Source organism: Lycorma delicatula, chromosome 3, assembly GCF_047948215.1.
Source record: "Lycorma delicatula isolate Av1 chromosome 3, ASM4794821v1, whole genome shotgun sequence".
In the NCBI taxonomy this organism is placed as follows: domain Eukaryota; kingdom Metazoa; phylum Arthropoda; class Insecta; order Hemiptera; family Fulgoridae; genus Lycorma; species Lycorma delicatula.
The window spans coordinates 117,057,967-117,113,312 of NC_134457.1; the positions used below are offsets into that span (position 1 = coordinate 117,057,967).

Genomic DNA, 55,346 nt, shown 5'->3' on the forward strand with positions numbered 1-55,346 from the left:
ATTTTATCTATGATAACAAAAATGAATTTTGAATTATCATGTTGCGGTTGATTTCACATCTTGTGCAACTAATGGTTCAAAATTATTTGAAGCTGTTATAAGTTCTTTGAATATCATAGAGATTGATTTTTTTTTTTAGATAATACCAACATTTTTTTTGTGGTTTTTTATTCAGTACAGATTTCCATTCAGGAAAAGATTTATCATTTAAGTGGTCAAATCAATTAAGAATTGTAATAGTTTTTACTTCAACAACTTTACATTGTTTAACAAAAAATATATGATTGATATAAAAGAAAGGTAACAGAGCAACTAAAGCATATTCCACCTTTACATATAAAATTCAACTGAGGTTTCAAAACTAGAAAGTCAATTAAATTATTGGTTTCATTTCTGCATTTTTTTGTATATTGATACACTGACCATAATACTTTATCAAATACATTTATTGTAAAACACAACGTAATTAAATATATTATAAAAGACTGATGCACATGTGTACTTGTATTAACAATACCAATAAAGACATTATCAAGTGAATGCTGTCTATATCTTCAAATGATTAAATATATATTTGGTGTAATGAGACAGAATTAAACAAATGTACTGAATCTGTTATACAGTATTTAATGAAGTGACACACACTGCTGCATTTCAGTATTCTTAAAAAGTATTATTTTATATGTACAGTTGCAATGAGATCTTGAACAATGTAGTTTTTTGGTAAAGTCTTTTAAAGCTGGTGACAGTTTTGTAACTGTTCTGTTTGAATTTTGAAAGAAATCCAGAAATCTTGAATTTTGAACATATTGCAATTGACTTGTTTTATCAGTCTGTGATCTCAACACTTGGGTTAAAATCTATGAAGCTAATGGCTATAAATTAAAAAAGAAACATGGCAATGTAAAAAAAAATATGTAGTCTAAGAATGGATTGCCAGTGAGAATGGGTTGTGAGTGATATTCAATAAAGCTTACAGCATACTCATCATCTATTGTCTCACTTGGACTATCTGAAGGCAGCATTTAGCTACTATGAAAATTGAACTGAAAATGTTTCCCTGTAAAATCACAGAACTAATGAGAGAATACTTCATTGTTCTTGACATCATTTGGTACAAAGTTTCTTCTTTGACATTACTGGACCACATATGCTTTTGATGATAAAAGAGAACTGTTAAGTTCATACTGTAACTGTTACTTTATGTTAATATGTTATGTACTTTTTGATTCTTGGAAACACTTGCCATACAACAAAAAAGGAAACATTTTCAGCAGATGGATCTACATGAGCTGCACCAAATGTACTTACATGGCAGTTTTGAAGAATATTTCTTATGTTATCTTGTAATAATTATGGAAATATCAAATGGGTAGCCACATCACTCATCCTTTCAGATGATGCGATTTCTTCCTGTGGAGTATTTGAAACTTAAGTATCCAGTGCACAGTACACCATACAATGCAACAGTTGAAACATTGAAACCAGATTGCTATGAAAACTTTTAGTTCATAATATTCTGCCGACTAATATAAGAAGATATTACTAATTCAATTACGTCTAGCTAGCTCTCCTCCATTATGATTCCTATGAGATTTGCTGGTTGAAAATATTACAAAACCTTGTGTGTTCTTGGGTGTAAACTACAAAAGTTAGCGATATTATTGATCTTTACTATATCACTCAGGTGATATACACCTGTAAATATGTTACAGGTGTACAATATTTACAATATATGTAAATATATTACATTACATTCTGGTATAAAGTGAGTATTTATAATTAATATGTAATATATTGTATTATGTAATGACAAGTAATTAATTTTTTTGACTGAGTTGATATTTGCTGATTTCTTCTTATCAGTACTTTTCCTTGTTATAAGTTGATAAAAATGATATTACAATATAATTTAAATTTGAAAATTTATTCATTTAGTTATTTTATTACAACATTATTAATAAAAATAAAAAAAAATAAGTTACAATTGGTTTTTAGGTTATCTTGTTAAGAGTTCTTCAAAAGTATGTATATTTTAAATATATATGATATCTGTATAGTGTGAAAATGAATATTGGTGAGATTATCTGGCTTATAGTCTTAAATTATAAAAAATAGTTCTTTCAGTGTAAATGTTTTATATAATTATGCACAACTAATTAAACTCAATCTTTTTGTCTTCATAGTCATGATTTATCCTCACTGTCCTCAAATGGCTGCACACAAAAAAAAGTATTCATTCATAAAAATTTACTGCTATAAGAATTCTTAAGAGTAACAATAAATTAAATTCATCTGTGTTACTAAAGTATTAAAAGCCATATGATTGCTGCTTTTATTTTTTATTTGTTTATTCAAATCATTTATTGTGATGTACTTTGTAATAGGTTTAAAAACTTATTGAAATTTGAAAAAAAATTTTTTTTTTTTTGGAATGAATCATTCCAGAATTACATAACATAATGTTTATAGAAATGGTAATTCTTAAGTTATCAGATGTTCTGAGGCAGTGAAAAACAATGGTGAGGATGTGATCAAAGGATCATGCATGAATTTATGTTTTTATCAAGTGCCTCATGTTAGGTTATCCAATATATTAAGTTAACCAATATTATATTATATTAGGTAACCAATATATACATTATATTAGGTTAACCAATATATTTATACAATGAACATTGAAAAGGTGTATTTTATATTCTATCAGTTGGTTCCAGAAATCTCTTAAGTTTAAACCCTGGAACAATAAAATTATCAATAGACATACTGATAACAAAAAAATCACATGTTAAATTTACTAACATGACCTAGATCACACATAATCTTTGAAAACATTCTCAGTGTTGTTTCCAACTCCCTCAGAATTCCTAGTTGTGGTAATACCGCATACAACAAATAGGTTACAGATTAAAACATTGTTAATTGATGATATTTGTAATTTTGACCATAGAAATAAACTTAAATAAAGTAATTGAATTTTTTGCAGCATATATAATTAAGCATTAACCATGTGAATTAGCATAGATATATACTGTAAACATATTATACAAATTTACATTATTTACCTTTTGTTTATGTGCATTTTGTTTGGTTAAAAAGTAAGGAAACTTGCTTACTTTAGAAGGTTACTTTTAACCTATAATATCGTAGGTTAATACTCATACTGTAATTTAAAAAAAATATATATATTTAATTTTTTTAGTTACTTTCTTATTATTTGAAATGATAATATTTGGGAGAAGCAATTTTGTAAATTAATTTTCAAGCACCTTTTATTTATTGGTTTTTTATGGAACAATTAAGTGTACAATTGTTCAAGACATCCCATCATTTAATTACAAGATATGCCAGTAAAAGAATGTCAATGGCAATTAACCATGAATGTAGTCACAAAATATGTGGTTGTTTTTTGTTTTTTTCTTTACATGATTTTTATGTATTTAAAAAAAAGGGACATTTATTTGTAGCATGATGGTATGTTTTAAATCATTTGTTCTCAAAGTGCATGATAATACCCCCTAGTGGGCGCTGGAGGACTTCGGGAGAGGGGGGGTCAGGAGAAGGTCCACAGAAAATTGGGGGCATTCAGGTGGTCTAGGAAGGTGATGGCTGATTAAAAAAAAAAGCAAAAATTATATTTTCCTGATATTTGAAACTAAATTATACCTACTACATTAGTACAAAAAATTAAAGAGACACTTATATTTTATGATAAAAAATGGTTGTATTCAAACTACTTTAACTTTGCAACCAGGAGGTTTAGAGAGTAGAATAAAAAAATAATAAAGCTTGACTGCTCTACGTTTTGACAGTATACTTCAGATTTCAAAAATCATCAAATTAAAAAAAAATTAGTGAGAAGAAAAGTCTTAAAAATTTTAAAGTTTTTCTTTGTATTTGATTGAGCGCATCGGGGAAACAAGATTTTTTTCAGTAATCTGCATTAAAATTGTTTAAAAGCTTCAGACTTAAGCTTTAATCTCATTTTTATATATCTCTCTATGATTTTTCTGAACCAAAATATTCCACTTTAAAAAGTCCACTTTTGTCTTTAATGTGCTATTTCTCCCGATTTAAGCAATGTATTGATAAATATGGAAATTAATCGGTTTTGATCTAGCTTTTAACGACAAATTGTGAAGTCTTTAATGTAGTGTTGCAGTTTCTGGCTTCTGTTCATTTTGTGTTGAGGTATTGAAATCTTTTAAGTATAATTATTTAAAGATTATTTAATCTTAAAAAGTAATAAAGTATTGGTTATCACTGGAACCCAAGATCATGTTACAGTCCCAATCATTAAAAATTTCAATATCTCAACACAAAATGAACAAAATCTAAAAACTGCAACACTACATTAAGAGCGTATCTTAAAATAATAATAATTAAATAGCAATTGCAATTATTTTTAACAAATAGTAAGTTTAAAAATTTTGGGGGATGCTAGAAAATCTTCGATTCTCAATGTGGTTGGTGGGCGAAAAAGTTTGAAATCAATGTTTTAAATAATCCATTTGATGGGAAGTAACTGTCCATTAATTAGAAATGTCTTGTGTAATCAGACTTGAGAAATCAAAGTGTATGTGGTAACTTTGGAAACCTAGCAAAAATGACTGGGCTATTCACATTGTAAATTTGTAACCACAATATCAGACGCCTACTAATAATGTGTGAAATAAAGTTAACAAAATAAGTTAAGTTAAATAATTATTTTCTTTTTTTTTGTAATTCATATAAAGTATAAAAATTTGTTCAAGATCCACATTTCAACCTAAAAAAATGTACAAGTAAATGATCCTGATAAACTTAATGACAATTTTAAAATGTAACTCAGCAGATATTGAATACTAAATATTTTCAGCTAGAATAGTTTTTTAACATATTCATTTTTTATTTTACTGATCACCAATATCAGACATTCTTTATTTTACTGATCATCAATAACAGACATTCAAAAAACATAATATAATTTAAAAATTTACAATTTTTACTCTAACTCAGCCAGTAGCAAGAAGTCTACTAAAAGAAAACAAGAACACAGTAAAGTGGTTTGGAGTAGGAGGATACCTGCAGCAAATGGATCTTTGAATTATCATGCCTGGTTTTGAAGTAAGTCAAAGCCAAGTGTTGATTAAGTGTGATGAAAGCTGCTATTTTCATGTTTAGTAAAAGAAAGTTTAGCAGTAGGAAACATTAAAGACTGTTTTCAATAAAATTAAATAAATTTAAAAAAAGTATATAATAGCCTAAGGAAAAAAGTAATTCTAAACTTATTAAAAAACTACATGTAATATGTCTCTAACTGCATGAATTGTTGTAAATGTACTGGGAAAAAAATTGTATATATGAAATAAATAAATTTACTACTCCTGATTCAAAACTTTTTTATTCTCTATATTACTATTACCACAGCCATTATCCTTAATGTTTAATATTGGTGTTCATTTTCTTCAGTCGGGAAAAACAGATCCTGTAAAATATCAATATTTATGTCTCACTTATTTTTCTAGACTTTGTCTTTTATTACAATTCTTTAATTGAAATAACAATTATCTCTGTAGACTTAATATTTACCAATTGGTTTTTCTAAATACTGTTTACAAAACTAATTTATCAAGTTAAAATGAACAAAGTTATTTAAAACAATTTTCTTTAAAAAACTATGCCAATATACTTGTGCCATAATCTCTGTACATGCATATTTCTTTAAATTCTTTGTAAAAAAATAGCAATTTCCTTAAAAAAAAGTATTAATGATTCTTAATATTCAAAGGAATATTCATTTTTATCATTTTACACCAACATATATATGTATTTTTTAAATTGAATAATAATTTTCTGAGAAACTGCCGCAGTCTTCACTTACCTCCCATGCATCAACAAATTTGTATAAAACTGAGAATCTAGTGTCTTTATATCCTGTTAGTTTTATTATTTTATGTTCTGACATATTTCCCTGTAAAATAATTCAGTGAAGGTTATTATAACAATATTTTTATTTTATTACATTTGTAACTTATAAACAGTTTATATTGTACAGTTAATTTCTGGTCATGAAAAACCACATTCACCCTTATATTTCTGATATAATTTTTTTCTAGAAAAATACTGTTTCTGAGTTATGATAAGTTCCAAATATTTCACTTTTCTTCTTTTGTTGTTAGAACATCAAAATTTTACGAACTTTTTAAATACTGTTTAAAATGTAATTTTTGGAAACCCGTAAAAGATTTATGAAAGTTCCTCCTTATGAGAGCAAAAAGCATCCATCATCCCAAAAAAGAAATGTCAAAAAACACTTCCAGAATTGCTTAAAAAGTTCTTTAAATTATTTATTTGTTATTTTATTATTTACATTCATTTTTTACCCTCAGCCTAATTATGGGGATTAAAATTTTAAGGTAAATTTTTGAATTTAGGTAAAAGCTCAAATTACATTTTCAGGTAAAACCTATAAACTGAATACAACACGGTTGATGGAAACAGAGAAATATCTGCTTTTGCCAAGGATTGCAGCAAGATTTTCACACAGGATAAACAACTTTTATGGCCTATTTATATAAACTTATTTGTTTAACATTTTGTAACCTATGGTTTCCCCTGAAGGTTATTTTATTAATAAAGGAAAGGAACTGACTATTAAAAAGTAATCTTTTTCTAAGGAAAACTGTCTTCTAGGCTTTATACAAACACACCAAACAATGGGAACATTATTGAATTCGAACCAGCATTTAGGCTTCTGATTACATTTAAATATAAAATGTTTTCACATAAGTAAAATTTATGAGAAATTTATAAAACAGTAGCTTGTTGTTGCATTCTAGTACTTGTTTGTTTTGTAAATGATTAAGTTATTTTACGATGGAGGGAAGCTCTAAAGGAAAATCTAAATGTAGAAACTTATTTACACATGTAAATTTTTAAGCTTTTTAAATTATTTTTTGGAAAAACTAATTTGAATGCAGATTAATTATGGAATGATCTATTTTTATATATGAATATATAGATTTACATCCTGGTCTGACATGTGTATAAATATTAACTTAAATGTAATTTATTTAAATTTAACTTCCTCTTGATTTGATAGAATTAAATATAATAAGAAGACATATTTTACTTAAAAATATTATGTGACAATTCCCATTCATACACACATCATAAAAAATTCTCTTACATACCTATATATACTCTCTTACTTACCTATTACCCTCTTACTTATTTAAGAGAGCTGTTATTTATTCACATAACAATAAGATGGTATTAAATAATAAACTGGCATATATAAAAAATATAGTTTTACAAAATGGCTACAATAAATCTTATATTGATAACATTTACAGGGGATATTTAAAGAAGACATAATAAAAACACTACCCTTATTCTAGTGAATGGTTCTAAAAATTATGCTAAAAAATATATTTATACAATTAAACAAACAAAAACACAAATAAAATAGTGAATGTTTATAATAAAGAACAATATGCAATTGTATATAAACCTGTAGAAAATATTTCAAAAAAATTCTTTAATTACAGCACTAATTATATTTTTGACAAATTTAACTTAAGTGGCATATATAAATTTAAATGCATATACTGTGATGCTATGTATATATATATATATATATATATATATATATATATAGGTAAAACTGATAGATCATTTAAAGCAAGATTCCAGGAACATCTAAGAGCATTTAAAAATAAAAAGAAAAATTTTTTGATCATGACAGATCACTTGATTTCAAATGGACATAAAATTACAGATTTAGTAAATAATCTTAAAATATTAGAAATTTGTAACGTTAAAAACAAACTGGAGCATTTGGAGAAATATATTTATGAATATAAAAATTTCAATTTAATAAACCACCAGGTAAATTTTGAGCAGGATGAACTGGTAGGCCTGTGTAATAAAGAACATTTTTAATCAGTCATGACTTGGTTGACGAAGTAGCTCAATGCTAATTATAGTACTTTAATAACTGATGATGAATCTAAAGGATTTGAAAAGGCCTTATTAGATTGAAGGTAAGATCAATCTTGCTTTATATGTGTGTATCTGGTGATTTATAAATACTAAATATATATATTAAATCTAAGGTACGACCCATTTCTTAATTATTCATAAAAATTTATAATTGGATTTTTTAAATTATTAATTTCAAAACATGTACACAGTTATGAAGCTGCTCTGATGAAGGTTTTACCAGCTTCTCTTGATCTATCCAGGCAAATGCTAGGGCTATTTCTTTTTTTAATCTCTGGAGTAGGATATTTACAAATTCCTGATGTGATTTATAGACTGTATTGTGTACTGATCAGACAAAAAAAATATTTATTTATAATCTTCTATTATTATTATTATTTATAGTGTACAATACATTGCAATTCTGTAAAATGAGATGAGTGAAGAAAAAGCAAACAACCTCTCCATGTTACTTAATGATAATGTTTAATGTATTAAATAAAGAGTGTCCTGTACAAAACGCAATCCATCTATGTCAGTAGGTATATTTAAATAAAAATGTTTCTTGTCACTGTTTCTTGCAACTGTTTTCCCAGTTCAGTTGCATCAGTTTTCAGAGTGTGGGTTGATATTTAAAACTGCTTGTTCAATATTGTGACCTTCAGTTGCTCAAGTGTTCATGGTTTGTTGCTGTAAGGTTTTTCTTTGAGGTAACCCCAAAAAAAAGAATCTGGCGCAGACAAATCTGGAGATCTTGGTGGCTGTAAGCCATAACCAACTACTTGATCACCAAAGAATTCATTAATGAAATCATAAGTTGAATTGCATAGTGTGATGTTGCACCGTCATGTTGTTGTAACCAGCAGTATTGATCTTCCTCTTCCAAGAGTGCTATGAATTACAATAAAATATTCCGATGTTGTTCTGCAGTAATGGTGTATTTGAAGAAAAGAGGACCATAATTTTTTTTGTGATATTGTGCACCATATGCCCATTTTCTGCAAGTGCAATTGTCTTTCATCACACGCAAGGGGATTTTCAGTACTTCAAATCCTACTGTTATGGGTATTTATATGCCATCCAGATGGAATCACATCTCATCTATGAAAAAATCCAGTTCATCACATGAATACCCCACACACGAATCAACAAAACCAATGGCAATATTCTAGCTGTTCCATTTCAAACTTTATTCTTTTAACATTTAGTAAACAGAAAACAGAATTTTTATAAATCCATAATAGTACAACAGCAATTGTTATTACTATCAATACATTTATTACACATGTAGATTACATATTTTTCCATGTTTATGCAAAGGTGAAATAATCATGCTCAGCAATTAAATCTGTAGCATAAATATATGAAATGGCAAAAAATGTTCATCAGTAAAAGGTGACAGAATGTTGGCAAAAAAATTAAAATTAATCTACTGATTATTTATCATAACTGACCCATTTAAAACATTTTATTTTGATTGAAATATGTACATAGGCTTACCTACTTTACATAGGGTTGGTTAATTTGTAAGATAGGACATTTTTAGTATCATTTATAATGATAAAATAAGACTTCAATAAACAATTTAATAAGTATTTCTTCAAATGTATACATTCATTAATACTTTTACTGTTTTAAAGTTTCTGGTACTTTTTTTAAAAATGGAGTTACTAAATGAATAACTAACTAATTTTTGTTTTTTAACAGTTTTTACTAATCGTACCATTAATTGAGGTTTAAAATACCTGAATCAAAATCATCAGTTAATTAATCACAGATTTTTTCTATTTGTTAGATTAAATAAAACATGCTGATTTAGAGATTTATAATGATGTAAATGAAATCTTACCGATACAATTTCTAATTGAGTTTCGTTTACTTTTAATAATCCTTGAATGTAGCTAAGAACCTGTTTATTACTATTCTTTCCAAACCCGAGGGAGTTGACATCAATTGTTACTACTTGTTTATTCATATCTGAAAAAAAATAATAAAAATCAAAAAAATATTTTTCTGATATTGTTTGTCAGTATTCTTGTCTATTAGTAATAGTTGTTAAATTTACAATACAATCATGATTTTTTTGCAGAATATGTTGGTATGAATCAGAATATTCTGTTTTTGAAGATTTACTTTTTGAAATCCACTCTTTTAACTAAATATCAGAAAAATAAACTGATTTATGATTAAATGTTTAAATCTCTCTTGAAAACTGAAAAAATGGCCAGAGAACATGATGGATTTAATTAATGTAATTATTTTTAGCCTGTAACGTAGACTAATATAACTTAGTAGATTACTAGTAAATCTATTAAATCCTAGTAAAGACTTTTACATGGATTTGAACACTAGATCATGGATACCAGTGTTCTTTGGTGGTTGGGTTTCAATTAACCACACACCTCAGTAATGGTCGACCTGAGACTGCACAAGACTACACTTCAATTACATTCATACATAGCATCCTCATTCATCCTCTGAAGTAATACCTTACGGTGGTTCCGGAGGCTAAAGAGAAAAAGAGACAAGTACTAACAGTGTCAGTAATTAACAATAGTAGATAAGTAAGTAAATAAATATTACAGAAATAAAAATACTAAAAAAACTTTACCCTAGAATTACAAATTGCGACATGACTTCTATCATTTTTTTAGTGTAATTAATGAAATAGTGAAATACTTATTTTCTTAAGAAAAATAAATAAATCAGAAGTATTTTGCAGTTGAATTTTGTGCTTTTTTCTTCCACCTGCAATGTATTATATTTTACTCATACTTTGACAAAATAAAGAATATTATTTGAAGTTCTTCTTCTCTTTTGTCTATATGTGAAAGTTGTCATATCACTCCCACTCAATTATTTATGTTATTTAATGACCACTTTAAAGAAACACTTTAAATACTTATTATTATTATTATTTTTTTTTTACTTTTATTGCTATATTGTACTTAACACTGGTATTGTTAATTCTTAGTTTAAGGTTGATTTTAATAAATTAGGTATCAAAATGTGGTTTTATAACATCATGAAATACTGTAATAATAATATTTTTAAATTTTTTGAGAAAAAACATGCATATGCACACTTGCATATACATAAGTATTATTCATAATTAAACTTTATTGTAACATTTAAAATAAATAAATTTAATATTAATAGTGTGTGTATATAAAACAATAATTTCTCAGCATTAAAATAATGTTTAATAACATAATCTTAAAATTTATTTACCAGTTACTTCATTTCTTAATGACTTTGGCTTCACTCTTACACGGATATATATCTCTGTTCCATTCCTGGATACAAATTTGTAGTAACAGTTGTTATTTTCTTTTGATGCTAAAGCTATTCTCTCCTGAAATATGTTTTCATTTATTTCATATTTTCCTACAAATGAGTGATGATAATATTATTTTACAAATATATTTTTTCTCATTATAAATTTATAAAATGATAATTATAACAAAATACATTCTTTTATATTATTTTAACTTTTTTTCGTTGGTAGTTTAAGTATTTCAAAAGTTAATTTATACATTTAAAATTATTAGTTATAAGATTGAACAGGAATAAAATATTTCTGCCAGTATTTGTAAAAGCATTTCGTTTATCAGAATCAATAATTAATTGCGAGAGATGTAATGGTTCTTTTGGTAGAGGAACACATTTTTCTCAATGAACACATCTTTCATGAAAGTGACAAGAATACTGATTTAGTGAAGCATTAGTTTTCTGAAAAGTTTCCAATTATTCCTTTCATCACCAAAATATGAACTCTTATCGTAAAATATTGGGAATAGGCTCTGTTGAAGACGCTGCTCGAAGTGGAAGACTACCTAAACTAAACAAATAAAAGCTACTTGATATTTTGGATGCTACGGCTGAAAGTCCAACAATGCATAAGTTGGCACAGCAGCAAGATATCATTATAAATTCTAGACTTGCTACCGCACGTAATAATGCAAGAAAAGAACTAGAAATTTTCTCCTAAAAAGTAATGTCTGTTCATGTCAAAGTAATGTCTGTAACTATAAATCATGCCAAAAGACTAAATTATTGTCAATGGTTAAAACGTTCTATAGATCAAAATTCCGAAGGTATCATCGACATTACGTTCACAAAATACATGACTGTGGAAACTAACCCTCATCAATTACAAACAATCTATACAAAAAGCGAAAATTGAAGTCTGGGTTGGTGTGAGTAGGCCGCGCATTGTGAGTCCAATCTTTTTTGAAAATACAGCTACAGTGATTGTTATTGTGCTGTTTTAACAAACTTCATTAGCCAATTAACAGAACTGTAAATCAATCATGGTTGGCTCCAACAAGATGGCACCACAGTGCATACAGCAGGTGAATGACTTTTTTATGAAATGTCTTTTGTGAACATTCATTTAGAGGGTTTTGTGGCCTGCATGATCACCAGATCTGACCTCCCAATTGAAACATGTGTAGTGTTGTACTGATGGAGGAGGTCATTTTCAATGCCTTTATAAACTATTTCAGTTATTACAATATCTCTTTCTATAAAATAATGAAATAAAAATACAACATAATAATTAAGAAAGTTTCGTCATTACACTTCCATAATTTATGTACACAGTACGCACTGAAACATTTTAGAACACACTATTTTACATTTAGTTAAACATTATAATAAATAAATTTAATTGAGAAGATGGACTAAAAACTAAAAGTTATGGATTTTCATTTTTTTTCTTTAAATTTTTTAAGTTTTTACTTTTGGGCCAACTTAAAAAACCAAAATTGAAAGAATAAAAAAAATATTATTTAAAAAATTAATTGTACAGTTTTTTAAATTGATTCTATTAAGAAAAAAAAATTATGATCTGTGTTGGCAGATTATTTCTTTCATAAATAAATAATAGGAGTTCATAAAAAAAGCAGTTCTTATGTATACTCTTATATTTGCATATACAGATGATTCAGGATGAAAGGGAAATAATTTGGGAACTAATTCTAGAGACTGTAATAAGGAAAACGCTCACACAAACATATCTCCAAAAACTCTTTATTATCAAGTTATGGATAGCAATATATTTTTGCCGGATTTCAATCCTCCCTGGTGAAATGAGTTATAGTGAAATCTTTAAGGCGTTATATAAGCGGTAAACTAGATGCTTTCTTACTAATTTGACGTGAAAACAATAATAAATCCGGTCCCAGAACTGTCAACATAAAACATAAAAATTCAGATAAAAAACACGTTTTTTGTTTGAAGTACAATAACTTTATTAAATGAATAATAAATGTGTAAAATGTCTAATAAAAAACATGTAGAGAATATCATTTTGGGAGAATTGATGTAATAAAGTCTATGAAAAAAAAACACCCAGGACAAAACTTAACAGAAAACTGTTATGTATTTATAAAAATAATATTTTGAAAAATTAAAATATTTTTTTATTATGAAAGAACGAGCTTCAACAAAGTGATCATTAAAATACTCTTAATTTACTTTAAAAAAATACTAATTGTAGATTATATTGTATTAGATTACAATAAATGATCGAAAATTCCACCATTTGCATCATTAAACTTCTTGTTTCCTTTCATTTTCTGTTGCCAGCCTAATGATATCTTCATCTTCCTTAATGGGGGCAGCAGCTTTGAGAATGTGAGTGATCAGTTCATCACATGTGACTACCAACGTTTTACTTATATATCTCGTATTTCATCCATCCCCATGAACAGTAATCTAAGGGAGTAAGGTCCGGTGATCTAGGTGGCCAATTTACCAGTCCTTACGTCCAACCAATTTACCAGCAAATGTATTGAAGTACCATAAAGTTGATAATGCGTTTCAATTCGTGTCGCCAATGAGAATTTTCAAGCATTATAGGAAATTCATTGTTTAAAAATTCCAGATAATTTCTTTCCATGCCACATTGCTCTAGTATGAAAGGACCTATCAGATTGTCGATCATTCCACACTAAAAGTTCACCAAAAATCATTGCTGAAAATTTGATTCAACTACAGCATGTGAGTTCTTCAGACCACTGATGTGAATTCTGTGTATTGTTTATGCCATTAAAGTAAAAGCAGCTAGTCCGAAAATAGTATGAATGGAATTAAGTGGTAATTATTGTTAACTAATTGACAAAATGCAATCAACTGGCATGGCAACCAAGTTGGAGATGTTGAAATTTCTGAACATAATAAGGATGCAGTTCATTAGTTTGTAATGTTCTCCATCCTGTACTTTTGTGGAATGTTGAATCGTGTAAAAATTCGTTGGTGCTCGTTGCAGGACTAAGCAGTACCACCTTAAGAATTCTTTTCCTTTCATCACCATGTGACGGTTAGGATTACCAGTTGAAGTGCACCATTCTCACAAAGGTTATGACAAATTCTACAGAATATTTTATGGTTTGCAACTACTCATCTAGAATACCTACATTGGTATTCTTCCACGCAGATGGATTGCCATCGCAAAGACCGTACACAAAAATCATAGCAAATTCTGCATGGGTGAAGAGGCGCAGCATTTTTGGAAAAATGTTGGTACAGTTTTAGTAAGTTTAGAAAAAGTTTTGGTACAGTACAGAGTACAACAAACACAAAAATAACTACATGAACTTGATTCTCAAAAATAATTAAAGTCAAAATTTTGACAAAAAACAAATAATCCACCTAACGTTTATTGGTAACAAATAACCACAATTTTATAACAAAAATGAGTAGTATTCAAATTAATTTCAAAGTATACAATTAGTATAATCAAACTAATTTTTCAAGTCCAAATTTATATTAGTAAAGCAGTTTTTAAATTTTAGAAACTCATAACATTTTTCTAAATTTTCTTTATAATAATAAAAGGTGATTTTGTTTTTTTATATACCTTATTACATCAATTTTCTTTGAACAAATTCTTACAAGCTTTGATAATAGAATTTACGTATTTATTAGTCCTTTAATCAATCTATTGTACTTCAAACCTAAAAAACATATTTTCCTTAACAGAATTTTTTGTTTTACTTTGGATATCAAAACTACATTTTTCCCTGAGCGCAGAACGAGGTGTTGTTATCAGGGCCCGGACACAAAATTACATTAGTAAATAATTATAAATTAAAATTTATCTCAAAAATAAAACAGATCTAAAATGCTTATTAAGTAAGCCGGAAACAGTTCTGGGACCTGGTTTATTTGATTTTTCAGGTCAAAATACATGAGAAACCATCAAGTTTATTGCTTATAAACACCTTAAAAATTTCAGTATGATCTCTTTTCACCGACAGATATATGTTTATTATGAACCTTTTTCATTATTTCACACTGCAGAATCAGTTCCCACATTATTTCTCTTTCCTCCTGAATCACTCTATATGTGTATATAAACCTAATCAAAAACCTAAGTTTGCAATTAAATGATCAAAATTAAATGATAAAGTAAGTTTTTATTACTTACCTCACACAACATAGCATCATTTTCAATGGTAACTTCATTGTTAATTGTTTAAATTTAAAATACGAGTTAAAATATTGTACATTATTATGAAGAAGTATGTGATCAGATAGTTAATTTTATATTTATCATTTTATTTCAGTATAGTAATCCATAATTAACACTAAACAATAATATAGTTTGTTTTAGTGATTATATACACTACAATGTATTTTGTTTCATATTTTCAAATTCACGTCATGTGTTTCATTAATTTATTTTATCTTTTACTGTTTTGCCAAGTTTTTTCCTTGGTCGGACAATGAGAACTGCTTTAAGTTATAAACTTCAGTAAACAAACAAGGTCCAATTCAGAAATAATTCATGTTTAATTACTTACTACAAATGATTTTCAGTCATCTTTTTCCAACTATCTTCTGGGTAGTGTTGCCGTTCTTATTTTGGCATCAGCTGTAATTACTGCTGACAGTTTTTTTTTTTTAATTAGGCATACATATATTTAGAATATGATTGTAAAGAGTACTATATTAGAAGTTTTTTGGTTTCAATTTTTTAATATATCATTCTTTATTTATCAATTGTTATCAATGTTTAAACAATTTTACATTGTTTAATATAAAATTCAAACTGTCATGTTAAGCTAACTTGATAGAACTTTTATTTTTTAATATTGTTTTCAGATGACAAGGATGAGTTTAGGTGTAATTTGAGATGTGAATAAGAGTTTTCACTATTGTTAGATTTTTATGTGTTTTGAAAGTATGTTTTAATTAATTTATTTTATGTGATTGAAGGGTCAAGAAAATTTATATGTTTATAGCATTTGTATTCAGCTGTAAAGTTCTGCACTGTATTTTCTTTATGTATGTTAATAGTTATTTATTATTAATATTATTTATTATTATTATCTTCTATTATCATGCTATAATAAATATCATCTAAATAAATGTCATTGACATAATAGTGCCCAATATATTATTTTATGAGCACATTTATTGTTGGAAAATATGTATGTTTGTTGAAGTGTTGCAGGAAGGTTTCAGTTTCTATGGTAGAAATATAAGAATGTACAGAAGGCTAAGGTTGTGTGTATATTTTTTGAAAACGTAAAATAATTTTGTGTATAATATTAACTTTCAAATCCACATCCACACATGCATACATGTATATCCTTGAATTTACTAAAATAAGCTATACTTTATAAAATCAATAAATATTATTTTCTTCAGTTGCCTTAAATCAAGCAAATATATGTATAATAAACCTTATAGCACTCTCTCAATGCAGAGAAAAGTAAATTACATTTTAAATAACATTAGAAATAATCTATAAAATTAATTTCTTCTGTCAAACTCATTCTAAACAAATACATGAATATATATATATATATATATATATATATATGTAATTACAAAACATACACATGCATTATATGTACTACATGTACATAATGTAATGTTCCAAAACGCACGCGTGCACACACACACACACACACACACATATATATATATATATTACAAAATTACTAGTCTAGATAAAATATGTATAAAATGGTGATTTAAAATTGAGAAAGTTTTCAGACTAAATTTGAGTAAATAATTTTTTCTTCATTTTACATATTGTTATATATTTCTTTAGTTTACTGTTAATAAAATAATTTATAAAAAATAAAAATAAACACATTTCAACAAATAATAGTACTAAAACGTTACAAATAATTATTTTTTGAATTATTAACAATTTGGATCCTAGACATCTGTGATATTCATTGTCCCTGTATCCTGGAGCAGCTGGAAAGCAAAAACAGCTTGTGAGCTGTAAAACCATTCCATAAATATTTTATGTTCTTTGTCAAGATAATCAGAAAGAAGTTTTTGGAAAAGAGAAATTATGGAATTATTGTCAGATTTACCTGTGTAAATTTCAAATTGAAGTACATATGCGGTTGACGAATTACAAACAATATATAATTTTATGCCATATTTATCTGGCTTATTATTGTTTTTGTTATAAAAAATCATATCCTGGCTCTATATCCACATATCCCTTCATCAACTGTCAACTTTTCCCTTTGAGAAAAGCATGCTGGATACTCAGAAATCAAATGGTTCAAAAAGGCCTCAATTTGTGCTTAGTATACCATTTATAAGGTACATGGGTATTATCATTTTTCATGAAAATTAGCAAAAATCACAAAAAAAATCTCCTGGCATTACTAATGCTGGGTATGCAGTTTTTATAAATCCATTAGTTGACAAATAATCCCTTAGTTTTGGTTTTTAACTTTACATGTTTGCAAAACAATTAAAAGTAAATGTACACTTCGTGCAATCTGACAGTTGTTCAATTATCCCACAAGATATTTGTTTTCAATTTATTACCACTCTTCAATTTATCAGAGTAAGCTTTTGAATATTGTTGTTTCTGATTTAAATAATTTCATAATGGATTTGGGGAAAAAATTGAAAAAACATCAGTTGGTATAGACTGTTCCATATGATTTTCATTCTTACAGAATGAAAGTCTAGAGAGTCATGCTCATTGTGATAGTTTAATACACAAACATTTGTCAAACGAAACACAAGAGGAAAGTTCTCACTGTCTCATCTTGATATACGAGGAAGAAGAGTTACCGGAAGCTGTACTCATAAAATTTGATGACGAGACTCTTGGTCTTAGAATGAAAGGTGTGATGACTGAGTAGCCATTTCACCAGTTAGTACAACATTTCAAGCCATGAAGGAATACGGTGATGTCGAGCATAGAATGCTATCTCTAATATTAAGCTGGGTTGTAACTTTTCACAAACTGCAGGATACAACTCTTGACAGGAAAGTGATAGACCTTGGCAAGAAAAATTTTGCCAAGGGGCAGATTATTTCACTCTTAGCCAAGTTAAAACTTTAGAAGGCATTGTCTTGTCTAATTTGGGCCCAAATATGTAATATTAAATACAGCACATGATTAGAAAGCTCTGACAGAAATGATGAGGTTGCATATCCAATTTATAGGTTTCATTATTGCAAGTAGACATTTGAACAAGGTTAGTGAGTACCCGGTTAAAAAAAGTGATTATAGTAACTATAGAATATTGTTTATTGAAAAATTATAATACTAACTCGCTTCATACAGAGTGATGTCGGTTAGGAGCTTGTTGTATGACTATTTATTTAATATTGGGAAATTAGAATTTATTATTGCATAATATAAACATTTATATTATAATTTTGCAATTAGGAATAACACTATTTTTCAGCATTTTAAATAAATATTAAATATAGGTTTAATATTTATATGGAGTTAAGTGAAAAATAGCCATGAAAAAAAAGAATGATTGTTTGAATGAAAAGAAAAAAAGGAAGAAAATAAAGAAAGAAATGGCTTAAATATTTGTATGGAGACTAAACAACTATAATATACTGCTACTAATGTCCTAGTCATACAGGGAACAGAGCAACTCGGTAATGGTGTAATGGTCAGCGCGTAAGGGTGTTGAGCCGTTCGGTTTTTTTGTTATTTTTGCTAAGATTATCATCCGATTTGTTTAAGATGTATATGAAACCATTCCAAAGGTATACTTTTAATTAAAAAAAAAATATCAAAATCAATTTTCTGACGTTGGAGATATTACGTAACATACATTAAAAAAAACATAGTCTAATTGATAACTTCCTCTTTTTTTTTAAGTCAATTAAAAATCCTAGAAAACCATAGAATATTTCAATAGTTTAAAAATGTTAATAGATTGAATAGTTCACACATTTATTCTTCACAGTAAATGACATATTCATGTTCATTTTCATTGGGCAGTGAATTATACTTGCACAAAAAGAAAAGTGTTAAATGATTTTATAATTTCTTTGCCACTTTCTTTTCACTTAGCAACTAATACAATGAAGTTAGTGCTTATGTGATGTTAATGAACACATTTAGAAATATGTTCATATAATATCACAAAACCTTTACCCAAATATTAAAAAAAAAAATCAGTTTGTGTCATTTATGTTAGGTTTTAGAACATACATGCATTTTTAATAAAAGATCTAAACTACTTTTAATTTTTTACACAGCCAGGTTAAAAACTATTATTTATTTTCACTACATAATGCTAGTGGCGTAAAATGACAGCAGTTTCAGTGTATCCTATTAACGAACAATAAAATAATCTCTATATTTAATCCTTGATTATGTTATTGAAGTATTTAAATAAATATTTTTTGTAGTTATGCATTTACTTTCTGTTGGCTGAGTTGTTTTATTAACATTTTTATTAACTTACCTCAAGTTTTAGGTCTCGTGTATATGGATATAACTTTACTTCAGTATTTGTAGTTCTTTTAGTTGTATTTGTACTGTGTTTAAAATGTAAGGCTTTTGTTTTAACCTTATGAATAAGCATAGTTTTATTAAAAAATTGCATTGTAGAAAACGTTTTTTTCAGTTTTAAAATATTAGTAGTAGTTTTGTTAATTTTGGCATTTATGAATAATAGTGAAATGAAAAGAACTAATATCTTGATTATAAATTTCATATTGGAATCATAAGTAACTCTTAGATCAGAATTAATAATAATAATCATAAAGAAGCAAAGCATAGTTTTTTCTTTATTTTTATCTGCCATTATTACATAATAAATAAAATTTCTTATCTTTATTGCAGCAAATTTCAAAGTGAATCTTATCTTACTTCATTGTTTTTTAATTTATTCATAAAAGCAATTTTCTCATTGATCCCAAAATGAAAAAAATTTTGTATTTTATTTTTATTGGCTTAATAAAATATACATTTACAATATTTAAATTTTTATCATTGCTTAAAATAAATTTGGATACTAACAATTCTAAATAGAGTGTTTGAATGCACAAATGTTTTAAATGATGTGGAATTCTGACTGTACAAGTATACTAAAAATGCTAGCCTAGAGTAGTTCAATTGATTAGTATTTTTAATTAGGTGTGGTCATTTTATTTATATTTATAATTTATTCTTCTTATTTAAACACCAAGAATTTTGCATTTCTCATCTATGTTGAAACATTTCAGCTGATAAGAATAGTTTACTTGTGGATTAAAACTGCATATTTACAAAATAAATTATATTTATTAACAATCATACAGATTTTCACATTATTGTTAATACATTAATAATGATATTTCTTAGACATTGTTTTTTTAATATTGTTAAATTATGTGTTATTTCACAGTTGGTTTTTAATTGTCTAATGATTATTTAGTTTATCAACTGTACTTTTTTTTGTTGTGTTTCAAAAGATGTTGACCTTACTTCACATATATATATATTTTTTAAATTCCTTTACTTAAATAAAATAATATTTAAATGTACTTAGTAAGGTATCTTTAGTTTCAGGTTAAAAAAGTAACATAATACTTAAATAAGTATTCTATAATTAAATAATTATTCAATTTTGATTATGCAAAATATATTCCTTTTTATTCATTTTTGTAACAGCAACTGATAATAACAAAAATAAGAGCAGAGATACTAAACCATGGAAGGACAAATAATAAAGAAAAAATACAGAGCACAATTGGCTAACCATTAGCCTGTAGTCAAAGGTCCTCTCATTGTCAAAATCAGACTAATCTGGTAAACTGGCTTCCAATTATACAGATTTTTCCAAGATCTTCAAGACCTTATGATTCCTTTTATATTTCTCAAATACTCTATGAACGTTTTTAGGAATTTACAATTTCAAGAATAAATTAATTGGAATTTGGGTTATCTACAAATAAAATTATTATTGTACATTAAAGTAAATCCTATTTATTTGTGTAAAAAAATGTTTGTACAAATCATTACATAAGTGTACATGCTGAAACATAGAATATTGGTCTGCCATGTTAATTTACAATTTTCTATTTTAATATTCTTTTAATGTTCCTCAAAGAAGTTTATGTCTTTCATACAACTCACTTTGGCTTATAACATTGCTTTTTAGTTGTACGCAATATTTCAGGTACAAAAACAAAATAATTGCCATTTATTTCACATAATTATTGTAAATCAAATTTCCATTTTATTATTAATTTTCTATTTAATTTCTATGAATTTTAATTAACCATCACCAATATTTTTGGAATACAGTGCAACAATTAAGTTCCCAAACTGAATGTTTAACAACATTCACAATAAATAAAAAGTATTTATTATAAACTTCAAGCTTATAATCCCAGTCTACTTTTGAACACAATTTATGTCATTCATATGCAAGTCAAATGGCAGGAAAAACTTCCTTGGTATAATTTGAAGTTCTCTCATAGTCTTCTGAACCAATGAAACATCATCGAATTTCCATTTCTAATATTATCTTTTATCATAAATTTTACCTTGAAATGCCACTTCTATAAGTAAATTAAAAATATGTAATTGTTTTTGAATCTGGAGTGTAGAGTCCAGTAGGTCAACATGAGGGATTCCTCGTTTTACAAAAATGAGAGGAAACAATGATGGATGGAATTATCATGCAAAAGAAACCATGACCCCTTAAAATAATCCAAGGTGAGATTAGTACAATTCCAAACTACCTTATTTTATACATGATTTAAAGCCTATCCATTTTCTAAATTACATAATCTTGGAGCTGATATGTATTGTTTTAAGGACTATAAATTGATCATGGTTAGCAAGCCTTTAGTCTAACATCAGGTGGCTGACTTAATTCAAATTGATAACTTCAATAGTTAATACTAGTTTTGTTCCATAATATTAATAGTCTTATTCAGAGTGTCTTATTAATGTTTTGCTTTGTTATTTATTGCTAGTTGCTGTAAGTATTAAAAATGGAATTTAAATTAAAGCAAAACAATTAAGCATTATAATTTATAATGAATCAATTTTTAATAAATGTTAATTTTGAATCTAATAGTATTGTTATAGTTATTAAAAATTTCTGTTATGGCTATGTATTGCTGTCTTTTTTATTCAGTGATTTTTATTGAGTTTTTATATTTAAGATAATACTAATAAATATACAAATATACAATTTGATGGGTAGTAACAATTTATTATTTGAGGTCAGTTCAGAAAATAACCGAACATTTTTAATTATGCGCCAACGTAAATATTTAATGACATGTGGTTAAGATCATTGTGTTCCCCATAACCACCTCTGTAACAACTTGTTCTTGGATTGTTGATATCTCGATTTGTTTTCATGTATTGTTATTTGAGTGCAACGTGTTTAAGTGTTAATAGCGATTTTTGTAATGTGCATTTTTGGAAGCAACAATACACGTAAAATTTTGCGTGAAACTGGGGAAAACTTTCATAGAAACATTTCAACCTTTTTAAAAAAGCTTACGGAGTTTCTGGGTCTGATATCAGAGTTGTATGCAATGTTACAAATGATTTTCACGATTTAAAAATGGTCGTCTGTCAATTGATGACTCTCAACCAGGTAGGCCTCCGACTTCAGCTGGTAACAGCCATGTTCAGAAAATCAACGATCTGGTGTGTGCAAATCACTGATTGACTGTCAGAAAACTTCATCTGGATCATGCCATGACATTTTGGTTGAAAAATTGAACATGCATCGAGTTGCAGCAAAGTTTGTTTCTCGTTTGATGACCGAACAGCAGAAGAACATCAAGTGGATGTTTGTTGTCAACTTCTTGAACAAGCCAATGACAGTGAAATATTCATGCAAAGGATCATAAGGGAGAGGAAAGCTGGGTTTACGGCTACGACATTGAGACAAAAGTTCAATCATCACAATGTATTGACAAAGGATCTCCATGCCCCAAGAGAGGAGTCAGCCTCTATCCAATGTCAAAGTGATACTTCCTGTATTTTTAGATTTTAATGAAATTGTGCATTTTGAATTCTTGCCTCCAGGTGAAACAGTAAACCGTGGGTAATATAAGGCATTTTACAACGGCTACGTGAAAAAATCCACAAAAAGAGACCAGAGTTGTGGCAAGACAACTCACTGTTCCTTCACCACGATATTGTGCCTGCACACTCAGCTTTGTCAATTCATCAGTTTGGAGCCAAAAATCGGATGGCTGAACCTGCATCAGCATCTCTATTCGCTGGACCTGGCTCCTTGCAAATTTTTTTTTCATTTCCGAAATTAAAATCAATGATGAAAGAATGCTGTTTTGACATTACTGATGATATTAAAGCAAATTCGTCACGGAAAGGCCATTTCAAATGAAGCTATCCAGGATTGCTTCGCGAAGCAGAAACACTAATGGTAAAATTGTGTAATAGGTAATATTGTGTAATACTTTGAAGGGGATAAAGACCAATAATCTGTAAAATTAATAATAAACATAAAAAAACAGTTATTTTCTGAATAGATCTTGAATATATTATAAATATATTTATGAAATTGATATTTTTCTTTTTGTATGTTTATAATGTAGAAATATTATTCTGTTGATTTTAAAATAAATAATAAAGGTCTACTAAAATGCGTCTTACCCTCTCAATTTTTTAATTGGAAGAAAACTTTTTTAGCCGTGGAAAATATGTTTGGTTTCATTCTTAATAATCTAATCTAACAAGTCTTGATTTACTGTACCATCAGAAAATATAATTGAAATGCAATAGCAACATTTAATGAAATCACAGTGAAACATTAAACTATGGTATATGTATGACAAACAATTTACAAAAAAAAGTTACTTATATGATTTAATGAAGCCTTTATTTATGAGAATAGGTTTTTTAATATCATCCTATGGTAATTCGAACCAAAAACATGATTAGTCAGAAATTTGGCTTAAATCTACTCTTAAATCTAAAACTATTTATTATATGGTCTAGAAAAAGAAATTCTTCAAGGAAGTAAAAATACTTTGCATTTATATGCAGCTTTATATTTTTTATATATTTATTTATTATCAAAAAGTGTAATTCCATGCATTTCCACAAATTTGTTTGATAGATTTCTTGTAATAAACATTACAAATGAGTGTATAAATCTTTTTTAACTGCAAACATTAAGTTGTTGGTCTACACTACTTGTCCCAATCTTTCTGGGGCTGTAACTTGTTACACACACACACACACACTCACACACGCACACGCACACGCACACACACACACACACACACACACACACACCCGCGCGCGCGCGCGCGCCAGCGGGTTCACATTCATCCCCAGTTCTCAAAGTACTAGCTATCCTGGCTGTAATTACTATGTTACAAATCAATAATTTTGATTTGACTAACATATTTGCTTTTCCTCTAGTTATTAAAAAATTCATTGAAGAACTGCTTAGATTTCCTAAAGAAAATCTTGCCTGTTACTAGAATTGGAAGGTACATGAATATATTTGCTTAACTATTCAGTTGGTTATAACCATTTTGTTATTAATTGATTGTTAACACAATTAATTATAGTTAGTAATAATTAATTCAGATAATGAGTAAAAGCAATTATTTATTTATTCAGTTATAGTAACAATCATTTTGTCAAATTAGCACTGGAGAGTAGTTTACCTAGTACTGGTGTGGTATGCTTGTACACATAATTATTGAAAATAACTATATCTTTTAAAGACTAGTACTCATGTCAGGTTCCTTACAGCTGTTTTGTTACATCTATAAAATATTTATAGATGGATTTGAATTCTAGATTGTGGATTGTGTTCTTTGGTAGTTGGGTTTCAATTAAATATACGTCTCAGGAATGGTTGACCTGAGACCGTATAAGACTACACTTCATTTACATTCATGCATATCAAACTCATTCACCTTCTGAAGTAATACCTTATGGTGGTCTCAGAGGCTAAACAGAAAAAGAAAGAAAGAAGGTGTGTCTGAATTGATTGCTGTTCTTTTTGTGTTCTACAATATATTGAAAATAGGAGGAATGTTAACAGATTTTTTTAAAACTTTATTATATGCTTAAACAGAATGAAATACTGTATAAATAAATATTATTTTTTTTTAGAAAAAAGCAAGCTGGTGTTTAAATATAATTTCGTAGTGATAGATGAACTTTGTAGTGTTTGTAAAATTTTAAGTCTGACCAGTAGTCCAATAAGAACCTTCTGGATAAAAGATACAGGTACTACCAATCTGCAATAAAGTTAGATCAATTCACACACACACAAAGAGAGAGAGAGAAAGATACAAAATAATATCTATAACAGCTAAATGTATGTGGTCATTTATTTGAATAACCACTTTTTTGGATATTTATTATTTATTATTTTAAATAAAAACTATATAGTATCTGGGTATATGGCAATAAACTGTCGCCGGATGGCTTCAACAGCATGTAATTCATAACCTTTCTGTGGCCCTGAAAAGGGCCGTTTTTTAGCTTTAGCTCTGAGAAGAGCTGCTGGGTCCAGAGTTCACCCAGAAAGACAACAAAGAGTTGGTTATGGATAAATATTCTGCTATTGCTTTAATGAATTTATTATTAAATAAAAGTTCAGATGAAAATTATTTTATTAAAAATAATAATTAGTTATCCCCATGGTAGAATGGTAGCATCTCTGCATCTCATTTGGAGCTTCTGGGTTCAAGTTCTAGTGAGACAAGGAATTTTTTCACATGCTTTAAAAATTCATTATCATCAATTGACAACTATTATAAAGTACCAGCCAGAATAAATAGAAAGAAGGGGTTAATTTCTGTTGGGCTTTTTCTTATTAAAATCGATTATGAAAATTTACCGCATCTATTATTTTCTATTTTTATTATTATTTGACTAATTTGCAGGATTGTATAAATTCATTTAGTCATATTTCTATGATTTCATACAGCATCCATCAACAGGTTAAAAATAATCTTGCAAAACATCACTTTAAAATTACTCTAATTTTACTACAAATTGTGTTACTAATTTACCTTTATTATTTGAAGTGATAAGACTAAACCTATTTAGGAGAATAAATATCTAAAAATTAATCTGAAAAACTTAATAAAGGAGTAACTGGCTATTAAGTATCTTGAAGACTAAAATACCAACCGCTTTCTTATACCAGCTAGTAAACTTCACATAAATTTACTAAACAAAAGTTATAATGATACATTCTTATGAATCATTTGGATAATATGTAGTATTTGTAAATCATATCGAGTGAAATCAAAGTTGGACAGAGAACAGATAATACTAGCTTTTACTATTTGATATATTGATCAGTAATTATTTTATGTATTATGGAATTAAAATATAGCACACTCTAATCTATTTACAAACATATAAACTACTTCACTGTATTTCTTCATTATTTTGTTTATTATGTAAAATTTCATAATCTGCATTTTGAAAGCTTTTGAAAAGTCAAGAAAAAATACTGTTTCCAACATGTAATTTTAAATTTTAGAATGTCTCGTGAATTAATTCTGTCACAACAATCATTCACTTGACACAACTAAGCTAATCGCTATTTTGAATTATTTTTTTTGATTTTGTAATAAAAGGTAACTGTATCACAATTGTTATACAAGAAATAATGCAGTAATTCTAATACGAGTAGTATGAGTTACTGTGATACATGAATAATTATTTGTGTATAGTGCTGGTGCTTAATTTGTTGAAGATATGTAGTCAGATGGTACCGAGGATGCAATTTTAAATGAAGATGATGAAGATGATTGCTGATGTTTAGATGACTGTAATGAAGATAAAGATTCTTCTTTTGAGGAAGTCCAATATCCCTGAAAAATAGCAATCAAATATCTAATGGTTATACTGACTCATGATTAATTTTTTTCTGTTAAGTACTACTTAAGGACTTTGATAACTTACCAAGGAGTTGATAACTTACCAGTCTGAAGAAACAAACTCTTTAACATGACATGTAAGGGGCAGTTAATAATGTCTTTAAAACTATTCAGCATAAGGAATGTCAAATTTTAATTCTCTTATTTATTTTATGTAGTTTTGCTATTAATTAACTTTTTGTTAAATTAATGGCAAAATTTAATGTCCTGGTTCTTTTTTTGTACTATATGATTTTCATAGCTATTCAATTTGGTGGCCAATCAACATATGAAATACATTCTCATATTTATTCATAGAAATATCAGATAGAAGTTTCCACGCATTAATTCTACTTTTCTCTCAAAATTATTACATAATTATAATAATATACAAGCTAGCTTTAATTCCACAAATATTTCCCCTGATTTGTCTACTTTATTTCACAACTTAAAAAATGCTAAAAATATTATAATTTTCAAACTCATATTAATGATGCAGATTTAAAATTGGACTATAGACAGGCAACTCGTTTAGTAAATATAAATATTTCTAGACATTCCATTTAAAAATGTCTGAATTACTCATAAAATTACCCTGGACTGAAGGAGGGCTAAGCTAAATTATTAGTACATGCAAAAGTAAAAAAAATACAAATAAATAACATAATCATTTTTGTTACATTTAGTGCAAAAAAAAAATTATGAAAAATCTTTTTACATAATTAAAAAAGAATTATTAATTTAAATAATTATCGATTTTCAGCGATTTAAGGTCAGCTTAATAAGCTTATTAACCTTTTTTTAGCCTCAGGTCCACCACTAGATATTGCTTCAGAAGATAAGATGAAATGGCAATTTTGTAGCATGTGAAAATGCCATGCCTGAACAGGATTGAAATCCGGGCCCTCTGGATGAAAGGCCGAGACCACTTGTGTTATGGAAGCCAATGTGATCCTTTGAAGGAATAGTAATTTAAAGCTGACAATTGAAAAACCTTTTTGAAATAAATAAAATTTCTTATATCACCAAACGTTTTTTAAAACTAGCAGAGTTTTATAAAAATTACTATTAATTAAACCTTTGTAGTATGTTAAATTACGTCATTAAGAAAATTATAAATATTAAATTGATATCAAGTTTTATAGTTTATTCTGCAGTCATCAAGTTAATGACTGACATACTAAAAATTAAACTACCATTTGGAAGCCTTATGATCAACTGATTTAGAATATTATGAATAGGACAAATTCTGTTTTTGGATAAAACAAATATCATCAGTTTAAAAAATTTATTTTTATACCAATTTTTTCTGAGTTGAAGGAACCTCTAAATCAACATCCATTACAATATGGAGAGTTTTATTCCACAATATGAGTGTTCTATCACACTTACTACAAGAGGATGATATAATCTTGGTTAACACGGAGGTTCTGGATAAGGATTGGGTGAATTTTCAACAGTATGTGGAGTTTCAGTATGGGAGTATGGGATTTTCGACAGGATAATTAAAAATCTCAAATTTAAAAAAATTATTGTTATTATATAATACTTAATGATTAATTTTTTTATATGTAATATACCTTTTCATATTTATCATTTAGCTCTTTAATTAGACATTTATTAATAAAATTCATTAACTTTTAAGTACAAAAAAGTATTATAAAACAAATTTATTTTAGACATTTTATATAATTTGGAAAAATTAAATTAAAAAAAAAGAAAAATCACCTTTTTAATTTTTTTTTAATAGGAACTTTTGTAATTATCTTCTTTTTGCTCTTCAAAAGGACAAAACATTCATTTCACAGAATGTCATGTCAAAAACTTTAATTGGTTTAACTGTCGGAAACATCAGAAAGATCAAATTTCTGAAATATAGAAAAACAAATTCCACTGAAGTGAATGTATATAAGGGTAAATGTGAATAAACTAAATGAGTTTTTGATTCAAATTCTTTATAAAAGTAATATGATTCATGCTTTAACTTTATTTTAAGAATCTAATATTATTATCAGGAATTAATTCAGAGGTAATGTGAACTCTGTATAAAAATGTAAATATATTTGAAGTATTTTCTAATACAAATTTAATATCATTACTAAATCTGTTGGCATCTTTCCTTCTGCCTCTTCTGAAGCCAGAAGAATATTTGAAATTATTCATAATAACTTTCAAAAATAATTTGAAGAATTATTAGCTTTTTTAAAAATTGATGAGAAGTTCTGTCTGGTACACTGTTTTTAAGCCTGAAAACATCATCTAAAAGAGAAGTTATAGTAAATCTTTTACGTCATTTATTGGAAATAATTTTCTTTCTTGTTCACTCATTTAAAAAAAAAATCTGATGAGGGCATCACATGACTTCCTTGTATGCCTATTAAATTACATATACACATTTTTTTTAAAACGAAAAGTACATAAAATTTTATTTAATTAATAACTTATATTTTTTCATATTTTTTTTTCTTCATTATTATTATTATTGAATTTTTTATTTAACTGTAAAAATTTAAAAAGTTAAAAATAAAAGGGAGATGAAGTTTGATCCGAACTGATGTGCCTTCCTCTTCTAAGATCCAAATATTTCATTAATTAAAATTTCACTTGGCTACAACTCTAGAACCAATGAAAATAAGTACAACTTATGATATCACTGAAAAGCTCTCAATGATGGCTTATTACTGCAATTAAGAAAAAGTCCAAAATTCAAATTTTTGGGCTTTTTTGGACACTTTTGGTCCAGTCGTTTGCAATCAAAAGGGGAGGTGCTCAACTAGATGTTATAACAGTCCTAAATTCAAAATTTCAACATACTACGGGGCTAATTGTTTTTGAGTTATGCAAGATACATATGTACATACATATGTACATACATAACATATATACGTACGTACAGACGTCATGTCAAAATGGATTCAGGGGTGATCAAAATGGATATTTCTGTTGAAATCTGAAAAACGAAATTTTTTTGCGATCACAATACTTCCTTTACTTTGGACAAGGAAGTAAAAAACTTCTACAACCACTGCCTGTGGTAAAACTTTGTTGAACAATCTAATTAAACAACATAATAAATAAACAATTACATGACTCGTGTATATTATTCAATAAATATACTTAAAAGAATTTCCTTACCATTTTAATATGGCCAATACCATCAGCACTAATATTAACTTCAATGGAAAAGGCACTGCTAGTTAGTTCTGAAAGGTCTTTTACAAGTAAAAGTTAATATTTTTAAGTGAATTGTTTAATATTTAATAATTTTATGTACCCTGTAACACCTTTTTAATCTCTGCAATTGATTGCTTATATGCTGCAGCTTATAGTTTTGGTAGTAACAATTGGATCAACTTTTTCTCAAACAGTAGCTTCATTATTTCTAGTTTAGGTTAATTATTTTCACATGCAGAAATGTATTGTTTTCATATAACTTAAAAATGATGTAGATTGTATACCCAATTCCCATGTAATACAAAATTTGTTCAAATATTTTGAGATGTTTATTAGTTAATCTTCCTAATAACATTTTTAATGTAAAGATATTTATTTATTATTTTGTTGGGGGTGTCTGTTATCTACTCTTCTTACTTTCCTCCTTATTAATTAAAAAAAATTGAATATACTGATTCATTTCAGTTTTTTTACAATTCAGGTTTTTACAAAATGTTTGTATTAAATAAATGAAGTAATATGTAGAACTTGAGTAGCAATAATTTAAAAATATATGTTGCTTTTAGTTTTCTAGATCCAGTTTGAAAGATATCTTTAACACTGTTACACAGTGTTTGTAAAAAAATGTTTATATTAAACAAAAGTTAAAGGAAGGGGTGGGTTTCAACCCGCAAAGGGTAAAAGTAATGACACGATTTTGCCAAACTTTGTCATCACTGGCCTGTGAATCAGTTTTTTTAGTACAGTGATCAATATCAGCATCAGTTGAGTTTAAAAAATATTATTATACTGTCAGTAAAGTTATGATAACTATTAAATATGAATTGGTTTGTACAAGCTGCTTTAAAATTACTAAACAAACACTTACTATCTTCAGAAAAAATATTGTTTTGACTAATTTTAGCGTCTTTAGTTCTTTCTTTCTCCCATCAATATTTTAAAAGTATTGATAATACTAGCAGATAAGTTTATTATTATCTTATTTTACTTTGTATCAATTTCAAAAATTCTTATGGGAAGTCATCCCCACCTGCCTCTATTAAACATATTTTCCGTTTCTTAATGATGGGAGAAGTCTTTTTACAGTTCTTCTCTGCATCACCTGAGTTAATAGTTAACATAAAACTTTGTACTTCATTAATTTTAAATAATACTGTAAAAATAAATTTTAAAATGGTTAAGTTACTTACTGTCCATTCTCTGGTTAGGATTAATAAAATTGAATATGGTGTTAATCTGCACTTAGGTATTTTTATTACTTTTCTGTCTCCATCATCCTAGAAACATTACAAAATGTTAAAAAGATTAAAAAATTTAAAATAACAGATATTTTTAGTTTAAGGGCAAGCACATTTTTGTTATATATTTCAGTTATTGTGTTACTCACTGCTGTGTTTTAGTCACGTAAAATATTAGATTAGTCATTTCTTAGTTAAGAATTGTCTATTTCAACTTTATTTTATCAGATTTATTATCTGTACTGGATGGAATAGAAAAACTGCACAAAACTGGAAAAAAAGACCATTAGAAATTTATAATTTATATTAAAATGTTATTAGGAATGGGTAGGAAACTTTATTCTTCATCACTATTGGTGATGAGCAATATGATTTCAACTGATGAACTTTTATATTGAAAACACATATTTAGATATAGTCAGTGAATGCAATATGTTTAAACTGTGTTTTTTTTTAATAAACTATCTCATTTTTTATTTCACTGTTACTCTATGAATCAGAGGAACATATCATTGCTGCAGAAAATTGTCTTTGAAAAATAAATATTGTAGATGCTTAGGTGCTACAGTAATTGGTAGATATTTCTGGGGAAATTAGATAAAGAAATGATCATGAAAGGGGAACATTAGCTTTTTTCAGTAATACTGGGAAGATTAACCGATTAGTGATTGATTCAGAATAATCATTAGAAATTAAAATGTAGTAGAATGTAGTAAAATGTAGTAGAAGCTAATTACAGTGGGATGCTATTTTTGAAGAAGCAAAGAAGGGAAAAATAGGTGAGGGGAAAAAAAAATTGAACAGACAAAGTGTATACAGTTTAAAATGCGACAATTGCAACTTACAATATATTGGTATGATTAATCGTTCTTTTTTGATCAGAGCAAAAGAACATATTAATTGCATAACAAAGGGATACAAAGATCAATCCAATTTTGCTAAACATATTTTAAATTCTAAACATAATAATAATCCAGATAAATTCACAGAGATATCAGATTATTCTAATAATTTTTATAATACTATTTATCTAGAAAAATTCCACATATATAATAATAACAACAATAAATTGATTAATGAACAAATTAGATTGGAAGATGATATTTTATATAAACAAATAATGAACAACAATTACTAAGTTGGCCAAACTGATTCCCCATTCAACAGTAATTATAACAACTGTGACATTCTTACGTAATTACTTTTACTTTAAATTTACAATTTTTAACATATGACATTCAATTATTATGATTCTAACAATTTTAACTTTTGAATTTTATACATTTTTATATTTTAATTCTAAATTATTATAAGTTAATCTTCCTGAAGATGGCGGAATAGCCAAAACTGTTTGAGTGAATTAACTAATTTATTGGTAAGCTGATTTTAATATTATATTTAAATTAAATTCCACAATCATTTTACTGATCGCCAGCACACTGGTGAAGAAAGGATTGGGTTTTTTTTTGTTGTAAAAATGGTATGAAACAGGTACACAATTGTACTAAAAGAAAATTACATTTACTATAATCTAGTTATTACAGAAAACAATGAAAATAATACCATATAATATTATGCTATACTGATACTTCCATTTGTTCTTAACCATAAAAACAAGTCACAGTATGAAAGATACATGTATTATATAAAAGGAATATAAACTATTGTACATTTACTCAGATGTACATTGATTTTACTTTTTACTGAAACAATTAGAATGATTATCTAGTTTCACTTTTGCAGAACATATTTTACATACTTAATTTAGTAGAGTGGTTTACCAAATGGTTTCTGCTATTAAGTAGTTTGTTCTTCTTTTCCTCAGAATTTCACATTACTACTTCCTGATACATCATACCAAATAATGGAACAATCATGTTTTGAAGAAATATTGTTTTCATTGTCTTTCTGAAATCTATTGTTACATTATTATAATTTATTAATTTTCATTTATAAATGTAATACTGTATTACAATGAAAAACCAGGTCAGTACTAGTAAAAATAATTGCTGTATTTAATAATTACCCCATCAATGAAGACATGATTTGGTTTATAAATTTTCAAAAGACTTCCCAAAAAAAGTGTAAGAGCTCTATTGATTTCTCTTTGGTTCCCTTTAGTTGTTAACTGAATTGTAACTTCATATTTATCCAAATCTAAAAATGTGATAAAATCTATTTTAAATGTACAATAAATATTATGTTATTATTTATATGAATATATTATTGACATGTATTTTTATACATGTTGTGAATTTATTTTTAAAGACACAAAAACAGATATTAATGTATTCTCTGTGTTAATAGATTAATATTATATTTTATACATGGTATACATAACAATTCCAAATGGTGAACTCAATTTAGCAATTCTGTTCTTTTTCCAGTTTAGCCTCCGGGAATTACCGTTCAGGTATTACTCCAGAGGATGATTTGTATCAGTGTAAATGAAGTGGTCTTGTACAGTCTCAGTTTGACCATTCCTGAGATGTGTAGTTAATTGAAACCCAACCATCAAAGAACACTGGTATCCACGATCTAGTATTCAAATCCGTATAATAGTAGCTGCCTTTACTAGGACTTGAACGCTGGAACTCTCGATTTCCACAATTTAGCAACTCTATTTCCTGAACTATACTTTTTATCTTGCTGATCTACGTAGTGCTTGTGCGAAAGTTTCGAATATCATCGCTAGAGCGCATGTAGTTGCGTAAACGACCGCTAGAGTGCTTGCGCCGCGGTTATGTGTAAGTTGTGATAAGATGACTACAGAGCCGAATAGACATACGGTAGTCAGGAGCGATTGGTGTACCGAAGTGAAGGGCGCCGTTGCGGTACAGAACGTCAGTGGCAGGTTGGGATGTCAACTTTTTGATAGAGCTCCAGGACTGATTGCCCCCGAGTTGTCGAATGCAATACACATTGGTGTTTACATCAGCCCAAATTGTGACTTAGTCGAGTTGGAAGAACATATGAAAGTTACATGAGGTCATAATAAGGTCGCCTAAAAAGATCATCCTGATGGGTGATATGAATTGCAAGTCAGTCGTTGCAGGCAGCCGGTACACCAATCGAAGAGGAGAGGTGTTAGCAGACCTAATTAAACGACAGGATTGTTTTGTATTAACGATCACACGCCGACTTACGAGGCAAGAGGCCTTGCTTATGTGCTGGATCTAACAATCCTTGATGGGGGCTGGGACCACAATAGACGTCACTGGAGAGTCTTAAGTGAGGAGATCGCAAGCGAGCACTTTGCAACACTTTTGGAGATAGACGATGTATTATTTCGGTCAATATCCAGAGACCCACTAGATTAACACTAGCGCAGGTGGCTATAATGGTTGCAAAGTGGCGGACAAAATCAGTGACGGCAGACCACTCACCCCAGATGTTCTGCAAGAACTGATAATCCAAGAGATATCTTAGATACCTAGCAGAGATAGAGGCTCTAAACATGCATACTGGTGATCTGACAGCATCGCGACGAAGAGACAGGAACTACAATGACTAAGACGTTGTAAACAACGTCATAGGAAAGCCGGGGGAGAGGCATATGAAGAGGCAGCACTCAATTATGTGAATTGTAGGCGTTCACTCAATTATGACATTAAACAGCCTGAGACGAAAAATGGCGTAAGCTTTGCGGAGACTTAGATGCAGACTCGTGACATCAAGCGTATCAAATAGTGATAAAGCGCTTCGGTAGACAATTGCCCGTCCTCACGGAAAGCGAACAGATTACCAAACTTTTACCCCGTGTTATTAACGGTGTTACTGATGTTATTGATTGCGAGGTAAAACGCCTCTCACAAGGGGAGGTGTCTAAGGCTATAGCCAAATTGAACAACAAGAAGTATCCCGGCCCAGATGGCATCCCGCCGGCGGTTTTGAAGGGTTTAATGTTGAAAGTGCAATGGGAAATGACAGATGTATTGAACTACGGTCTTGAGAACAAGTTCTTCCCTGGTTGTTGGAAGGAATCACGCCTTGTCTTTCTCCCCAAACACGCTAGAGAAGGTCAAGGTGTCGATTATCGCTTGTTTTGTCTAACTTGACCCGGATATTTTATTCCATCTGCTGCCTGTCATAAGAGAGCCGCTTGGCAGGCTATTCTCGGGGTGTGTAAGCTGGGGCTGCTTCCCAACTTGTTGGAAAGTGGCTTTGGTGAGGGTGCTTTTAAAACAAGGAAAGGATCCTAGTGAGGTCAGCAGTTATCGATCCATCAGTCTTTCAAGTGGCTTGAACGACTGGTTGTGGAACGGCTCTGGGAAAGCCTTGAGGTAAATTGTTTTCTAAATCGAGGCCAGTATGGCTTCACGAAAGAGGATGGCACCGAAAATTGCATCTTAAATGCTCTTGCCGAGATGGAAAGCGCCGACTGTATATATGTTTTGGCAATTTTTATAGACATAGAGACAGGATTTCCTTCCTTGTATTGGAGTTCTATCCTCTATGAGTTGGAACCCCGTAATGATCCCGTAGCTATGCAGGCCGTGGTACGTGATTATTTGTCTAACCGTACGACTCTGCTTAAGGATGTGCATCTAGTTTTGGAAAAATCCGTTACCAGGGAAGCCCGTAGGGTTCCGTTCTCGGTCCCCTGCTGTGGAACCTGGTATTCGACGGATTTCTGGGATTGAGATTTCTAGAAGGGGTCACGGACCAGGCTTTTGCCGATAACTGTCTCCTTTTAGTTCGTGGTAATTCACGACCACAGCTAGAAGACCGGGCGAAGGCGACCTTGTCAACCGCAGAGGGCTGGTGAACATTACAAATTTAAAGATTTCGGTCCGTCAAATGTACATGGTGTAACGAGGTGGCTTCGAAACCATGACATCTTACACGGCGGGCGCATAAGTTGGATATGAATAGAGAGCACTTCTTCAAAATTTAAGGAGTGCCCAGCGCAGAGCCTTAATTGTGTTTTTAAAACAATCTCCTACGAGGCTACCACCGTCTTGGGAAAGCTCTCCCAATCGATTTAGTAGTGAAAGTTCGGGCAGCCATGTGGAAATTGCGAAGAAGCCGGGAGGTCGAGGTATTTGGGATGCGGTTTCGAGCCGTCCCAGTACCGGAGCAGAACGGTGATCACAATGCTCCGGATCTAAATTTCGTTCAGTTGCTCATCTCCCGCCAGCGGAAGAGGCTGCAGAGCCTCACGATGGAAGCATGGCAGCTGGAATGGGGTACCGCGACTAAGGGAAGATCCTTGTATAAATTTAAACAGGATTTGGGGGATTGTATGCCTCAAGCTCGTTTTTAAGTGCAACGAGTGCCCGGTGCTCACCAAACACTCTAACTTGAACCAATATCTGTTTTGGTTCCGCCTGGCAGTTGATGAGCTGTGCCTCTGCGGGGAGGTCCGTCCAATGAACACCTGATGTTTGACTGCCCTGCTCTTGGTTTGGGGGGGGGGGGCGGCAGAGACTAGGCCACCTTGGAACTTCGAGGTCAAGGGGGAAATTGGCAACTCACAAGCGGCGAGAGCCACATTGTCGGACCGTGTGCGAGTTCCTAGATGGGAACCGGCATCCGTAGTTTACTTAAGGGAAAGACTCTTACCGCATTGCTGTAAGACGCTACCCTGAGTATGGCTGACCACCAGCCAATTGTTATGGTTCCAAGCGCTATAAAATGGTGGATAGGTACTTACTTGCTGGCATTCAGCGACCTAGGCGTGGCAGCGAATTGCTGCCTAGATGAAATAAATTTTGTTGTGGATGTTATATATATTTTTAGTAGTTGACGGTGTGAGCCTTCCATTTTAGTAAATATGTGACAAGTCAGCGATTGGGACACGTAAGCCGGTGGTGTATGGCACCGCGCTTAGTCCGCTCACGCTGTTAGGTAAGCTCACACTAACAGCACACTGGTATTTAGGACACTGGTCGCTAAACTGTTTCTAGGCTCAGTAGCCGTTTGTGGCACAGAAATTCGGTCTTATGCTTTAGGGCGACCAAATAGGGTGGTGGCGGGAGAAATGCCAAGCAAACCAATCTAGCCGAACCCGTGTGAGTCCGACACTCCCCCACTTGTGGGGAGTACGTAAATGGCATTTCTCCATAACATCGTTAACAAATGAAAAAAAAAGAAGATGACTACAGTGTAACATAAGTTTTGCTGTCTTCATGAGTATGGCAAATCTCAGTCTACAACTGCAGTGCAGTGTGCGTTTTGTCTCCGATTTAACATTGACCCTCCAACAAGGAAGAGCATATGTCATTGGTTTCAGCAGTTTTTGAACAAACAAGTGTCTTTGTAAAGACAAGACCACTGTGTAGTAGAGGAGAATGTGAGATGAATTGACGAAAGTTTTGTACGGGGCCCAAGAAAGTCAACCCATAGAGCGAGCAGAGAACTTGGAATACCTCATCAACTGTCTGGCGTGTTTTGAGGCGTTTACTTTTCAAGCTGTTCTCCTACAACGTTTTACAGGCTCTTCACAGGGGTGACAAACCAAAACGTGTTGAATTTTGTGATCAATTGCTCAAAAAAGAAAAACACATGGAGGATGACACATTTCTTTCACATTTAACTTTTAGCGATGAAGCGACATTTCATCTCAAGGTTAATGCATTTTCCACCCTATCGAAATAAGGGTTTATGGAACATTCTTCTTTGTGGAATACACAGTTACTGGGATAATGTAACAGGACATGCTGGAAAACTGGTTTTTCTCCTCAATTAAATTAAGATTCACAAGACTTCAATTATCAATAGGATGGAGCTCTACCCCATTGCCATCTAGATGTTCGATGCTATCTGAATGAATTTACCTCTTAATGATGAGTAGGACTTATCGGGAATAAAGACTTCATTCATCGGCTCTTCAATTCTGGCCTCCAAGATCGCCTGATCCCACACCATGTGACTTTTTCTTGTGGGGTTTGTGAAAGATGTAGTTTATGTGCCATCTCAGCCAACAAATCTGGTTGACCTGTGGAACTGTATCATAGCTGCGGTGAACTCAACACAAGATATGCTTCCTCACATGTGGGTTGAGTTCAGTTACTGTTTAGAAATGTACTGTGCAGCTGAAGTACGCCACATTGAACATTTATGAATTGTACCTGTAAACTTTATAATCATTTGTAATTTATTTCACAATTGTCATTAGTTCTTAATTTGGAATACACAGTTACAAAGTTGAGTTTATCATTTTGAATTGTTCTATAATGCAAGTATGTACACATATATGAATACTAAATTTTATATAGTAAAAATTGTATTTTATATATAGTGATCTTACTAAAATATCAATGAAATTAGATATACTATTTTTATTTCCTATGAACCACCACTGTAACTCTTTAGTTCGCTGAGAATTACTATTAGGTCGATCTTTCATGTGAAATGATAGCAATCCAGTTATGAAAACAATTATTTTTCTGTCGCCTGCATGTCCTCGATAATGAATGCTTGCTTACGCAACATATTTCTCTCAACAATTGTAACCGATCTGTGTCTGATAGTACTTGTACATTGATTTGTGTCAATTACTTGTAAATAATACACTATAACAAAAGAAAGCCATTAATTAAACTTAAAGGTTTAAGAAAATTAAATAATAAAAGCCATCTTTTTACTATTGTAAATTATTAAAAATGTTGAAAAAAGATCTGGGTTAAATAGTTCAAAGATCAGTAAATTGAATTTTAAACTTACCATTAATACTATTAATAATTTTCCTGTAAATTCTCTGTTGTTTTATTCACCATCTAATCTCAACAAAAGCTCTAAATAAGTACTGTATTTTTTCAAATTCTAAAAAAATATAGTAAGTTATTGGGAAGTACTTCCTTCTTTATAGCATTAAATACTAAATGTTTCATCTCAGTTCAGTGAACACTAGCCTTAATTAATTTTAACTGGAACTTAATAAATTAAGAGTAGGTCAGTTCAGTAAGCAGTTATTCACCCTTCTTTCAGTTCTTGTCGTTTGTAATCATTATTACAAAAAAAACAAAAAAAAAAACAAAAAACTAATTTCATCTTTTGTAATATTTTTCCTCAATGTGTAGTAGGGAAATATATTGTCATAATTATAAAAGTTCTATAATTGAAGAAAAATCATTGAATTTATTTTTTTTTAAGTTAATGCTTCCATGATCATTTACCACTAATAAATGCCAACAGCAAGCATTGATCTACATCGAAAATTAACTACAGTGATATATAGGAATTTTACTTTGCTCATATCTACTTTCCAGGATGCTATTCCTAAAACATTCCACTTTATAGAATTGTATGGATCTTACTCAGTACCAACAACTTTCTTTATCATCACTCCTTGTAAAATGATATTCCATACTGCTTGGAGTATGGTCCTTTTTACTCCAATGCTATATGAATGATCTTGATAAAAAATCTTAACATGCTAATCATACTTAATGGTTTAGCTGCCATAAGAGTTACATTCCATTTTTGGTGAAGTGAACTGATTCATCTAATTACAAGTATGAATGCTATGAATGCACATAATTGTTTTCTTTTACGGTTTTATAAGATAAATAATTTTCATAATTAATGTATATAAAAATAAGAGTCCAAAAAGATTATTTTCATTGACATCAACACTTTCAGAAGATAAAATTAAATTATGTTTTTCTAATGCAAATAACCTACTTTTGAATATTTTTTACTAATATTTAAAATTTACTATTTTTTTTAAATTAACAAAAAGCATGAACATTGTAAAAGTGACTGTGGCTCTCATCACACAGATTCATGAAAGAATGAAATTCATGATTATTCAGAATACATTTTGCTGGTAGTATAATATTGATTACTATGTGCACAAAAGATTAAAAATTAGTAGGAGACAAAAACTACAAACAGATGGCCTGTAATGTGACAGATTACAAAGCAAGTTATGCCATAAGTGTAATGTAATATAGGCAATTGAAAGCAGCCATTAATTTCAAAATAAAAGAAAAATTGTTATTTACAAGTACCCCTTATAGTTATCGACATAAAGATGAAGTTTCCTTACCTGGTACGGCATTTGTCTTTTGTCCTGTAATTACTCTCACATTTATAAAAACGTCATTCCCTTTCTGATAAATAAATTTAAAGTAAGGCAACTCATCTGATTCTTTTTTCTTTTAAAAACAGAAAAGAGCTGTTAGTGTTTTTGTAGTGGGATAATTTTAACAGATTTAAAGGTATTTGGAAGGCATGCATTATAACCTTCATTCAAAAAATGTAAATGTTATGCCTGAAATACATGATTATAATTCATTCCATTTTACTTCTTACTGATTTATCATGCTTTCAAATTTTTTTCTGCATCTTATAACTTATTATTAAACTTTATGTTTTTACTGCAATAACTAATAACATGTGCTATTTCTGAAATTATCTGATAAAACTTTGCATTTGTGAACAAACACTGAGATGAAGTAGTAGGTCCTACCATTATTGGTTTACCTTTGCTAAAATAAATTTTGTCACAAATTGCATCATTTCTTATGATGGAAACTGATCTATCTCAAGATTTTTTCCGAACAGAATGTATTCTAATGCTTCATCTTCTTATTACAAATAGTAATAAGGTAATGGTAATAGGTAATGGTTTACCTTTGCTAAAATAAATTTTGTCACAAATTGCATCATTTCTTATGATGGAAACTGATCTATCTCAAGATTTTTTCCGAACAGAATGTATTCTAATGCTTCATCTTCTTATTACAAACAGTAAGATAAAGCGAGACAGTTGTAATAAAAAGAATATTAAGTAAAGATTTAATCTGTAAGGGGGCAGTTACTTTCCACCTGGAAATATTCTTTATCAATTTTTTACTCATCTAAGATACATACTATAGAGTATACGACAACTCTACCATGTCTACACATCCCTGAGTTAATGGCTAAAGGATTCTGTAACATTAGTTCACTTTCAATGTCAAAAAATAGTTAGATAAAATTAAAATTTACTGCAGTAACTAATAACATGTACTATTTCTGAAATTATCTCATAAAACTTGGCGCATGTAAATACTTTGAATAAGTTGATATGTTGCTGCAGCACTTCTTATCACAGTTAACTGTTGTATAGTCTCATAAAACTTGTTTAACATAACTTTCCTATTTAGTTGAGGATCTCATCTGATGTCCACAATTTACCTTGAAGTTAATTTACACTGCAGCATGGTTTCATTCATACTGAGAATGAAATTAACATAGTTTACATTAACTCTGAGTTCTTTTTTTTTTTTGTCTTCAGTCATTTGACTGCTTTGATGCAGCTCTCCAAGATTCCCAATCTAGTGCTAGTCGTTTCATTTCAGTATACCCTCTACATCCTACATCCCTAACAATTTGTTTTACATATTCCAAACGTGGCCTGCCTACACAATTTTTTCCTTCTACCTGTCCAGGATGCCTTAGTATGTGGCCTATAAGTCTGTCTCTTCTTTTAACTATATTTTTCCAAATGCTTCTTTCTTCATCTATTTGCCGCAATACCTCTTCATTTGTCACTTTATCCACCCATCTGATTTTTAATATTCTCCTATAGCACCACATTTCAAAAGCTTCTAATCTTTTCTTCTCAGATACTCCGATTGTCCAAGTTTCACTTCCATATAAAGCGACACTCCAAACATACACTCTCAAAAATCTTTTCCTGACATTTAAATTAATTTTTGATGTAAACAAATTATATTTCTTACTGAAGGCTCGTTTAGCTTGTGCTATTCGGCATTTTATATCGCTCCTGCTTCGTCCATCTTTAGTAATTCTACTTCCCAAATAACAAAATTCTTCTACCTCCATAATCTTTTCTCCTCCTATTTTCACATTCAGTGGTCCATCTTTGTTATTTCTACTAAATTTCATTACTTTTGTTTTGTTCTTGTTTATTTTCATGCGATAGTTCTTGCGTAGGACTTAATCTATGCCGTTCATTGTTTCTTCTAAATCCTTTTTACTCTCGGCTAGAATTACTATATCATCAGCAAATCGTAGCATCTTTATCTTTTCACCTTGTACCGTTACTCCGAATCTAAATTGTTCCTTAACATCATCAACCGCCAGTTCCATGTAAAGATTAAAAAGTAACGGAGATAGGGAACATCCTTGTCGGACTCCCTTTCTTATTACGGCTTCTTTCTTATGTTCTTCAATTGTTAGTGTTTCTGTTTGGTTCCTGTACATGTTAGCAATTGTTCTTCTGTCTCTGTATTGGAACACTAATTTTTTTAAAATGCTGAACATTTTATTCCAGTCTACGTTATCGAATGCCTTTTCTATGTCTATAAACGCCAAGTATGTTGGTTTGTTTTTCTTTAATCTTCCTTCTACTATTAATCTGAGGCCTAAAATTGCTTCCCTTGTCCCTATACTATTCCTGAAACCAAATTGGTCTTCTCCTAACACTTCTTCCACTCTCCTCTCAATTCTTCTGTATAGAATTCTACTTAAGATTTTTGATGCATGACTAGTTAAACTAATTGTTCTGTATTCTTCACATTTATCTGCCCCTGCTTTCTTTGGTATCATGACTATAACACTTTTTTTGAAGTCTGACGGAAATTCCCCTTTTTCATAAATATTACACACCAGTTTGTATAATCTACCAATCGCTTCCTCACCTGCACTGCGCAGTAATTCTACAGGTATTCCGTCTATTCAAGGAGTCTTTCTGCCATTTAAATCTTTTAATGCTCTCTTAAATTCAGATCTCAGTATTGTTTCTCCCTCCTCAACTTCCTCTTCTTCCTCTATAACACCATTTTCTAATTCATTTCCTCCGTATAACTCTTCAATATATTCCACCCATCTATCGACTTTACCTTTCGTATTATATATTGGTGTACCATCTTTGTTTAAACACATTATTAGATTTTAATTTATGTACCCCAAAATTTTCCTTAACTTTCCTGTATGCTCCGTCTATTTTACCAATGTTCATTTCTCTTTCCACTTCTGAACACTTTTCTTTATTCCACTCTTCTTTCGCCAGTTTGCACTTCCTGTTTATAGCATTTCTTAATTGCCGATAGTTCCTTTTACTTTCTTCATCACTAGCATTCTTATATTTCTACGTTCATCCATCAGCTGCAATATATCGTCTGAAACCCAAGGTTTTCTACCAGTTCTCTTTATTCTGCCTGCTTCTGCTGATTTAAGAATTTCCTTTTTAACATTCTCCCATTCTTCTTCTACATTTTCTACCTTATCTTTTTTACTCAGACCTCTTGCGATGTCCTCCTCAAAAAACTTCTTTACCTCCTCTTCCTCAAGCGTCTCTAAATTCCACCGATTCATCTGACACCTTTTCTTCAGGTTTTTAAACCCCAATCTACATTTCATTATCACCAAATTATGGTCGCTATCAATGTCTGCTCCAGGGTAAGTTTTGCAGTCAACGAGTTGATTTCTAAATCTTTGCTTAACCATGATATAATCTATCTGATACCTTGCAGTATCGCCTGGCTTTTTCCAAGTGTATATTCTTCTATTATGATTTTTAAATTGGGTGTTGGCAATTACTAAATTATACTTCATGCAAAACTCTATAAGTCAGTCCCCTCTTTCATTCCTTTTGCCCAGCCCGTATTCACCCACTCCTTCCTTGCCTTTTCCAATGCTTGCATTCCAATCTCCAACTATTATTAACCTTTCATCTCCTTTTACGTGTTTAATTGCTTCATCAATCTCTTCGTATACACACTCTACCTCATCATCATCATGTGTGCTTGTAGGCATATAGACGTTAAAAATCGTTGTCGGTTTAGGTTTTGATTTTATCCTTATTACAATGATTCTATCGCTATACGTCTTGAAATACTCCACTCTCCTCCCTATCTTCTTGTTCATCACGAAACCTACTCCTGCCTGCCCATTATTTGACGCTGAATTAATTACTCTAAAATTCCCTGACCAAAAGTCTGAGTTCTTAATTACCTGATAAGAATGCTTATATTATGTTCTAAGTAGTGAACCATATAATTAAAATTTATATGTAGAACACATTTTAATTCAATTTTTATTACAAATCCATCTGCATTACTTTGATTTTATAATCGATGTTTGCCTTCAAAATGTTAAATTCATATTTTTATAATAGTATAAAGCATTCACTTATATAACATTTTTTTCTTTTTAATAATCTTGAAATTTTAAATTGTTAATCTACCTGATATTTCAGATAATTATAACTAAAAGCTGTGTACAAATACAATTTTTTATTTCAGCAGATAAAAAAACTTTTATATTTTACTTTGCAGAAATGTAAGTTGAGTTTTCCAAATCTGTTCAATTTATATTAGAGAAAAGGGTTGAAAAGGATGTAAGATGAAAAAGATATAATACATATATATACAGGTGATTCAAAGAAACGGGAAATTTTGAAAGTTGTGTTGGTAGCCGCGGGCGATTGGTACCACTTGAAAAGTGGCGCCTAACCTAACCTAACCGTTTTTGTTTTTGCTCCCCTGGGCCGGTCCGACTGGTTGGTATTACGCCACCCAGGGGAGTGCCTGTTATACTCTAATGGGCCTCCCCACCTACCGGCTGTATGTCCGGCAAGGCAGGTCGGCCCACCGGTCAAGTCTTTTGAGTCTCATTTGCCCTTCTGTATCGCTACGCCATACCTTGGAAAGTCGTGACGCATCGATGGGTCGTTTACACTTGTATAGACCTATTCTCCCTCGGAGTCCCCAGTGGATCCTTGGAACTGACACACCTAAGCATGCCAGCCCTCACCACTGGGGCTATCCACCCTACCCTAATCTATTCACTCAGAAGCCCAGTTTCCTCTCGTCTTCGATTTTTACTGTTAAGATATTCCTGATAGTTCCTTCAATTTTTTTCCAATTGTCCTCACTATGTAGCATGTTACTACTCGTAATCTCCTCAGGTCTCATCGTTGATAAATTTGTGTCCCGTCTATTTTGTATCCATTTGATGCATTCCTTGAAGGCAACGTCCTCAACGCCGCAGTACATACACGCCGGCGTTTGTCTTCTCCCAACTCTGTGAAGGTAATAATTAAAATTACCGTGGCCCGTAAACTACTGCGACAAAAAAAAGTCCACCTCCCCGTGTTTCCTATTGATCCAACTCTCAAGGTCAGGGATTACCTAACCTGCCATTCAGTTGTCATGGATCCTTGGAGTGGTACGCAACGTGCATTTGGTATCAAAGCGTTTTACAAAAACAATGACAGTGTTTTGGGAGTGCGTACATAATTTCGCCGTCATTTTAATCTGGGACGGCACGACCATGTTCCATCAGCACATGTAATTGAAACATGGATATCTAATTTTGAGGAAACTGGAAACTGGTTCGGCAATGAAAAAGAAACCTCCAGGCCATGAGCGAACCGTCCGTACACCACAGAATGTTCAAGCTTTACAAGATGCTGTCACACGAAGTCCACATCGGTCAATCCGTCGTCTCTCAGCATCTTTACAATTGCACTGTTCCAAGAATGTTAGTGAAGGACTTGCAATTCCATCCATACAAGTTGCAGATCGTCCAGGAACTGAAGCTGAACTATGCAGTTGTGCGAGCACAGTTCTGTAATGTAATGCTTCAGAAGATAAATGATAACGAAGAGTTTGTTCACGAACTGTGGATGTCAGACGAAGCGCTTTTCCACCTCAGTGGATTTGTTAACAAGCAAAATTTCAGATACTGGGCACAAGAAAATCCTACGCACCTACACCAGCGTCCGTTGCACAGCCAGAAAGTGACCGTGTGGTGTGCTATGTCATCTTACGGTGTTATAGGCCCTTATTTTTTTGAGGATGACAACGGTCTTGCGATTACAGTGACGTCGACTCGTTACGTAGCCATGCTTGAAACCTTTGTTGTGGAACAACAAAAGAGATTTCCACCAATTCTTAAAACAGACTGGTTTCAACAAGACGGAGCAACGTCACATACTGCACGAATATCGATGGCAGCTGATTGTTTGGACAACGTGTCATTTCACGAAATGGTGACATTAGATGGCCTCCCAGATCACCTGATCTCTCAGCTTGCGATTACTTTTTGTGGGGTCACCTTAAAAGCAAAGTGTTCCACAGTAGACCTGCTACAACGGAAGAACTGAAGGCAAAGATCCGAGAAGCAATTGCGGAAATTCCAGTTGAGATGTTACGTCAAGCCATGAACAATTTAACGAAGAGACTTCGTGAGTGTTTACGTAGAAGAGGAGGTCACCTGGAAGATGTCATCTTTAAAAAATAAACTAAAATGTATGTATCCTAAAATGGCAACATTTGTACAATTACATGAATTAAAATTCATTTTCTAAAAAATATTTTCATTGTTATTTAATTTTTTAAATTTCCCGTTTCTTTGAATCACTCTGTATATATTTGATTTTGGCAGAAACAATGAATGATTACAACATTAGTTAGTGGCAATTACCATATGAGTTAGTTTTGGCAATTATTTTTAACTTGCCAAACTCAGCAATCAAGCCACATGGACATACTTATGTTCATCTGGTTCATACGAAACAACTTTCAGTTATTTGTATTTGATAGTAATTAGGCATGTTTTTTAATATAATTTAATGAAAATTTCATACATAATTGATATAACAATCAATTTTTTATGTCTTTTGATAACAAAAGAATACCCTTAAAACATTTAAGAAAAAATAATTCAGTTTTTGTAAGTAACCTTTTTTTAAAAAAAAGTTACAAATTACCATTTATCATCTCCCATATTATATTTATAATTAAATAGTACGTACAGACATTCAGTCAATCAGTAATAGCACGGCAATCAATCATTTTTCTTATTCACTCTCATATATGAGAGGTGGATAAAAAAAGTTACACCCTTGCCGTGTTCTTGAACTGAAAGGAATATATATATATATATATTCATATATATATATATATATATATATTGTCTTGTGATGGCAGCACTGGTTGTGGTGTTGTCTTCACACTTCCCCAGCAGCAATTTTGTATGACATTCAGAATGTGTGTAGTGTCGTGTCCCTCTAGAGGTTTCGTCCAGCATAGAAGTGCATTCAGTAGTTCAATTTTTGTGGGCAAAAAGTTGCAATTGTTGTGAAATTCATCACCAAATTGTTGAGATATATGGTTAGAATGCAATGTCATGCTGCATGATCACATGCAAACATGACTGATAATGAAATGATCTTGAGTAACCGGCGCATTAAAATTAGAGAGATTGCAAGTGAACTTAACATAAGTTATGGTAGTGTGTTTGCGATTATTCCCGATCAGCTTGATTACTGTAGGGTTGTGTGCACGATGGGTGCCAGATCTGTTAACCGACAACCACAAACATCAACATTTTGCATCTGCCCTTTCTTTTCTTCAACGTTATTCCAGGAATGGTTCACAGTTTTATGAAACAAATCATCACAGGGGATGACAGCTGGATGCTTCATTACACTTCTGAAATTAAACGAGCTTCACATGAATGGAGGCACAAAAATTCACCGCAGCCAAAAAAGTGAAAACATCCCCACATGTTCGAAAGGTTATGCTGAACAATCTTCTTCGATTCTGAGGTAGTTGTTTACAGCAAATTTATGCCCCAAGCAACAACAATCAATTCTAATCTTACTGTGAAACTTTAAAAAAATTGCGTTAAGCTATTAAAGATTGAGCAATGGGGTAGTTTTTCTTCACAATGCTACTCCTCATTCAGCTTATGTGACAAAGGAGTTATTGCAAAAATTCAAGTGGGAAGTGTGGTCTCAACCGCCTTACAGCCCTGATCTAGCACCCTGCAACTACCACCTGTTTGGTCCTCTCAAGCAGACCTGGGAGGGGTGCGTTTTGCTAATGATAATGAACTGAAGGAAGTGGTCCTTAAATGGTTGAAAGAAATTGGATGAAATTTTTTTGAGAGTGGAACTGAAATACTTGTCACAAAGTGTTTAGAAAAACTTGGTGATTATGTTAAAAAATTGATAAAAATGGCTGACGATTTTTGAGGGATAATTAAACTGTGTACAGTTAACAATTTACAGTTAATTACTTAAATAAATTTTTTTTATTTGACTGTTATGTCATCCAGATGTTTTCCATTACTCATTCTAAAATTTGACATTGCTCGCTCAATCATCACTTGTGGAACTGCTTCAATTTCTCGTTGAATGGTCTCCTTGAGTTCTGCAATAGATTTTGGTCGACTACTGAATACTTTATGTTTGATAACCCCGCAAAAAAATCACAAACAGCCAGATCAGGTGAACGCGCTGGCCAAGGAATGTCGCCAAATCGGGAAATCAAACGTCCAGGAAAGGTTTCTCGCAGAACATCCTTTGTGATTCTCGCCGTATGGGCGGTGGCACCATCCTGTTGAAACCAAATCTCATGTCCTTGAAAGTCATTCAGTTTCGGTCGCAGAAATTCATTCAACATGTTTACGTTTCGATGAAATGTTACTGTTACTCTGCGATTTAACTCAAAAAAATATGGGCCAATTATGCCGAACTTTGAAACCGTACACCACACTGTAAAATATTGACTGTGAAGTGGTTTTTCAAGAATTTGCCGTGGATTATGCGAAGCCCAGTAACTGTAGTTTTGTTTATTCACTAATCCTGACAGATGAAAATGTGCCTCGTCACTTAAAAGAATAATGGTATCCTGGTGGACATTTTCAAGCATGACCTTGCAACCTGCTTTGCGAGACGCCCAATCATTTGCATTAAGTTGCTGCACTAACATCATATACGGATGGAATTTCAGGTCGGCATGAAGAATTCTTCGTACACTTCGATCAGAAATGGCAAGCGCAGCAGCATGTCTCGCTGCTGAACGTCGTGGAGACCGCGTAACAGCTAACCTTACAGCGTTAATGTTTTGAGGCGTTCTCACAGTCCGTTTTCGTCCTGTTGGTTTCATTTTTAAAGCAAACGATGTGTTCCTAAAATTCTTCACCCACAACAATGTCGTATTCCTACTAGGAACAGACGAGTGTCGATTTTAATTGAAATGTCTGCGAAATAAACGCTGAGGCTAATAAACGCTAATAAGGCTACTTAAATAGCAGTTACAGACGTGTCCATGTATAATACTCTTGCCTTCTCATTGACAGTGGTGCCAACATAACAATTACTACAAAATCGTCAGATTTATATACCGGACCCTGCAGTTTTTTGTTCAATAAAAAAAAGTGTTCTTTTAAATATGTATTTGTTTCATAGAGGGGATGTAACTTACTTTCTGATCGTCCTTACTTTATTAGATTATTCTTACTAGTAAGAATAATCTACACTAATTAAATAACTTAGTAAACCATAATTGAATCTTCAGAACAATTTTAGTTAGTGTAAAAAATTAAATAGGGTTCCTTCTAAATAGAAATTAATAATTCTACACATAAAATTTCATTAAGAATAAAATACTTGAAATTGATGGTTGGCACTAATTTTTTTTCTCATAGTAAGCTCTACTTCTGTACTATCTAGTAAAAGTAGCAAGTTGTAAATTGATAGTCCTGGAATCAAATATTTTTTTTAAGAGCGTTATTTATTTATAAATTATTACTCTGGAATTAAATGAAATTACTCCGCTAGTACAAATAAATCTTTTAAATGGGTAAATTTTTTGAGGTTATAATAGAAGTTAACATTTCACATTACAGATCCTCTATTGCTCTTAGCAGGCCTGTAGCAAATCGAATTTTCTTCATTTGCAGCCCTAAAGCCTCTGAGAAGGTTCTGCATCATAACCCAACAAATACTGTGTAAAATTCACTTTTTAGGTTTTGAACTCAAAATTTATGCATGTAATATTCATTCTATTTTATAAAATCAGTATAGATGTAGCGGCCAGATGGCCTTCAAAATGAACTTGTTAAAGAATTAATTTGTATAAATAATTATACAACATAATAATGAATAAATAAAACATTCTACATCACTGGACTGACTTACATAATTTCTTTTAATTCCATGCTACAACTATGATGCCATTTTTCAGCATTATGGAATTTTTATATACATCAGCAAACTATAGGTACAACTAATGCACAATGATGTATAATATGTAACATATTACATGTTAAACTAATATTTGTAACAATCAACTGAATTAAGTAGGTTACAAGTGAGATAAATTTATTAATTAAAACAATTGAAATAAATCCATCGTGTTCAGAGATTCATTTATTCGTTTACATGTAATATTTCTAAATATAATTTTTTTATTTAACATGTCAAGTAATATCTTTATTATTAATATCTTAATATTTAATATATTTACTATATATTTTAGTATTTCATGTATTCGTTAATTAATCACTTATTCTGATTTTATTATTTTAGATGCTCTGATTTTATCATAGTACACTGCTATTCAGCCAAATCCTTGATTATTTTTCTTCTCCATAGAGTAGCACACTAACCTACTCATAATATGGTCTTTTCAATAATGATTTATTACAATATTTATAAAAATAATTTATTATGTACAATATGTTGTTTAATTCTAATTGTAGCACACTTATCTACTCTCATAATGAGGCTTTTTCAATGCTTTAATACTACATTTATCAAAATAACTTATTTCAAAACTGTTTAAATTCTTGTTAGAAGATTGCTATTAAAAACTTATACAATAGTGCTGTGCAAATATTTCTCAGTTATATATATATGTATTTCTTGTTTTCCTTAATTACACTGCTCATATTTGAAATTATTCTTAAGCAACCATACTGTACTATTCTCTGTGCTGAGTAGAATAGGGCCAAGCGTTTTTTTTTTTATAAAAATTCAAATCTGATGTCATAGAAACATTCATCTATCATATAATCACTATTATGTCCTATAAATAAGAATTATAAATTTATAAAGCAAATTAAAAATGTTATAAACAAATTAAATTTAAAACATATCCGTATGTCTACCTCTCAAAACAGGTAAAAAGTCAGTTTTCAAGCAACCATGTAGTACTTTAGCTTTTGAGAATAACAGATTGCCATTAATTATCATTTTTTATAAATTATGTGGTTATAAATCATTTATTTATTTTAAATTAGCATATCCAGCAATGCTTCGCTATTGCTAGATTTGAATATATATTAATATATAGCTTAAATGAACACAAAGTTTGATAAAACATTAACACAATTAACATTATGGAACTTTCCCTTTTTTCTTTTCATTTTCCAATTTTCATTTTTACCATCTTCTCTTTCATTTTCCACCATTTTCCTTTCCCACTTCATATCTTCTTTTTTCTCCTTTCCCTTTCAATTTCATTATATATTAATAATTATATTATTTTTTGAACAGTTATGTCTCCCCAATTAAACAACAATCACAAATACAGTATCATTATATCAGTATGTATCTGTATATACCCAATTCTGTTAATTGTCCTACTATGTTAAATCTTATGTTACGTAAACATAATGAAGTAATGAAGTAATGAAGTACTCTCAAACCTATCAAATTTGGTTTGTTTCATACAGAAAGAAACAAACAAGTATATAAGGTAAATCAGTACTGATGAAAATAAATTAAAAAATTGCAGATTCTAATGACCTGCGTAATACCTAATCCTTGTATTAGGATATAGGTCTACCTGCAAACTGTACTGCTAAATTACCTTAGCAATCACCTGACTGATGTCCATGTGACTGAAACCTTGCTAAAACTTTTTTTACGAACTATACATTAGGAAGTAAAAATCTGATGTGGACACCACGACTTCCTTGTACGCCTATTAAATTACATATACACATGTTTTGCTGCACTTTAAAAAACTTATACTGGTTAAAATTTATTTTATTATTATACAGTTCACTATATGGAATAGTTTATTATTATTAACTTTTATTTATACAACACCAAAAATCTGAAACTTATTAAAACAGTAACTCACAAATATAGAATTAGTACTTATCTAAAATAGTATATTACATAAGAGTTGTAAGAAGCATATTATGCACAGATGTCATTTGAAAGATACTTAACATTTTGATGAAATAGAATTATAAATCTGAAGGAGACTAAGTATTTTGAAATTAAAAATTTACAAATCATTCTTATTACAAATAGAAATAATTTTTCTAATAAATACAAATATTAAAAAAAAAAATTATTTGAAAACATAACATTGTATTTTACTGTTCTGTCAATTAAATAAAATGATTTTTTAATAATAAATATACAAATTTTAAAACATTTTGCTAAGAAAATCCAGAAATAATATGATTCTAAATTATAATTTTCAATTAATATTAAATAATCAGATATAATATACATGGTTATTACAAACTTAACATTCAATTATTTTAAGTTGCCATCAAACAGGGATCTAAATACCAATTTCAATATTTTACGGCTAATAGTTTTAGAGAAAGTGTAAAAGGTAAAACAACATAGGCTTTGGAAATAAATTTTTCTAATATACTAAGATCATTTCTAATTCTGATGGAAAATACCTGTAGTGATTTTTCTATAAAAAGTTATCAGTATAAAGCACCTAAAATCCATATTAACGTAATTAACGAGGCGAAGGCACGGGCTTCAGGACACATATTTGAACCACATTGCGTGTGTGAGTAGCAGATTGTTTATGTCTTCATTACAAAAACTAATATACAATATTCAATTATACACAGAAAACTAGCTCTAAAATTTCCTTAGCATTTTATAACAGTTAATAAATTAATTTTGTTTCACGTCACTCAAGTAAATACAGCATGTGCTGTAAGTAAGAACGTGTCAGATCCGTAACTATGCACACATTCCCAAATCAGACTTCATAAACATATTTTAACTTTTTCTTTTAATTTAAATTATTGATTTATTGAAATTTTGTATTTAGGACTGTTGTAACACCTAGTTGTGCACTTCCTCTTTTGATTGCAATTGACTAGCCCAAAAATGTATATACAGCTTTTCAACGATATATCATAGTGGTACTTATTTTCAATGGTTCAGAGTTATAGTCAAATAAATTTTAATTAATGAAATATTTGGAACTTTCAATGATCTAGGATCTTACAATGGGGATCTTACTCTGGAACCATTGAAAATAAGTACCACTATGATATATCGTTGAAAAGTTGTATATACATTTTTGTGCTAGTCGATTGCAATCAAAAGAGGAAGTTCACAACTAGGTGTTATAACAGTCCTAAATACAAAATTTCAACATTCTAAGGCTAATCGTTTTTGAGTTATGCGAGATACATAGGTACAGATGTCATGCCGAAACTAGTCAAAATGGATTCAGAGATGGTCAAAATGGATATTTTTATTGAAATCTGAAACTTTACGCAATTACAATACATCCTTTGCTTGGAAGTAAAAATGAAGAAATAAAAGATTACTACAACACTACTAGGAAGTAAAAATAAAAAATAAAACATTTCTGATTTACATCAGTATTAGTTCAGATAATATTATTTATCAAACTCAATATTTTTTCCCTCACTTATTTTTGAGTATGTAGTAAATCATTATGTAGCAATAAGTAGCTCATTTAGTGTTTATACTTATTTAATAATTGCTAAAAGTTGATTGATATTAAATTCATTTTTAAAGCTATATAATTAAATTTTAAATATTTACATTACAAATATTATTAAAAAAATTAAATTAATACTCACTGCTGTATGAGTCTTACTATCCACTCCATTCATAAGAATAATAATATGAATTAACATTATTAGTTTATAACTTTTTATTATATTTAGCATTGTTTCATTATTTCTAATCAATCACAATCATTTCACAAGTAAAAATTATGCAATACAATACCTTATCACAACCATTAACTTTATTTACTGCTATCAAAATTATACATTGCTATAATCAGATAACTACATAGTACAGTCACATAAGAGATTTAACAGTTTTAATACTTCATTAAACAAATGTTTGATGGAAGTAACATTAAAATGCTTATAAGTAAATAATACATTTATATGTAACATTGAAATAATTATTTTTTGTAGTTTTTTTTATTTTCATTTTGTGTAATGAAATAGCAATTTCAGTATTACATATCTTGTAAATTTAATTTCTTTCCTAACGTTTATATTTACTTAAAACTTTATTCATTCATCTCTTAGTTCTCAACATCGCCTCACAAACTGTAATATTTTCTTGTACAATACAAATTTAAATTGAATTAATAATTTAACACAGTTTCCAATCTCTCTAATAAAAATAATAGGGAACAAATTTTTAATAAAACTTTTATTCAGTTTTGAACAATCAAAGATAATTTAATGAAAAATAATATTGTTTCCACAGGAGGAGTTATTTAACTTAACATGAATGTAAAAGAAAATTATTTCCCACACTATCTCATAGATTTAATCTTTAACAAAATAAAAATACAGATTTAGTGGGAAGATAACAAAAAAAAATATTTGTCAAGACAAGTTATTTATAGAATTTAAATGTTTATGATGGAAGATTGTGTTTGGCAATTTGATAAATTGAATGATTAAGCTGAAATTTATTTCCTTATGGATGTTCTTTAAATTTCATCAATAACTGCGACTTTTTTTATTTCTAAATGTGTTACAACTTTTTCTTCAACAGAATAGTACAACATAAGAGGCTGGCTCTTTTATAAGGGTACTCATTTCAACCTTAAGTTCAGATAAATAATTATACTTTAATTTTTCAGACTTCATTAAAGAAAGATTAATTTATTAAATGTAACTGTTGCTATATAATATACTTTAAAATAAATAAGTGCTATTCTATATTCTTATGCATTTATATTGTGACTTTAACATGAGTACATCAAGGAATTTTATAAAATGTCATGCAGTGCTTGCAAACCATAGAACATTGTAGTTTTTAAAATGCTTTTAATAGTTATAATGTAGAAGGACTCCTTGATTAACTATTTAGTAATGCTT

The 55,346-nt window shown here is 30.0% G+C and overlaps 2 protein-coding genes across 4 annotated transcripts; both read right to left on the reverse strand.

The window, feature by feature from the left end:
* Window positions 1-2,010: 2,010 nt before the first annotated feature.
* Window positions 2,011-19,975, reverse strand: LOC142320969 (uncharacterized). 2 transcript variants are annotated; one of them, XM_075358963.1, is made up of 5 exons: window positions 19,677-19,975; window positions 11,197-11,320; window positions 9,815-9,942; window positions 5,864-5,953; window positions 2,011-2,216 (listed from the first exon to the last, which is right to left on the reverse strand). In XM_075358963.1, the coding sequence occupies exons 1-5, from the start codon at window positions 19,926-19,928 to the stop codon at window positions 2,187-2,189; spliced, it is 624 nt and encodes a 207-aa protein (XP_075215078.1). In that variant the 5' UTR covers window positions 19,929-19,975; the 3' UTR covers window positions 2,011-2,186. The 2 variants fall into 2 exon arrangements, with proteins under 2 accessions (XP_075215078.1, XP_075215077.1); XM_075358962.1 differs by lacking the exon at window positions 2,011-2,216 and adding an exon at window positions 5,365-5,467.
* A 6,671-nt stretch (window positions 19,976-26,646) lies between these two features.
* On the reverse strand, window positions 26,647-54,420 carry LOC142321925 (uncharacterized). Of its 2 annotated transcripts, none has more exons than XM_075360449.1 (5): window positions 54,078-54,420; window positions 40,495-40,603; window positions 33,526-33,656; window positions 31,452-31,538; window positions 26,647-27,042 (listed from the first exon to the last, which is right to left on the reverse strand). In XM_075360449.1, exons 1-5 carry the CDS (start codon window positions 54,165-54,167, stop codon window positions 26,911-26,913), a joined length of 549 nt encoding a protein of 182 aa, XP_075216564.1. In that variant the 5' UTR covers window positions 54,168-54,420; the 3' UTR covers window positions 26,647-26,910. The 2 variants fall into 2 exon arrangements, with proteins under 2 accessions (XP_075216564.1, XP_075216565.1); XM_075360450.1 differs by lacking the exon at window positions 26,647-27,042 and adding an exon at window positions 28,721-28,955 and having other exon boundaries at window positions 54,078-54,410.
* Between the last annotated feature and the right edge of the window lie 926 nt (window positions 54,421-55,346).

Bases quoted from the DNA above. Each gene is read 5' to 3' on its own strand.
- LOC142320969 (XM_075358962.1), bottom strand. From the start codon at position 19,928: ATGAAATTTATAATCAAGATATTAGTTCTTTTCATTTCACTATTATTC. The intron at 9,943-11,196 runs GTAAATAAATTT...ATTTTTTTTCAG, and splicing joins ATTAAGAAATGAAGTAACTG to ATATGAATAAACAAGTAGTA. The intron at 5,954-9,814 runs GTAAGATTTCAT...ATTATTTTACAG, and splicing joins CTCAATTAGAAATTGTATCG to GGAAATATGTCAGAACATAA.
- LOC142321925 (XM_075360449.1), bottom strand. From the start codon at position 54,167: ATGCTAAATATAATAAAAAGTTATAAACTAATAATGTTAATTCATATT. The intron at 33,657-40,494 runs GTAAGGAAACTT...TCACATTTTTAG, and splicing joins AAAGACAAATGCCGTACCAG to ATTTGGATAAATATGAAGTT. The intron at 31,539-33,525 runs GTAATTATTAAA...TAATGTTTCTAG, and splicing joins ATCATGTCTTCATTGATGGG to GATGATGGAGACAGAAAAGT.